At 40.4% G+C, this 72,089-nt stretch overlaps 1 pseudogene; it reads right to left on the bottom strand.

Annotated features, from left to right (window-relative positions):
- Positions 1-53,232: 53,232 nt before the first annotated feature.
- Positions 53,233-64,727, bottom strand: LOC107768846 (trans-resveratrol di-O-methyltransferase-like; annotated as a pseudogene).
- Between the last annotated feature and the right edge of the window lie 7,362 nt (positions 64,728-72,089).

Raw genomic sequence — 72,089 nt, 5'->3', positions numbered from 1 at the left:
GAGTGAATACGCTTATTAATTTGCTAAGTGAGATTGCAAGCAAACTAACAACATATACTGAGTTATATTTAACGACCTCCAAGTTTTATTTTTAAACGCTAACCTATTTGGACTTGATATATGAAATTAGCTGTTTATTAGGAAAACTACTACTAATTGAACTCAAAAACGCCTATTAGTTTTCCTCAACAGTTATCGCATTATTTCGAAACAAGGAATCTATACCGAGACCCGATATCGAACCTATATCGGAACAAATAATCTGACAGGAGAGCTGGCATTCATAGCCAGACTCTTAATGTGACTGCATGAGAGTTTGTTTGGGATACATTTATCCCAGACCAAGTACCACAGATTTGTCAATTCAGTGGTCTAGGCAAAATACATACAGGTGCTTGCCATGGTTCTATGTTATACTGTCATAACTAAATCAAACAGAATGTTATACTGAACTGAATGTATACTAAATCAAACATACTGTCTATGTTATACTGTCATCACTATTAAACAATGCTATCTAATAGTTCATCTCAAACAGAATGTATGTTAATTTATACAGAGCAGTTGCAGTTGAGCTTAAACAAATGCAGGCCGACTACCATTCGACCTATGGCCATGTTTTGAACACGGGTATTGTGAAAGAATCAACATTCATTTCTTTTATTTCTGCTTCAAGGCTTCAAACTTTCAAATACAAATAGTTTCAGAAGTGTGTACCTGGAAGTCTTTTGACAACTGAAGAAAAGGGAAGTCAGCAGAGCAACAATGACAACATGTACAGCAGCAGTAACAGCGGGTAACAAAAATCCCAATGCAAGATGCAGTTATAGCCAATGGGAAGAGGCAACAAAAATGACAGCAAAAAGCAGAGGAGTGGGCTCAGAATTCAAATGGTCCAATTCCAAAAGAAAGCAAACCAATAAGAACCAAACAACAGAAACCTAGCTGATACTTGAGAGGAAATCAGCACTTATTTGAAACAGGTTAAACAAACTGGGAATCGAACAATCAGCAGGAAAGAGAAGACAGTTTCTGCTTTTTGTATATTCCCCCTCTATCTCCTTTCTTTCCAAAATCCAAATATCAATCTTCAGTTTTGAAATTATACTGAAGTTATTAAAAGAAATCTTTTCCAGTTCCCTCTGTCTCCTTTCCTAACATTAGGTGGTATTCTTTTCCTCTCCTCCTCTTTTGTCTCTCTGTGTCTCTCTATGTCTGTATGTATATATCTGTATGTATTTTAGCCCCCCTCCTCTTATCTCCCGGTCCTCTTTTTATCTCTGTATGTCCTCCATTTTATAAGCCTTAACATTACCCCTTTTACAGCCTGATAGATTAAAAGAAACCCCTCCCATGTGCCATCTTCTTTTCAGTTCCACTTTAGCTAATTAAGTATTAAACCCCATCATTCCCTTGGCAGGCTTAACTTTCCCATTTTTATTAACTAAAAGCAGACATGGGCAGCAGGATGTAGTCTGACAGCACATGCTGTCAAACTATTTAATTCAAAAGGGCCTTTATGCCCATGTTGTGCACATGCCCTCCAGTTCAGATTACCATTACAGCCTAACCTTAGATTTCTGAAATCAAATTAGCAATTATAAGTAACTAAACTCAGTTCTTAATCGATTCAGGCAAATGCTTTAACAGAAGCAGGTCGATTTGTTTGTTGTTCAAACATCTGAAACTAATTGACGACACATGTCGACTCGACTATATTAGTTATAACACATACAATCGTAGCCAAAAATCAGACATTTAACAGTATCACACAAGGTTCGAATTATACTGACTAAGCAGAATTGTACTCGAGGGGTCAGCTAATCAGCTCAAATTTGAAGCTCAATTATTCGCACAGCACGTACACATATACACATTCAGTAACAAGTAGAAGAAAGAAACAAATCAAACACAAAGGCTCGGGCAAGGTGGACAGGACACAGTTAATAAAACTCAAAACACCAGATTCCACCAAACATGGACAGCTTTTAGAACAATCACATGGACCAAAACAAATAAGAAAAGAAAAGAAAAAGCAAGACTCACCTCAAGTCTCGAAAAATCAAAAGCCTTAACTCGGATTTGGACAGACCTTTCTTAAGGCTGAACGGGCTTTAATCGAAGTGTTTCTCAGATGAGAAACACTTCGATTAAGGTCCATTAGACCTTAATCCTTCGGTTTGAACAAAACACGGAACATGCACGGGGAAAACTAGAGTTCAAAAAATTAGATCTGGGATTCGTGTTTCCCTGGTTAGATTCGGACCAAACCAAGCATGGTTTGGTCACGAGGGGGGTCTGGGGACTATCTGGTGTGAAGTTGAGGTCGGTTGGTGTAAATCGGGTTCCGACTCGAATCTTCAAATGAAGATTCGAGAAGGTGGGATGGGATTCGAGGTGTGTGGTTGGTGGATTTGGGTTCAGGATGGTGAGGAGCATCTATGGTGTTGAGGGTAGGGTCACCGGCGTCCATGCCGCCGGCTTTCATGGTGAAGGATACAGGGGCGGCTCTAGGGTTTGATGGGGAAGATGGTGAAGACGGGAGCTGGGGTATTAGATGGGGGGCAGGTTATGGTAAAGGGTTTATATCGTTCGTGGGTAGGTGGATCCTGGCCGTTGGATGAGGTGTGACGAAGGGCCAGGATCCTTCGACTAACGGGGAACAGTGTCGTTTCAAGGGTAAAGGGTTTGGGTTGGTCCGGGGGAGACGGGTCGGGTTCCTTAGTGGGTTATGGGGAATCGATCTTGACCGTTGATCAATTTGAGATCAACGGCCCAGATCAACCTGTATTAATACGACGTCGTTTGGACGCTCTGGGTGTTTAGCTGGTGTGGACCGGGCAGGCCTGGTTTTGGGCTGTTTTTTTGGGCCAATTTTATTAAAATTGGCCCAATCCGGAAGAAGAAGATTTTTTTATTATTATTATTTCTTTTTCTTCTTTATTTTAAAAAACAAAACTAAGCAATATCAAATTAAAATTAAAGACACACTCAATACAATTATTTGCACACACACAAAAATATTTCAAAATAGGTAAAATCAAACGAAACAAAAATCACGGACGAGGATGCCTATTTATGATTTTCTATTTAACGACCGGATTACGGTTCGAATTATGCATGACACACACATTTTTTTGTATTTTGTTTTAAATAATAAAAAAATACAAATGGGCAAAAGTCACAAATAAATCAACAAAGTGCCGTACAGAAATCCAAAAATTGTACAGCAGGACCAAATTTTTTTTTTTATTCTTTTGGAGCGATTGTCGCGCAAAACAAAAATCACGTGCTCACAGCTGCCCCTCTTTGTTCGGAAACACGAAGAGTTTTCGTGCAAAGATAAAGTGAGCGTGTATGAGCGATTTTTGCCTATGAACTACTCCGTATGAATCATGTTTTTTGAAAGATCTAACCGAATCTTGCTTCAAAAATTTCCTACATATCCTGAGCTAAACAGGAATCAGGTCAATGTAGTTCAGGAAAATTTTGGTAGCTGGGACTACCATGGGATTGCAATGCTTGCTGTTACTGCTGCGTCACTGACCGCCTTATTACAACCAAACGAAAATTGGAAACTGAACTAACTACTTATATGCATGTCAACTGCTAGTTACAAGATTCCTATCTATGATTCTTTTATGACTTGATCTTGGGTCTTAGCTGATTCTGCTTGTAGACTCCGATCTGAATCTTGATGCTTGCGAGTTGCGGCGACTTGTTTAATCTCTGAGATACTGAGTGAGACGCGATTGGCAGGGTTCAGAACCTTAACCAAATGTTGGAGTCAATCTGCCTTCCTTTTACTCCGATATCTCGGGACATCTTTTTTTTCTTCTTTGATTCCGAACTGGGACTCATCTCGTGGGTCGTTTCGATCCATGTGGCTCGAGGTTAGACATGCGGGAGAAAACAAACGAACGAAATTTTTTGCCCCAGTTTCACTAGGAAAATTTCGTGAATTATTCGCCAGGAAGTTCATAAAATTGATGAAAGAGGATATGCATGCTCAGTTCAGGGTTGGAGCCCTAATATCGACTAGCTGGGGAAAAGTTCAGTTTAGGGTTTAAAACCCTAATGCTGACCAAAGGAAAAATTCAGTTTAGGGTTTAAAACCCTAATGCTGACTAAAGGAAAAGTTCAGTTATGGGTTTAAAACCCTAATGCTGATTAATGGAAAAAGTTCAGTTTAGGGTTTAAAACCCTAATGCTGACTGAAAGGGAAAGGTTCAGTTTAGGGTTTAAAACCCTAATGCTGACTAAAGGAAAAATTCAGTTTAGGGTTTTAAAACCCTAATGCTGATTGCATGGAAAAGCTCAGTTTAGGGTTTAAAACCCTAATGCTGGCTGAATGGAAAGAGTTCAGTTTAGGGTTTAAAACCCTAATGCTGACTAAATGGAAAAGTTCAGTTCAGGGTTTAAAACCCTGATGCTGATCAAAGGAAAAAGTTCAGTTCAGGGTTTAAAACCCTAATGCTGACTGAAAGGAAAAATTCAGTTTAGGGTTTAAAACCCTAATGCTGACTGGAAGGAAAAGCTCAGTTTAGGGTTTAAAACCCTAATGCTGGCTGAACGGAAAAAGTTCAGTTTAGGGTTTAAAACCCTAAGGCTGATTAAAGGAAAAAGTTCAGTTCAGGGTTTAAAACCCTAATGCGGACTAAAGGAAAGAGTTAAGTTTAGGGTTTAAAACCCTAATGCTGACTGAAAGGGAAAGGTTAAATTTAGGGTTTAAAACCCTAATGCTTACTGAAAGGGAAAAGTTCAGTTTAGGGTTTAAAACCCTAATGCTGGCTGAATGGAAAAAGTTCAGTTTAGGGTTTAAAACCCTAATGCTGACTAAAGGAAAAATTCAGTTCAGGGTTTAAAACCCTAATGCTGATTAAAAGGAAAATTCAGTTTAGGGTTTAAAACCCTAATGCTGACTGGAAGGAAAAGCTTAGTTTAGGGTTTAAAACCCTAATGCTGACTAAAAGGAAAATTCAGTTTAGGGTTTAAAGCCCTAATGCTGATTAAAGGAATAATTCAGTTTAGGGTTTAAAACCCTAATGCTGACTGCATGGAAAAGCTCAGTTTAGGGTTTAAAACCCTAATGCTGGCTGAATGGAAAAAGTTCAGTTTAGGGTTTAAAACCCTAATGCTGACTAAAAGGAAAATTCAGTTTAGGGTTTAAAACCCTAATGCTGACTGCATGGAAAAGCTCAGTTTAGGGTTTAAAACCCTAATGCTGGCTGAATGGAAAAAGTTCAGTTTAGGGTTTAAAACCCTAATGCTGGCTAAAAGGAAAATTCAGTTTAGGGTTTAAAACCCTAATGCTGACTGCATGAAAAGCTCAGTTTAGGGTTTAAAACCCTAATGCTGGCTGAATGGAAAAAGTTCAGTTTAGGGTTTAAAACCCTAATGCTGGCTAAAAGGAAAATTCAGTTTAGGGTTTAAAACCCTAATGCTGACTGCATGGAAAAGCTCAGCTTAGGGTTTAAAACCCTAATGCTGACTGAATGGAAAAAGTTCAGTTTAGGGTTTAAAACCCTAATCCTGGTTAAAAGGAAAATTCAGTTTAGGGTTTAAAACCCTAATGTTGACTGCATGGAAAAGCTCAATTTAGGGTTTAAAACCCTAATGCTGGCTGAATGGAAAAAGTTCAGTTTAGGGTTTAAAACCCTAATGCTGGCTAAAAGAAAAATTCAGTTTAGGGTTTAAAACCCTAATACTGACTGCATGGAAAAGCTCAGTTTAGGGTTTAAAACCCTAATGCTGGCTGAATGGAAAAAGTTCAGTTTAGGGTTTAAAACCCTACTGCTGACTAAAAGGAAAATTCAGTTTAGGGTTTAAAACCCTAATGCTGATTGCATGGAAAAACTCAGTTTAGGATTTAAAACCCTAATGCTGGCTGGAAGGAAAAGCTCAGTTTAGGGTTTAAAACCCTAATGCTGGCTAAAGGAAAAAGTTCAGTTTAGGGTTTAAAACCCTAATGCTGGCTAAAAGGAAAATTCAGTTTAGGGTTTAAAACCCTAATGCTGACTGCATGGAAAAGCTCAGTTTAGGATTTAAAACCCTAATGCTGGCTGAATGGAAAAAGTTCAGTTTAGGGTTTAAAACCTTAATGCTGACTAAAAGGAAAATTCAGTTTAGGGTTTAAAACCCTAATGCTGACTGCATGGAAAAGCTCATTTTAGGGTTTAAAACCCTAATGCTGGCTGAATGGAAAAAGTTCAGTTTAGGGTTTAAAACCTTAATGCTGGCTAAAAGGAAAATTCAGTTTAGGGTTTAAAACCCTAATGCTGACTGCATGGAAAAGCTCAGTTTAGGGTTTTAAAACCCTAATGCTGGCTGAATGGAAAAAGTTCAGTTTAGGGTTTAAAACCCTAATGCTGACTAAAGGAAAATTCAGTTTAGGGTTTAAAACCCTAATGCTGACTAAAAAGAAAATTCAGTTTAGGGTTTAAAACCCTAATGTTGATTGCATGGAAAGGCTCAGTTTAGGGTTTAAAACCCTAATGCTGGCTGAATGGAAAAAGTTCAGTTTAGGGTTTAAAACCCTAATGCTGATTGCATGGAAAAACTCAGCTTAGGGTTTAAAACCCTAATGCTGGCTGAATGAAAAAGTTCAGTTTAGGGTTTAAAACCCTAATGCTGACTGAAATGAAAATCTCAGTTTAGGGTTTAAAAACCTAATGCTGATTGCATGGAAAAGCTCAGTTTAGGGTTTAAAACCCTAATGCTGGCTGAAAAGGAAAAAAGTTCAGTTTAGGGTTTAAAACCCTAATGCTGACTAAAGGAAAAATTCAGTTTAGGGTTTAAAACCCTAATGCTGATTGCATGGAAAAGCTCAGTTTAGGGTTTAAAACCCTAATTCTGGTTGAATGGAAAAATTCAGTTTAGGGTTTAAAACCCTAATACTGATTGCATGGAAAGCTCAGTTTAGGGTTTAAAACCCTAATGCTGGCTGAATGGAAAAATTCAGTTTAGGGTTTAAAACCCTAATGCTGATGGCTGGGGACAAAATTCTAGAACAACAACTGACTTCTCTTTTTTTTGAATTTTTTTTTTGTTTTAGTAAAGATAAAAGGGAGTTTCGTGGAAACTTACCTTCCGAGTGAATTCCTTATTGCCAAAATGTTTCTTGTACCCATGTACCTTCTTCTTTGGGCGACACCTGCCTCTTGCACGGTTGTCTTGGATTAAGCCTGTTTGAACCTTTTCAGACAAAGAACACTTGTTAGTTTGGAAAATGACGGTCGATTTGGTGACCTTGATCGTTCCCGGTTTCCTTGTTGCATCTTCATTTCTGTCGCGAAGTCCCGCTATCGATTTGATTCATATGTCGGAACCCTTTAGACTGCTCAAGCTTGCATTTCCATATTCTGTGATGACTTGCCTCGTAAGGCTCCTTTTTTTTCTTTTCCTTTTTTTTTTCTTTTTTTTGTCCCGTTTTGCTTGGAGGTTCTCAACGGGGATTTTATTGGAGGTATTCTGTGGGGATTTATACAAAAGGAAACTCTGTGGGGGAATATTTACAAAGTGGATTCTTTGTGTGGATTTTTGTACAATGGGGCATACTGGGTATTTGTTTCAAAACGAGTTTCCCAGGGTTTGTTGGGGTAAGCTTTGTTGGGGAATATTTACAAAGGGACTCGCTGGGGATGTGCTGAGGAAATTCCAACGGGGATTTTTTTTTTTATATATATATTGGGGAGACTCTGTGGGAGATTGTACAAAAGGAGAGACTCTGTGGGGATTTGTACAGAGGGAGACTCTGTGGGGATTTGTACAGAGGGAGATTCTGTGGGGATTTATCTGAAATTGGACTTGCTGGGGGGGAAATTTCTCTTTTCCTCTTTACTTTAAACACCATCACGCATCATGATTCATCAGGCTCGGGCAATAGTAACAATGAAATGAGGCGTTTTCCTTCATAAAACGGGATTCCGTGCAAACAAACCTGCCACCTGCCCTTTCCGGTGTATCCTGAACTTGGGATTAAAACATAAAAGAGATTCGAAAAGAAACAAAGAAAGGAGAAAACAAATTTCAGGAAGGGAGTGTCCTTTTCGGGACGAGAAAGACTTATCTGAGGAAGATAACGCTGGCTTTAAATGACATAACATGCTCTTTGGACTGGATGCCTGACCTTCCATGAACTTGCGTTTCCCTGAACCAGAACGGATTTGTGATTCCAAACCGGTGGAACTTTGTCGAGACTTCCTTGGGGTGGAGTCATTCTTTTTCGGCCAAACAGCGCCCTTTGCGGGTTTTCGCTGGCTGACTTCTCTCATTTCTCTTCCTGTCATCGCTTGATAGCATTCTTTGTGAGTTTTTACTAAAACAAGCTCTCTCATTTTGGTTTCTCTACTCCCGTCGCCTCGTGGTGCCCGAAGGTTTTCACCGACGAGACTCTCTCATTTTATCTCTCTCAATTCAGAGTGTGCCGGTCTCCATTTGCGACGCTTATTGGTTCCCCACCATATTTGGTAACTGATCTGAAAGCTTGTGCTTGGTAAAGAGAGGTAGATGATACTAACTTCTCAACTGCTCGACGTGCCCCGGTTTCAATTTCAGGGCGAATGGGATTTTATTGTTGGTGTGACTGAACCTCAGGGAGAGGCTGCCTACGTATCCTTTCGGAATCAAGTCAAACGTAGTTCAGGCCTCAATCAATGTTTTGTTTTGTTTTCTTTTTTTTTTTTTTAGAGAGGATTGGGTAGTGTTTGGGAGTAGTGGGGGATAAAACCTTCGCCATTTTCAAATGTGTCAGGACCACTGGAGTATGATCTAGACGTAGTATCTCTTGACTGCATCTGCATTTACTGCTGTGTCGGGGTCATTTCCTTCGATATCACCTAAATACAATGCTCCTCTCAGCAATATCTTCCTTACGATGTATGGGCCTTTCCAATTTGGGGCAAACTTTCCTTTTGCTTCTTCATGATGCGGCAGAATACGCCTCAGTACCAGCTGACCTACTTCGAAATTCCGGGGTCGGACTTTCTTGTTATAAGCACGGGCCATCCTTCGTTGGTATAACTGTCCGTGACAAACTGCGACCATTCGCTTTTCATCAATCAACGTCAATTGCTCCAGTCGAGCCTTGACCCACTCGCTGTCTTCGATTTCTGCTTCGACAATGATTCGAAGCGAAGGAATTTCTACCTCTGCCGGTATTACAGCCTCGGTCCCATAAACCAAAAGATAAGGAGTCGCTCCTACTGATGTGCGTACCGTAGTGCGATACCCCAATAATGCAAAAGGTAACTGCTCATGCCACTGTCGGGAACTTTGGATCGTTTTCCTCAAAATCTTCTTGATGTTTTTGTTTGCTGCTTCCACAGCACCATTGGCTTTCGGCCGATAAGGAGTAGAATTCCTATGCGTTATCTGGAACTGCTCGCATACATCTCCCATCAAGTGACTGTTCAAGTTGGCTGCATTATCTGTAATGATAGTCGCAGGAATACCGAAACGACAGATAAGATTTGAGTGTACAAAATCCACTACAGCTTTTTTAGTGACCGACTTGAGAGTGACAGCTTCTACCCATTTTGTGAAGTAATCGATGGCAACCAGTATAAACCTGTGTCCATTCGAAGCCTTCGGTTCGATTGGTCCAATGACGTCCATGCCCCATGCGACAAATGGCCAAGGTGCAGACATGGGATGCAACTCCGTGGGAGGTGCATGAATCAAATCACCGTGCACCTGACACTGATGACACTTCCGAACAAAGCTAAAGCAATCTTTTTCCATGGTCATCCAGTAATAACCTGCTCGAAGGATTTTCTTCGCTAAGACATACCCGTTCATGTGAGGTCCACACACACCTGCGTGCACTTCGTGCATGATCTTTCTCGATTCCTCGATATCGACACATCTTAGGAGATTGAGGTCCGGGGTCCTTTTATATAACAACTCACCGCTTAGAAAGAAACCACTTGCATGTCGCCTAATGGTCCTCTTCTGATCTCCAGTAGCGTGCTCGGGGTATTCTTGTGTCTTCAGGAATTTCTTGATGTCATGGTACCAAGGCTGCGTATTTGATCCTGCCTCGATTACATTGCAGTAACCGTGTCTTTCCTTGATTTGGATTTCCAAAGGATGGACGTGGGCGTTGCCCGGGTATGGTAGCATTGAAGCCAAAGTAGCAAATGCATCTGCCAGTTCATTGTGACACCTCGGAATATACCTGAACTCTATTGATGTAAAGCGCTTGCTGAGGTCCTCCACATGTTGTCGGTATGGGATAAGTTTGACATCCCGAGTTTCCCATTCACCTTGGGCTTGTCGGATGATCAGGTCAGAATCTCCCATAATCAGTAAGTCTTCGACATCCTGATCGATTGCCATATGCATGCCCATGATGCAAGCTTCATACTCAGCTGTATTATTTGTGCAAAAGAAACGAAGTCTAGTTGTGGCGGGATAATGCTGACCAGAAGGTGAGATCAAAATTGCCCCAATCCCTACACCCTTGGCGTTCACGGCTCCGTCAAAGAACATCTTCCAAACATGAGCTTCCTCCGAGATCACTTCTACGGTGTTTACTTCTTCATCTGGAAAGTAGGTATCCAATGGCTGGTATTCCTCATCGACCGGATTTTCGGCCAAATAATCTGCAAACGCCTGGGCTTTCATTGCCGTGCGAGTGACATAAACTATGTCGAATTTCGTAAGCAAGATTTGCCATTTAGCCAGTCTCCCAGTAGGCATTGGTTTCTGAAATATATACTTCAAAGGATCCAACCTGCTTATGAGGAACGTAGTGTGGGCCTGGAGATAATGTCTCAGCTTTTGAGCAACCCATGTGAGAGCGCAACATGTCCTTTCCAACAGTGTGTATTTGGCCTCGTAGCCGGTGAATTTCTTGCTCAAGTAGTAGATTGCTTGCTCCTTCTTTCCGGTTACGTCGTGTTGCCCGAGGACGCAGCTGAAAGAGTTCTCCAAGACTGTTAGATACAAGAAAAGTGGCCTTCCCGGTTCTGGAGGGACCAAGACCGGGGGATTCGAAAGGTATTCTTTGACTCTATCAAAGGCTTCTTGACACTCAATTGTCCACTTAATCGCCGCGTCTTTCCTTAACAGCTTGAATATGGGCTCACACGTGCTTGTCAGCTGGGCAATAAACCGCCTGATGTAGTTCAACCTGCCCAAATGACTCATCACGTCTTTCTTTGTTCTTGGGGGAGACAGATCTCTGATGGATTTTATCTTAGTTGGATCTAGCTCGATACCTCTCCTGCTTACGATGAAGCCCAAAAGTTTGCCCGACGGAACTCCGAAAGCACATTTGGCTGGGTTTAGCTTCAAGTCATACTTCCTTAATCTCTCGAAGAATTTCCTCAAGTCTTGGATGTGATTATCCTGTGTCCTGGACTTGACTATCACGTCATCCACGTACACCTCTATTTCCTGATGCATCATGTCATGGAAAATGGCAGTCATGGCCCTCATGTAAGTAGCCCCAGCATTCTTCAAACCAAATGGCATGACCCGGTAACAGTAGGTGCTCCAAGGCGTGGTGAAGGCAGTTTTCTCGGCGTCCTCTTCATCCATCAATACCTGATGATACCCAGCATAACAATCTACAAAAGACTGTATCTTGTGTTTGGTGCAATTATCAACGAGGATGTGGATGTTGGGAAGCGGGAAATTATCTTTAGGACTTGCTCTGTTCAAATCTCGGTAATCTACACATACTCGAGTTTTCCCGTCCTTTTTTGGTACTGGAACCACATTCGCCAACCATGTTGTATATTGGACTACCCGAATCACTCCTGTTTTCAGTTGTTTTGTGATCTCCTCTTTAATCTTGTCACTGACCTCAGTTTTGAATTTTCGTTGCTTTTGCTGAACTGGGGGATAATCAGGATGAATCGGCAATTTATGAACCACTAGATCAACACCTAGCCCCGGCATGTCATCATATGACCAAGCAAACACGTCTTTAAATTCAAAAAGAAGTTGAATTATCGCCTCTCGCGTTTTCTTGTCCGTGTGAAATCTTATCTTGGTTTCCCAGATTTCTTCCGGGGTTCCTAAATTTACCGGTTCAGTGTCATTCAGATTGGGCTTAGGTTTATTCTCAAAATATTCCAACTCTCGGTTTATCTCCCTAAAAGCCTCTTCCGCATCATATTCTGATTCTGGGTTCGTTAATTCGCAGTTAAATAACTCATTGTGATCTGGGCGTGAAGTCCGCAAGCATGTCATATTTAAAGCCGCATTATTATGACTGAAAAGAAAGATAAAAAGGAAAAATAACAAAAATTAGAACAAAAGAAAGAATGGGAAAACAATGATGATTTGTTTTTTATTTTTCTTTGGAAAGTTGGAAGACAACAATGTTTACAACTTAGGAATTCAAGACAACAATTGAAAGGAAGAAAACGCTCAAGTTATGTCCTGGAGATAACTTGTGACACAGGAAAGGTGGCAGGGCAGGTCTACCCGGACTTCCGTCTAGTCGGGAATGGCGTAGCCTCCCAGTTTTGTAGTCGGGCGTTCGGCCCCATGTATAGCATCTCCGCAGTGCTTGTGCCTTCACCTGGTTGAACTATGTGGACCTCGTAGAGCATCTCTCTCATCGCCCCACATATCTCCTCGATTTCCTCAGCTGTGAAGACCTCATCATCTTCTTCTTCAACGTACCTTGGCCTGATGAAAGTTGCATATAAATCCGGCAGTGCTTGAGGTAACTTCCAACCCTCATTTTTCCTTTTCTTTGCCCACTCTTCGTCTGCTGGAGTAGGTTTGAAACCTAGTCCAAAAGGTTTCTTGACGACTGGCAAAGTAATGGGTTCTGTTATTCCCTGAAGGGTTCGTCCAAGTCCCTTCCCTGGCCTAAATCCATGCCGGATCATCTCTTTGGCCACCATGACCGAGGTGTTAGACAAGAAAGGCTGGGGGAAAGGTATTCCCTCTCCGTGTTGCTCTGCCAGTACAATCTCGAAAGCTTGATAGACCGTATGTTCGCTCCCTTCTCTCGGTTCAAGATACGGGATGGATGGGTCCCGATAAATGGCATGTTCGTCTTCCCCATGGACCACGATCTCTTGGTCTTCGTACTCGAACTTAACCATCTAGTGAAGAGTGGAAGGCACGGCTCCTGCCGCATGGATCCAAGGTCTGCCAAGGAGAAAATTGTAGGATGTGTCCATGTCGATCACCTGGAAGGTTACTCGAAATTCGACTGGTCCTATGACCAACAACAGGTCTATTTCTCCCATGGTATCTCTCTTGATGCCGTCGAAAGCTCTTACGCAGACATTGTTGGGTCGGATTCTTCCGGTCCCAATTTCCATCCTTTGTAGCGTGGAAAGCGGTCAAATGTCAACACCTGATCCCCCATCCAACATTACCCGCTTGACATAATAGTCTTCGCATTTAACTGTTAAATGCAAAGCCTTGTTGTGTGCCGCTCCTTCCGGGGGTAAATCATTCTTGCTGAAAGAGATTTGGTTAACGGCGAAGAATCTTTCTGTCATCCGCTCTAGTTGTTCCACCGAGGTTTCAACTAGTACATATGCTTCATTCAGGGTTTTCAGTAGGATCTTATGATGTTCGGTCGACCTCATCAATAATGACAGCATGGATACTTGTTCAGGGTACTTGCGCAACTGATCTATCACCTCGTAATCCGGCATTTTCATTTGTTGGAAGAACACTTCCGCTTCTTCAACACTCACGGGCTTCTTTGGCGGGAAGCGCCTTTGCGTGGCGTTGTTCAGTTCTTGGGTATTTGAATACCTTCCAATGGAAGTATTTTCTGGAAGTTCTCCCATGACCTCTTTACCTTTGTACATCACCAAAGTCTTTTGATAATTCCACGGCACTGTGGACGGGTTGGTCATTGGCTTTTGTGGCGCGCGTCCGATAACCACTGGCTCATTCAGCCGAGGTGGTTGAATCGTCCCCCGGACCACATAGGCCCCTTTCGGTACGTACATAGGTTTTGTCTTTTTGATTCCGAAGTTCTGCGCCTTCTCAGCTTGACCTCGTGGTATGTAAAGAACTTCATCCTTTACCGGTACCACTTTCTTCTCTACCTTCTTTTCAGGCACTTTCTTTATAGCTTTGACCTCTTCCCCCTTTTCTGGTTTCTGGTCCATTTCGGGCCTCTTCCCCGTGTCGACAATGGCAATTATGGCTTTCAGAGCAGGGTCAAACTCTTTGTCTTCACAAATCATCCCGATCAGCGGCCCATTATTGTGAGCAGGTAATGGATTGTTAGTTACATTCGGGATCTCCTCGTCCCTTAGCACTATTTTCCCTTGCTCTATCAAGTTTTCGACCACTCTTTTCAACGACCAACAGTCATTTGTGTCATGTACTTCGGCTCCTGAATGATAGGCGCATCTGACTCCAGCTTTGTAAGAAGGTGACGTCGGGTTTTGCCTTGTTTGAGGGATCGGTTGCAAGAAACCCAACTGGACCAGCTTTGGGAACAAAGTTGAGTATGGCTCACCGATGGGCGTGAAAGTCCGCCTTCTGGGTGGATCCTGAGGGCGGAAGTTATTCTGCGGTGGTTGTGGGTTATAGTGGTTGCGGTAAGGAGGCTGATTTCTGGGAGGTGGAGCTGGGCCTCGGTTGGCTTGTTGTGGTGGATGGTTATAAGGTTGGGCATTCATGACCATATAAGGTTGATGAGCATATACCAAATTCGAGTGGGGGTAGTAGTGTTGTGGGGCTCTTTCCGGAAAATGGGGCCTGGGATGACGATACTCCCTTGCTTCAGAGGCTGCCATAGTCGTTTCTTCCTTCTTCTTCCCCCTTGTCGTTCCTCCGGACCCGCTTTGGACGGCCTGGGAGGTTGCCCTTATGGCTGCTTGACTCAGAATCCTACCTGTTTTCAAACCATTTTCCACCATCTCTCCAATCTTGATTGCTTCCGCGAATGGCTTACCCATGGCTGACATCATGTTTTGGAAATAGTCAGACTCTTGAGCCTGGAGAAAGGTAGTGACCATTTCCACTTCATCCATGGGAGGCTTCACTCTCGACGCCTGTTCACGCCACTTAATAGCATATTCTCTGAAGCTTTCCGAAGGTTTCTTCTTCAAATTCGACAGAGAGTTTCGGTCTGGCGCAATGTCGATGTTATACTGGAATTGTTTTACAAAATCTCTGGCGAGATCATCCCATATATGCCATCGGGACATTTCCTGATCCATATACCATTCTGAAGCTATCCCTACTAGACTTTCCCCAAAATACGCCATCAGCAGTTCTTCTTTTCCGCCGGCTCCCCGTAATTGGTTGCAGTATTTCTTAAGATGTGCAATGGGGTCACCGTGCCCATCGTATTTCTCGAACTTTGGGGTCTTGAAACCCATTGGCAGGTGCACGTGAGGGAACATGCACAGGTCGGCGTAAGAGACGCTCTTTTGTCCGCTCAATCCTTGCATATTCTTTAAACTTTGTTCAAGGCTTCTCATTCTCTTGGCAATCTCATTTTGTTCTGCAGTTCTAGGGTTCTGATCCTGCCCAGGGGCGGGATCGCACTGAGGTGGTAGAGGGTTAGTACTGGTAGCGAACCTAGTTGGTTCCATTGAGAACGATGGTGCTTGGAATGTAAAAGAGGATGAGTCAAAGCTCGGCTTGTACGTGGCGGGCTGTGCCGTGATCGGGCAAGGCGATGCAGTAAAGATGTTCATGCTTGCATCAGTGGATGACATTCGGGGATGAGGCTCAGAAGGCGATCCAGCAGAGAAGGCTGAGGTGGCTGGGTACCCGAATGGGGTAGTAGGATAATTTATGGGGACATTAGAAGTCCCACTTGACCTGGAGAATAATTCAGGGAATCCGGGGACGACACTTGGCGGCTCTTTCCCATTATTCCAATCGTCCAGCATTTCCAACATGCGGAGCCGTAGGATTATATTTTCCTCCGCAGTTGCGGATTCAGGTGTGAGGACGGCTGAGATCGAGCTCTCCTCGGAAACAGGGGTTGTTTGCAATGGAATTTCTGAAGACATTTCCACACTTCCTTTTGACCTGGTGAAGTAAGTGTGAGTACTGCTTCTGGTCCTAACAACAGGTAGTTGAACACTTCTCTTTGACCTCGTGAAGTATGAGTGCGAGGCCAGACTTTCACCAAACCAACCGTCTTTTCAAAAACCCTGGATACTCATCGACAAATGCACGGTTAATTTGCAGCAAATAACAGATAGTTAATCTCACGTTGGGCATGATGCACCTATACAGTTAAGTGGATTACTATAGGTTTGCTACGAGAGCATGCGTCATTCCGGCATTTTTCCTCTTATTAGTTTTTCCCCCATTTTTTTTTCCTCTTTTTTTCCTCTTTTTTTTTTGTTTTTCTTTTATTATTTTTCTTATTTTGCAGTAAAAGAAATGTGACCGGATCCGAGGAGGATTGCCTACGTATCACGATGCCTACGTGAATCAGATCATTACGTAGTTCGAAAAACACAAATGAGCGTAAAATAAGCAACCTCTTTATTGTTGAAATGGTCTATTACAAACTACATTTTGCAAAAGAAAAAGCGAATTTTGAAAATAAACCTAGACTCAAAATAGACTAAAAATCACCCTGATGGGAAAAACAAGCAGAAGATGCTAAGATACAGATTTGACTTATGAGTGCATTATGGTTTTGAAAATTGGTGTCCGCGGGGCATCGTTCGGCCTCACCGCGGTCCTAGGCGTGAGATCCCTCTCAAGTTGCTCCAGCTCATGCATAGTCTGCTTGACATAACCCATCACTGCCGAGAGGACGGTAACGTTGGACATGTTCTCACATCGTAGACATCGTCTGGTGATGGCATGGGTAATGGCCTTGATCCTATCTCTGGTTTGCTTCTTCTCTATGAGTAGGCGTTTTATCTGATCGCTACATATCTTGAATACTTGAGCATCCTGTATATGCTGGTGCTTTAGTCGCCGTACTTCCAACTTCATCTGGGCTATTGAGTCGTACCAGTATCTGCTCTCAATTTGGAAATCCTTGGCCTGATTAGCTGCTTTGATCTCAAGTGTAGCCATCTCTCTCTTTATTTTAGCAACAGTTTTCTCGTGGTCGCCTTCCAATTGATTCAGGTCGGCGATGCTTATCTGCTCTTGTATCCCACTATGCCCTGAGCTCTGCTATGACGTTTTCAGATTTCTCCAAACTATCTTGCCATTCCCTGATTTCGTCTTTTAGCCTTTTTATCAGTTGCTCGTCTAATCGATGCCTTGGCTGTTTATCCGCATCCACCCTTATCTGTTTGATCTGGGCTCTGAGCCTTTCGTTGTCCTGAATTAACCTGTTCCGCTCTCCCAGATTGGTAGCATCTTGTACATTGTGCTCATATTTCAAACTTTCCACTTGTTACTTTAACCTGCTGATTTCGGCGCAATAGCCTCTTTCCTTTGCTAACCAATCCCACTGCCTTTGCGATGATTCGGTGAAATTCCGGATGTGGGGTCTCTTAGCTGGCCTTTCATGCTCATGTTTCCTTCTATACCATGTAAGGTAACCTGGCACCGTCTCTCCTTTGGCTCGATCCCGCACGCAAGTATCTGATTTTAAATATTGGCACTCACTCCAGATTTGGCAAATCTTTGCTTCTGGGAATTGTCCGTCAGGACTTATCTCAACTTCTTGAGTGCTAAGATCTTCCTCATGAGGTACTGTCTGGCATCTTCCGAATTGTCTCAAAACTCGGCAGGGTGCGTAAGGTTGAATGCTCTTAAGCCCCATCAGTAAGAAATGAGTTTTAGCTGCCGACGTATATAGGATCTCATCAACAGGCAACCATCCCAACGTCCACTGTATTTGGCTGGCAGTAAGAGCTTGAAAGAACGAGGTCCATGCCAGGACTCCTTTGGGCAAACTGATCTCTTTGGCTCTCGTGTAAGATTCTTCTATGCAGGTCTTTTCCGGGGAACCATGGCTCAAAATCTCGGAACGATGGCAGAGGTGCTCGGTCATCCATATTTGTAGGAGCAAGTTACAACCTTCGAAGAAACTTCCCCCAGCTTTACAAGCCGTAAGAGCTCGAAAGATGTCAGATACCACCATAGGCGCGAGAGTACTGTCACTTTGCGTGAGCAAAGTGCTGACGACCCCAGATATCTTCAAATCAATGTTTCCGTCTTTCCTCGGAAATACCAGAAGGCCTAGGAACATCATCATGAACGCTACCCGTCTGTGCTTGTCCCACTTCTGACGAATTCCTTTGCTGCATAGTTTGTTGATTGGATTATTGAATCCCCCCTCATGACCGTACCTATCATATATGAAGCATGGAGTACAAAATCCGGCTGCCAGTTCCGGGTTGTGGACCTGTTCTAGGTATCTTCAATGAATCTAGGAACCGATGTACCGTGACGACTCTTGGGGCGACCAAGTATTTTTCCCTCAAGGGAAGTTCAGTATTCCCGATGTATCCGGCCATTTCTTCCAAAGTCGGGGTGAGTTCAAAATCAGAGAAATGGAAAACATTGTGCGCCGGGTCCCAATAGGTAACCAAAGCTCTTATGATATCTCCCCGAGGCTGGATTTCTAATAAACCCACAAGACCTTTCAGATATTTCTTAACCTCATTTTGTCCTTCAACACCTAGATCATTCCACCATAGCCGTAACTTGACAGGGATTTTGGTCATTATTGAAAAATGTTCATTTTGCATTGTGCTCATCCTGCACATTTATTAAGGTGATTTTAACAAAACGAACTGACTCAAAATTTTTTTTTACAGAGGGGATCAAGTTTTGAACACGGCCTTTAAACACTTCGGGGACGAAGATTTTAAGGCTGTGTGGGTCTACTGGATAAAAATGCTAAACAAGACCCAAAGGTGGCTATTTATGCAAAGTCAGCCTTCCGGCGTCCCTTTCGGGAACATTCGGCTATTTATGACAAAACAGCGTCACCCGATTTATTTACGACTCTTTTTTTTTTTAAAGTTTGAAACGCATTTTTTATTTATTTATTGATTTTGGCTATTTTAGCAAAAATGGGGTTGAACCCGACGAGGGTTGCCTACGTATCTCACATCCGGTGAGAATCAAACCGGCGTAGTTCGGGCATATCATGAATAGAGAAAATCAAATAAACCTAGAAATCAAGAATAAGTATTTTTTTTATTATTATTATTTTTGAAAAAAAAGATAAAGACTAAAGAAAATATTTATTTTTTTAGGCAATATTTGGACTATTAGTCTGAATTTATAAAAGGGGTACTATGAAAGAAACAATATTTTTTTTTTAATTATGAATTTTCCGTTTTTTTTTTAAAAAAATAAATACCTTCTCTCTTTTTTTTTATTTTGAAAGTGATAAAAAGAAAATTTTTATATTATTTTTCCTTAATAACTCACACTAAGAAGACAAATTTTGTTTTCATTTTTTTTTAGAAAAATTCCGGCGAGGTTTTGACACTACTTGGACATTGGTTTTCCAAAATAAGTAATAATCTCTCCTACGCTGCTATTTTCCTTTTTTTTAGGAACCGGTCGACATGCGGAACCGAAACAAATAAATGCACAACACAGATAGGAATGCAGCATGATGGTCTTTTCATTTCAGGTTGCCTGTCCTAGACGGACCCAACCCCTGTGTTGAGTCCCCTAAGTCAAATGCAACATGATGCAAATAAGCGTTCCTACTAGGGATCCGGCATGAAGTCAAGTTATTCTAGGTTCATAACCTGGGTATTTGTTCTAGACTGTGTACCCGAGCGGACAACTCGAGTCGAGGAGGGGGCTACGTACCGGGGACCCGCGAGATCGTCCGGCTTTGTAACTTGTCCGACCTCTTTCTTATTTCAGGTATAGACACTAACAGAATAGGGAGTCTCGACCAGCGAGCTTCTCCCCGGAGGTAAGAAGAGAAGGGTTTCGGCACAGTTTATATACAGTTCAGATAATATCAAAGCGGTAAAAGACAACATTTAGCACGTTATGCAAAAACCTGTAATAAATATCAGATAATAAAGCCAAATATAACAATTATTCTAAGCTCGAATTCTTGAACCCTGAACCAGTGGTTCTGGGTTTTATCCCCAACAGAGTCGCTAGAGCTGTCACACCTCCTTTTTGCGCGCCCGCCCCGAAGGGTAGATGCGCGAGCGGAGTTTTTCCAATTTAAGTGACAATATTCGAAATGAGATTATTTATTTAATTCAGAGTCGCCACTTGGGAAAGGTTTGGCTTTTGGTGTCCCAAGTCACCGGTTTATTTTGAATCCCAAATCAAGGAAATTTTCGACTTTTCCAAATGAAGTCTGCGAACCAGAAATTCTAAGTAAGGAATTCTGTTGACCCGAGGGAAGGTGTTAGGCACCCTCGAATCCCGTGGTTCTAGCACGGTCGCTTAAATTGTTATAATGGCTAAATATCTGACTTAAATACATGTTATGACTTATGTGCTTTTATTAAGTTTAAACCGCTTTTATTATTATCATTTATTTTTATAGAATTGCAACGTCGTGAAAATGTATCTCGAACTACGTTGCAATCAATGCACCCGTAATTGTTAAACACACTTCGACTCCGTTGAGATTTGGAATCGGGTCACATCAATGTGCACCCGGGTTTTAAGAATGTAATTTAATTAAGTCGCGCCTAAAGAGTCTAGCGCATTATTATTTTGTAGGAAGCCATGAAATTCACTAAAACGGCCTATCCTGAATTCTAAATACTTATTATGGTTATTTATTGAGGGCCCCGCAATTTGCATTTTTATTTGGCGAGGCTCGTCTCATTATTTTAGAAGGGTATCCTACAGTGACTACATTTCTATTACGTTTGTCTCTAAAAAAAATAAAAATGAAAGAAAGATGATACCGAACTTACTTGTTTGAACAAATACAGACTGAATCTTTACTATGTTTGCCGAACCTAAATTTGTTTGATTACCTGATTGATTGTTTATGAGGTGAGAGTTACATCATGCTTTGTCTTCATCGAGTGAATACGCTTATTAATTTGCTAAGTGAGATTGCAAGCAAACTAACAACATATACTGAGTTATATTTAACGACCTCCAAGTTTTATTTTTAAACGCTAACCTATTTGGACTTGATAAATGAAATTAGCTGTTTATTAGGAAAACTACTACTAATTGAACTCAAAAACGCCTATTAGTTTTCCTCAACAGTTATCACATTATTTCGAAACAAGGAATCTATACCGAGACCCGATATTGAACCTATATCGGAACAAATAATCTGACAGGAGTGCTGGCATTCATAGCCAGACTCTTAATGTGACTGCATGAGAGTTTGTTTGGGATACATTTATCCCAGACCAAGTACCACAGATTTGTCAATTCAGTGGTCTAGGCAAAATACATACAGGTGCTTGCCATGGTTCTATGTTATACTGTCATAACTAAATCAAACAGAATGTTATACTGAACTGAATGTATACTAAATCAAACATACTGTCTATGTTATACTGTCATCACTATTAAACAATGCTATCTAATAGTTCATCTCAAACAGAATGTATGTTAATTTATACAGAGCAGTTGCAGTTGAGCTTAAACAAATGCAGGCCGACTACCATTCGACCTATGGCCATGTTTTGAACACGGGTATTGTGAAAGAATCAACATTCATTTCTTTTATTTCTGCTTCAAGGCTTCAAACTTTCAACAACAAATAGTTTCAGAAGTGTGTACCTGGAAGTCTTTTGACAACTGAAGAAAAGGGAAGTCAGCAGAGCAACAATGACAACAAGTGCAGCAGCAGTAACAGCGGGTAACAAAAATCCCAATGCAAGATGCAGTTATAGCCAATGGGAAGAGGCAACAAAAATGACAGCAAAAAGCAGAGGAGTGGGCTCAGAATTCAAATGGTCCAATTCCAAAAGAAAGCAAACCAATAAGAACCAAACAACAGAAACCTAGCTGATACTTGAGAGGAAATCAGCACTTATTTGAAACAGGTTAAACAAACTGGGAATCGAACAATCAGCAGGAAAGAGAAGACAGTTTCTGCTTTCTGTATATTCCCCCTCTATCTCATTTCTTTCCAAAATCCAAATATCAATCTTCAGTTTTGAAATTATACTGAAGTTATTAAAAGAAATCTTTTCAAGTTCCCTCTGTCTCCTTTCCTAACATTAGGTGGTATTCTTTTCCTCTCATCCTCTTTTGTCTCTCTGTGTCTCTCTATGTCTGTATGTATATATCTGTATGTATTTTAGCCCCCCTCCTCTTATCTCCCGGTCCTCTTTTTATCTCTGTATGTCCTCCCTTTTATAAGCCTTAACATTACCCCTTTTACAGCCTGATAGATTAAAAGAAACCCCTCTCATGTGCCATCTTCTTTTCAGTTCCACTTTAGCTAATTAAGTATTAAACCCCATCATTCCCTTGGCAGGCTTAACTTTCCCATTTTTATTAACTAAAAGCAGACATGGGCAGCAAGATATAGTCTGACAGCACATGCTGTCAAACTATTTAATTCAAAAGGGCCTTTATGCCCATGTTGTGCACATGCCCTCCAGTTCAGATTACCATTACAGCCTAACCTTAGATTTCTAAAATCAAATTAGCAATTATAAGTAACTAAACTCAGTTCTTAATCGATTCAGGCAAATGCTTTAACAGAAGCAGGTCGATTTGTTTGTTGTTCAAACATCTGAAACTAATTGACGACACATGTCGACTCGACTATATTAGTTATAACACATACAATCGTAGCCAAAAATCAGACATTTAACAGTATCACACAAGGTTCGAATTATACTGACTAAGCAGAATTGTACTCGAGGGGTCAGCTAATCAGCTCAAATTTGAAGCTCAATTATTCGCACAGCACGTACACATATACACATTCAGTAACAAGTAGAAGAAAGAAACAAATCAAACACAAAGGCTCGGGCAAGGTGGACAGGACACAGTTAATAAAACTCAAAACACCAGATTCCACCAAACATGGAAAGCTTTTAGAACAATCACATGGACCAAAACAAATAAGAAAAGAAAAGAAAAAGCAAGACTCACCTCAAGTCTCGAAAAATCAAAAGCCTTAACTCGGATTTGGACAGACCTTTCTTAAGGCTGAACGGGCTTTAATCGAAGTGTTTCTCAGATGAGAAACACTTCGATTAAGGTCCATTAGACCTTAATCCTTCGGTTTGAACAAAACACGGAACATGCACGGGGAAAACTAGAGTTCAAAAAATTAGATCTGGGATTCGTGTTTCCCTGGTTAGATTCGGACCAAACCAAGCATGGTTTGGTCACGAGGGGGGTCTGGGGACTGTCTGGTGTGAAGTTGAGGTCGGTTGGTGTAAATTGGGTTCCGACTCGAATCTTCAAATGAAGATTCGAGAAGGTGGGATGGGATTCGAGGTGTGTGGTTGGTGGATTTGGGTTCAGGATGGTGAGGAGCATCTATGGTGTTGAGGGTAGGGTCACCGGCGTCCATGTCGCCGGCTTTCATGGTGAAGGATACAGGGGCGGCTCTAGGGTTTGATGGGGAAGATGGTGAAGACGGGAGCTGGGGTATCAGATGGGGGGGGCAGGGTATGGTAAAGGGTTTATATAGTTAGTGGGTAGGTGGATCCTGGCCGTTGGATGAGGTGTGAAGAAGGGCCAAGATCCTTCGACTAACGGGGAACGGTGTCGTTTCAAAGGTAAAGGGTTTGGGTTGGTCCGGGGGAGACGGGTCGGGTTCTTTAGTGGGTTATGGGGAATCGATCTTGACCGTTGATCAATTTGAGATCAACGGCCCAGATCAACCTGTATTAATACGACGTCGTTTGGACGCTCTGGGTGTTTAGCTGGTGTGGACCGGGCAGGCCTGGTTTTGGGCTGTTTGTTTGGGCCAATTTTAATAAATTGGCCCAATCCGGAAGAAGAAGATTTTTTTTATTATTATTATTTCTTTTTCTTCTTTATTTTAAAAAACAAAACTAAGCAAAATCAAATTAAAATTAAATACACACTCAATACAATTATTTGCACACACACTAAAATATTTCAAAACAGGTAAAATCAAACGAAACAAAAATCACGGACGAGGATGCCTATTTATGATTTTCTATTTAACGACCGGATTACGGTTCGAATTATGCATGACACACACATTTTTTTGTATTTTGTTTTAAATAATAAAAAAATACAAATGGGCAAAAGTCACAAATAAATCAACAAAGTGCCGTACAGAAATCCAAAAATTGTACAGCAGGACCAAAAAAAAATTTTTTTTTTTTATTTTTTTGGAGCGATTGTCGCGCAAAACAAAAATCACATGCTCACAATAAGAAGTTACTTATTTTAAAAAATTGAGGCGTTTCGCTAATTCTATCGGAAAAGAAAGTATTTTTGCTAAAAAAAATAACTTTTTTCTAAAAGTACTTTTGAAACCTTGACCAAGCACAAATTATCGTTCTAATATTGAAAAAAATATTTTTTTAATTAATTGACCAAGCACAAACTGCTATTCTCCAAAAGTATTTTTTTTTAAAAAATACTTCAGACATAGCAGCTATACACTTTTCAAAGTAAGCATATATATTTTGGAAGTTTGGTCAAATATGCTACTAAATTGGTGGGCAAAATTGCGGTGTATATGGCAGCGTATCATGTAAGTCCCCATTAAATCAACCCCAAGATGAATAATTAACCTAAAATTGTCGCTCACCTTATTGCTCTAACTAAAAATAGTCGATGGATATATAATATATTAATAATCAATGTATAATATTTCTAATAATCGTGTATAATTTATATATACCGATTAAAAAATAAATAGTAAATCCGACTGACTATTTATGTGCAGATTCCAATCTAAGATTAACTCATGGGCTAGCAGCCCACTTTATTGGGCTCGGTAAAAAACATAAGTAAAATTGTACTACGAGGGACACTAGTAAGGCCTCGATACCAAAGATTCCAATCTTGACTCTAGTCTCTTGAAGGAATTACAAATAGGATACCTTGGGACACTGCTTAATAAAACAGAGAAATGGGTTACTATTTTCTTTTTTATTTTCTTTTCTTTTTCTATACTTTAGTATAGCAAAACTTTAGACATGTTTGCTTCAAATCTTTTTAAAGAAGCTTGAGGGCAATTCAGTCATACAGAAATTCTATACGCGCCCTTTTGTGTACTCCCCAGATACTACGTGTAGGTTTTAAACTACTCTCACATATACGCTTCACTTTTCTTCTCTTCTAATATATCGTATACAATGGAGTTACAGAGCTTACTCAGATTTTCTACGGTCTTCTCAAATCTCTTCAATTTGCAGGTAAATATTTTACTCTTTAAAATTAATTTTGTTGCTATCTATGTGTTTTTCTCCTTTTTTTGTTCCAATTTGTTTCAGCCCACATACAATTCTTTTTATATCAATGGCAATGGAGGTTTACCGCAAATTCATGAAAATAAACTGAATTAAAGACAGATTTTATATATATTCAAGAAGATCCGAAATTTTTCGTGTTAGAGTTTTGATAAATGAAATTGGGGGAACGTTCTTTATTTTTTTTTTGTGGAGATGAATTGAAATCCAGAGTTCAGCTTTGAGTATTCAATTTCTTTCAAAACTTGTATTGCAAATGCTTGTCTTCTCGCTCTAAAGTGTAGCTGCAGGTACTTTTTTTTTTTGGTTCTTCCTTTTCTTTGGGTCATTAATGTTAGCTTTGAAATTTAATGGTTCCTGATATCTTTTTCTCTCATTTTTTCTCCTTTTTCCCCTTTGTATTCTTTTGGCTAGTTCTGAAGTTTAGTGGCTATTGCAGGTTCTCTTCATCTGTTTCTTCTCTGATCTTTCCAAAATCCCTTTCCCTTCTCTTTTTTTAGTTTGGTTCTTTTCATATTTTTGATTTTGTAATAGAATCGGGTGGTAAAACTGCATTTTTAAACTCTAACGTTGCTGAGTTTTGAAGTTTCGTGCTTTCCTGGGTGCTTCACGTACTTGTTAATTTTGCAATTTGAGGGCTGTTATAATGAGAGAAAAATATGGTTAATCATAATATTTTAACAGACTAAAGCATCAATTTGGTGAATGTGTTTCTAAAGCTCTTATCAAAGAATTGTCTTAAAACTTGTACTGTCTTAATAATTTTTTTTAACAACCTTTTAGTATTAAATGGCAATTGAGAGTCAAAAATAATGAGCCCAAGGACCAACTTGATTTTGATTAAAAAAACAGTGTACTTTCATTGGTAAATTTCTGGTGTCCTAGGTATTTTCACACACTAATGTGGCTGAAAATCTTGATTTTTGATGTGGAAGTTTTTAATTATTAAATAGTAGTCTACTCCCAAGTTTCATATATGTTTTGCTGGTGTGTTTTCTTCCCGTTAAATGACTTTGATGATCTATCTTTGTATCAATGATTACTGTGAGTATATTCGTTAGATGTTACTTATTATAAAAAAGTATGTGGTAATTAGTTTTCTTAATTTCTTGAAATGGTTGATGCATAGGGCACTATGGGTGTGTTGATGAACAATGCACTTTATTTGAAAAGGATTACTGTTCACCTTTGTCTAATTTTCTTTCATGTGTTACAAGAGATTATCTATATAATGAGAATGACTAATTGTATACCTACGTACAATGACGTTTAGAGTAATGATAATAGACTGGATACATGTCAAATTTTAAATAGTGAATCTAACCATTATGGTCCCTATAAGCAGCATGTTGGACTATTATGAAGCAAACAAGCTTGGCCTTAATAAAGTGAATATTTTTACTTGCTAAGAGTAATAAGAGAATATACGACGGATTAGAAAATCATTAAAATTGACTTTAGTCATTAAGAAATCAACATGTTGAATCAGTATTTTGGATATCATTTTACTGATTGTATGTATTGATGAGTATTGAAGCTACAAGTCCTTGCTCAGATGATCATCTTTTGTTCTTGCTCAGTTGAACATCTTTTAGTTTGCATATAGTTGTTGCCTGTGACTTTTACTTTGATAGTTCTTAGTCCCTAACTAGCAAATATTCCATACATCCCAAAAGAAAAAGAATTACTTTGATCTTTATGGTTGGAGGTACTTGATGTGTGTTTTAGAGTGGAGGTGGATTGGAAAGCATTCTTTTAGTTTCGTTATTCTAATAACTGTAAATATAGGAATGTTTTGTACCATGGATTTTATTGAAAGGGTCCTCCAAATAACATAGTTAATTGTTTTCGCAATTGTTTTAACTTAGAGGCTAGAAGAAAAACTATTTTTTGCTAATTTTCTTGACTATGTTTGATGGACTATGCCGTAATGCATACATAATAAGTTGCCAGCTTCACATTTAATAAGGATATTTCTTTCCTGTAAGAATATTGAGTCTTGAGTCTGGTCCAGTGAGGCATCAAGTGCTTCTGTAAAGGATCATTGGAATACCATGCATTTTAGAGTTTATCAATTTGCTGTTTAAGTTAAAGAATTAATTTTTATATTTTGCCAATCCAAGCACAAACCATATCCTGTTTAACTGTCTTCTTTATATATGAAAGTAAAATTGTGTGTACAATCTATTCGAAATAGCCATCTTACATGTTATTTTTGTCAATCGAGAACTTTATACCTTGAATAGTATTCATAAACATTTTTGGTTGTGTAAAGGCTCATTTAAGTTTATTGACCATCCAATAGAGCCATGAGTTCAGACTGTATTTCTCTATTATTAAGAGATCTTCCCTTCCACAGCAGATTAAGAGGTTGAACATACCCAACATGGTGCTAATGTAAATACAATGATCAGGATCTGTAAGGGCTTGTCTGTTCGCATATTTATTTATTTTTTTCATTTTCATGTTGGATTAAAGAGCCTCTTGTGAGCACGTGATTTTTGCCCTATATGAATTATTCCAACAAATTCAAAACAAAATAATTTCTTTCAGTGTTTGCAATTTTGTAGATTTTTGTGGCATTTGCTGTTAATTGTTCGCATTTTGTTTTTGCGTTTTAACTAGTGAAAATACAAAAATACGTTGCATTTGCATTTAGGGTTAATTTTACATTTTAGGATTAATTAGAAAATTAATTGTTGCATAAAACGGAAAAGTCACAAAATTAGTTTAATTTGCACTTTTAATTTTAGGTTTGATTTTGAGTAGCTTTCTTTTGTTAATTTATTTTTAATTAATTATGTTAATTATCATTTTAGGTTTAATTATTTTTTTAGCTCTAGGAATAAATTTTGATTTTAATTAAATTTCGAAAAAAGGGAAAAAAGGAAAAAGGAAAAAGGAAAAAGGAAAAAGGAAAAAGAGTTTTGAATTAAATTTGTTTTGAATAAAAAATGAAATGGGTTGGGCCAGTTTTCAAACTAAACTCCCAGGCCCAAATCTTCCAATGTGAAACCCATCCAAACTACCCGAAACCCGGCCCAAATCCACGCCCTGACCCGGTCTGGTTCCCCTCACTCAACCAAACGACGTCGTTCCAGTTTCCTTCATCTTGACCATTGAACGAGTCTGATCGGACGAATTAGAACTGGGGAGGTAAGGATATTTATATGTCCAAACATTACCCTACCCCCCTCATTTCATCTCGTTCAACCCCCCACCTCCTGAGACTCTCAGCAAGAACCCTAACCTGCCGCCCCCTTTCCCCACTGCTTCGAGCCCGGTGGCGACGCCATAGACCACTCAAATCCCCATCAAAATCAACACCAAAACACCCCCATGGCTCCTTCATACCAAATCCGGTACTTGTTTCCCTCGAATCTTTCCAGAACCCGTCGAATCTTGATTTTAAGGGTGAAACCCTAAAAACCCAAAATCAGATTCTGTGCATGCAAGGGCTATTTCCCCGATTTTCCTGAGTGTTCAAGGTCTATCACGAAACAATGATGGTCACTGGTTCTTGACAAAGAACAAGCTATTAACATTATTTTGGGATAAATTGAAAATCCAGTGTTGGTGTCAAGTTTTGTCGGTAAGCTTCTTTATTTTTCTGTCCATTTCTATCACTTCACCGTCTTCCTCTTCTTTTCTTCTCCTTTTTCTTTAATTAATTTTTATTCTGACTAAAAGTTGATAAAAGTTTTAAACCTAGGTTTTCATTTTGGTGTTCGTATTTATTCTGTGTGTTCTCTAATTTTCTTTTCAAATTTGTCGTCAGTTTTGTTTGATTTGTGTATGTTGCTTGTTTAGCTTTATTTAGGTCACAATTTCTGATTCTTCTAATTGTATAATTAGCTATGGTTGATTAGGTAATATAGTTTAATTATAGTTCATTAGTTAGCTTAAAAAGAGAAATCGGTCATTTAGCTAGAATTTTAGTTTTAAAATCTCCCAAGTGATTATTGATTCATTAAAATAATCTTCTGATTTTGTTTGGGCCTTGAGGCTATTCTCGACCCCACTGCAAAAGCCTTTTAAGTTTTGGGTCAAGATTGACCCATATCTGCTTTGGGTTCAGGGTAAAAACAGGGCAATTAAGGGTTAGTTTGGGTAAAAGACATAGGGAATCTTGAGTAACAGAATTCAGAAACTTCTAGGAAAGTGGGGTGGGGGCTTAGATGAAATCTGATATTTTAAGCTAAGGGCTTTTGAGCAAAAACGAAAATATGAAAAGGGTCTAGGTGCAAATCTGATCCTCCTTTAGTTGCCCTAGTGCCTTGCCTATAAAGGTAGCTTATCTTGCCTTTGAAGGCAGAGATTTCTGAGAGCTGAAATCCAGAAAATATAGAAAAACTGCAAAAAAAAAAATCTACTATTTCATAGGGGATTAGAAGAGATAGAGAATACAGAAAATAAAAAGCAGCTGAAATGTCATAGAAATTGACTGTTCCATTGATTTCTGTTCTGTTCTGATGCTCGAGGTTCATTTTTCTGAAGTCATTTTTGATTCGCATGAGGTTGGGTTTGATTACTGTTTGATATCTCTTCCTTGCTGATTCTGGGCTGACCTACTGCTGCTGTTATTGACTCCTTATTCCCCTTGTTTCCTTTTTGATTTTCAGGTACACATTCATGATTCTAGACATGTAAGAAGGGTTCATGTGTTTTGAAAAAATGAAGAGTTCCATGCTTGATAGATGTTTTCCCTCTGTTTTTTACTTGATTTGTCCATTTATGATGTCTGCTTTGGTACGTTAAATAATGATATGCCATGAACATTTGAAATTCACTTTAAGATCTGTATTTAGGACTCTTATTTACTTTAGTTGGTATTGAGTTATTTCCCATGAGTATGGATAGTTGCATTGTTGTCACATTAACATGAAATAGCTAGTTTAATAGAATTACCCAGAAATGCATAAAGTAATCCCTGAAAGTGGCTGTCCAGGCCATTGTTCTGTCTTTTAAATTAAAAGCAAGCACTTGTTTCTACAAAAGAAATAAGTGATAGATGTAATGCTAAGTTTGAATTTGAATTATGATTGTTCTGCTGTAATGCTAAGTGACAGATAATTTGTGCAAAGGTTTATTAGTGCATGAAGGGGTTTTGTTTTAATCTGAGAATATATGTTGACAATCAAATGATATTGCAAGTGTGTTTTAAATTCATTAATGGTTGGGCCAGAGTTAGAAATGCTCATAAACACCGTGTATGCTTTAAACGTTGGTACTGAGGCCTTCATATGGGCTATCAGCATTAGCCCATTTGTGCTGGATATTTTTAACCGGTAGACTTTCGAATTGGGGCCTCGCGAGCAGGCCCAACTATGATCCAGGCTTGTCCTCTCGTTTCGCATTTGGACTTCGATTTCACAGCTTGTTTGTCAACTTTGACGATTATCAATTTTTGCTTAGACCACGGCTTGAAATCAATTAAGAATTCCTTGCGGCTTTAGTCAATTAGTAAGATCCTTGGAAATGATTGGGGTGAGCCATATTATATGATTCAAGTAGTTTGCAGCCCTCATGTGTTAGTTTAAAACCTTTTAAATAAAATGATTCGAGGTGTCCCATGCCAAACAAAATGACAATTGCATGGCATTCGTATTAATTTAGACATAAAAATTGAAAAATGTTTGTAGTTTGCTTTAGGCCCATTTAATATACCACCGTGATTGTGTATATGTCCGCGTAACATAATCACGATTCTAAAACTTAGTTTAGAGTATGCGTTCGCACAACTTCGATCAAACCTTCTTAATATAAAAGTGTTGCTAGTAGGCTGTTAAATTAAGTTTAGTTCATATAGCCCGAGGTGTGCCATCCACAATTTAATCATACGTGGTCTTCGTGTTAATTCCATAACCTAGATATAAAAATGACAATGGTTCGTAGTTTACTTTTGGAACGTTTAATATACTATCGTGGTTGTGGACACGTTCGCGTGACATGGTTACGATTTTCTAAAAACAAAACCGGAGTATGCGTTCGCGCATTCGACCAAATATTCTTAATAATAATAAAGCGTATTAATTATGGACACGTTCGCATGACATGATTTTTGACACGCCAAACAAACGGGTACACGTACGCGTGACTTGTTTCAAAACGTTTTCTTAATTAAAAGAGGTAAAAGCACATAGGTTTTAAAACGAGTAATTAAACAATTTTAATAAGCCAAGTATAATCAAAGCGACCGTGATAGAACCACAGAACTCGGGAATGCCTGACACCTTCTCCCGGGTTAACAGAATTGCTTACTCGGATTTCTGGTTCGCGGACTGTAGTACAGAGTCAATCTTTTCCTCGATTCGAGATTAAAACCGATGACTTGGGACACCATAAATTATCCCAAGTGGCGACTCTGATTCTTTAAACAAATCCCGTTTTGATTTTCCTTTAATTGGAAAAACTCCCTTATATTTATACCCTTTACGGGGTGTAGTAAAAAAGGAGGTGTGACAACTCTGGCGACTCTGCTGGGGATCAAACCTAGAATCTCTGGTTCAGGGTTCAGAATTCGAGATTGTTAATAGGATTTTTCTTGGCTTCATTTATTGTTAACATTACTGTATTCTGTGAATCATTTTGCTAAATGTTATATATTTACTGCTTTATTATTGTTTGAATTGTATATAAATGTTTTCCTACACCACCTCTCCGAGTCTTCTAAAAATGGTGCACACGTCCGCGTGACCCGCTTTTACCGTAGAAATTATACCAAATAGAACGAGGCTGGGCAAGCGACAAGGCCGGGTAGACTTCAGTGCTCCCGGTACGTCGCCCCCTCTTCGGCCCCAATTGTCCACTCGGGTACCCAAGTCTAGATGAAAACCTTAGGAATTAAACCTAGAAAAACACAGCTTCATGTCAGATCCCTAATAGGAGCGTTTGTTTGCATCACGTGCATTTGACTTAGGGGACTCAACACAGGGGTTAGGTCCGTCTAGGACAGGTGTGCCCGAAACAACAGACCATCCTGATGCATTCTATGTGCTATGTGAACATTTATTTGTTTTTGCTTGCATGCTGATCGGCTAGGAAAATAAAGCAAAAAGAAAAACCAAGAATGATGTAGGGAAGGAAATAAAGCCCGATTCTAAAGAAAACCCCAATATTTGAAAACGTCCTGAAGCTCTGCCAAAAATTTTCAGAAAAGAAAGTCAAATACTGTGTTCTTCCAAATATGTCAAAACTGACCGAACTACGCAATTCTAATTCTCACCAGATGTGGGATACATAGGCAACCTACATAAGGTTCGGCCTTATTTTTGAAAAAAAAAAGAAAAACAAGAAAAGAAAGTTGGTGGTCGAGTGAGTGCAGTCTGGATTCTTGATCAAAATAAGCCGATCCAGCTTCGACAATGTCTTAAATAGTTCTTGCCGAGATAGCCTCAGAGAATTTTTCAGTTGCCGAAAGGCTATTTTTGTAAAAGAATGGACAAGATTGTGAGGGGTCATAAAATAATCCCCCCCCCCGGCCTAAAAATTCATGTGAATTTGGGAAAAGGCCACATTTGCAAAAACAGTCACTTGGCTAAAACTGGCATATAGGGGAAGAAATCATGGGCCTTTGATTTGTTCTTTTTTCTTTTCTTCTTTTCTTTTCTCTCTCTTTTTTTTTCTTCTTTAAAAACTTGTTTACAAAAGGGTACACTCGAGTCAACCCTAACCTTAATCTTCCACAGGAACAGAATGAATACCATCCAGGATCCGCCAGAAGTGGTCAGGGAACATGCTCAGTTGCACTTGCGTATGTGGTGGAATGATCTAGATGAAGACGGTCATAAATGGGTGAAAAAACAATTGGGTGCTCTTATAAACATTTTTGAGATCAAACCACGGGAAGATCTGATCAAGGCTTTGGTAACTTTCTGGGATCCTGTCCACAATGTCTTTCATTTCTCGAATTTTGAGATCACCCCTACTTTGTAGGAGATAGCCGGGTACATTGAATTCGGACGGGATTTGAGGAAGCAACAACTTATATTTCCAAGGTCTCCATCGGTGCACAAGTTCTTTGACCTCCTGAATATCAATAAACAGATGGATAAAGAACATGTGAGCAATGGGTGTTGTGCTTTACATTTCTTATACTTCAGGTTCGGGCATTCTGCTAGTTTTGAAACGCATGAAAAAGGTCTGAGAAACAAACAAGATAAGGGCCTTTGGCAAATTCATCGCTGCTTCGCATTTATTGTGGTATTCTTGGGGATCATGGTTTTTCCAAATGAGAAAGGGACGGTGGATATTCGTATGGCTAGAATTGCACAAATCCTCACTACCAAGGAAGATCATACACTCGCCCCGTTGGTGCTGGCAGATATTTATCGAGCATTGACTTTATGCAAAGCAGGGGCTCAATTTTTTGAAAGTTGCAGCATCTTTCTGCAAAAGTGGTTGATCGAGCACCTTCGCCATCATCCCAGATTTATGAGTTATGGTTCGAGCCCGAATAACTTCATCACTAGTTACGAGGAGAGGGTAAAAGATTACAACACACCAGAAGGGTTTGAAGCATGGGTCTCTCACTTTAAAGTTCTTAACGCATGTCAGGTCGAGTGGACTATAGGATGGTTCCCAAGGACAGAATCCATCTATATAACTGCTACCAAAGGCTACCTGAGGTTAATGGGCGTAAGGAGTATTCAGCCATATGCACCACAGAGGGTCTTGAGGCAATTGGGAAGGTATTAGATTGTGCCTGAAGATGAAGATCTAAGCACCCAGGTCATAGAGTTACATCCAGAAGCTGCATTGTCCGAGGCTGTAGTCCAGCAGGATTGGAATAGTTGCCGATATCTAAAAAATGGCACCCAAGTACCAGACATCGCCAAGGGAGAAGTAGATCCAAATTACGCTGCTTGGTTTGAGAAAATGTCTTACGTAAATAATGAGCCAAAGTCCGAAAAGCCCGCCAAAAGGCCTCATGTTCAAGCCTTTGATGATAAAATTCAGGAGAGGTTAGCCTGAGCGGAGAAGGAAAAGGAATATAAGGCCATCATCCATGCTCTACGAGAAGAGTTAAGAAATGTCACCTTCAACAATGATTTGCAAGCACAAGAGGCCGAAGGTGAGAGGAGAAGATTGGTGCGAGAAAATGAATCCCTTAGAGATCAGGTTCGACAGTTGAAAATTGAAGCCGAGAACCTAGGCCGAAGCAGGAAAAATGAAAGGCTCATTTATAACCTTACTCAAAAGGCACGACTATGAAGATGACCTGCAGAAAGCTGAGTCTGAACTAGCAAAAACACAGGCAAGGTTGGCTAAAAGCGCCGAAAGGCGTGCAGCTTTCGTTCAACAGATGAAAGAAAGATATGAAAAAGGGGTTACAGGTTGGGAAAAAGCAATTGGCAACCTCAAGGGTGAAATTTTAAGGCTGAAAGAGAACATTGTTACGCCTTAATGGCACGGCTAGAAAGAGACTTGCAACAACTCCAAGAGCGGAACCAGGTAGCCGAACAAACTTTTGAAGCCAGAACCGAACAAATTGGGCGTTTGTTGCAAGAGAAGGGCGTCATAAGAGAGCGAGTCAAAAGGGTCGCCAACTACATTGCGATGAAGTGCAGTAGCTGTGAGGATATGACTAGATCTATGTTCTTCGCTACTGTGATGATTTTTGTTCACCGGGTGATGGAAGATCTCTACCACCTCCAAAGGGATTTAGCGAGTCAGCCCGCGGCGAGGTCGAATGATGCCCCGCGAGTCCCGGGGGCAATTGAGGCACTGATGTATTCGTGATTTCTTGAGTTTGTATTTTTTTTCCATTAAAGTCTGCCAGTTTGTCTTGGAGTTTGTATTTCTTTTATCAGAGTATGTGGATTGTTCGTTTTTTGAGTCTGTATTTCATCTTTCACCAAAGGCTGGTAGTTTTGTTTAATTTTATTTCCGAGTCTTATTATGAAAAATTTGAAAATTCCAAAAAAATGTATTATTATTTTATCTCCAAGAACTACGCTTGGTCTGATTCATGCGGGGTCATGATACGTAGGCAATCTCCATAGGATTCAACCGTAACCAAATGAAAAAAAGGAAAGAAAAAAAGAGGAAAAACCAGAGAGCAAAAGAAAAAGAGCGGAAAAATATGAAGGAAAAGAGAGAAAGTAAGAAATCAAGAGGGAATAAAAATAAAAAAGAGAACAAAGGAAGGAAGGGAAAGAAAAAGAAATAAAAAGGGGGAAGTTTGCAATTGAAAGTAAGAAAAGGCAGGGATGACGCATGCAACCGATCAAATCCATAATAGAGACGGTTAACTGTTTAGGTGCATTCATGCCCAGTGTGCAGTTACCAATCTATTAAAGCCTAATCGCTAACAAGGTGGTTGTTTGATGTATTGAGTCCAGGCAGGTGGTTAGTTGATTGGCATTCTGGCAACCCACTCGTACAACACTCGATCAAAATACAGGCTGAATATGGCCAACCAAGAATCGAAGACAAGTATTGTTGACCCGTCAAAAGAGGTGGAAGAACTAGATGTTAATGCAATGAGGGAAGAGATGTATAAGTTAAAGCAACAGATGGATGAAATGTACCAAGCCTGGGCCAATGGGCATCCACCACCGGTTTATCCCGCCAACCCTGCTTATATCCCACCATCAGCCCAACCTCCGGAGCCTCCACTATGAACTCATCTCCAGCCTTTCCCTTCTACCAACAATGCCATGGCGCCACTTCCCATACTTCTCAAGCTCTACCACCCAAACAAGTCCCATACCCTCCCCCACCAATTACACATGTTTTTGTGGCACCTCCACCTACTACATTACACCGATCTTCCAGTGAACCCCTGTTCCAACCTCACGACAACCAGTACTATCCCCCTGAACCCACCTTCAAAGTTCCAGAATCATATTCTTGCACCCCTCATCTTGATCTCCCGGCAGAGACCGAGAAGCCACTCAAAAATCCCGAGCATGAAGAGACGATCAGAAAAGTCAAAAGCTTAGAACAGTCGTTTCGAGATTTGAGGGGGTTGGGAGGTCAAGTAAGTGTCGCCTATAAAGATTTATGTCTGTTCCCAGATGTTCAGTTACCAGCAGGGTTCAAAATGCCTAAGTTTGATATGTACGACGGGCATAGTGACCCAGTAGCACACTTAAGAGGATTTTGTAGCAAGATGAGAGGAGCAGGTGGAAGAGATGAATTGCTGATGGCATATTTCAGCCAAAGTTTGAGCGGATCGGCATTAGAATGGTATACTAGACAAGATCACAGCAGGTGGTACACATGAGACGATTTGACCCAAGCTTTTGCCTTCCATTTTCAGTACAACCTCGAAATTATCCCAGACCATCTGTCATTGACAAAGATTGAGAAGAAACCCGGTGAGAGCTTCAAGGAATATGGATTCCGGTGGAGAGAGAAAGCAGCGAGGGTTGACCCTCCGATGAAAGAAAGTGAGATGGTTGACTATTTCTTGCAGGCTTTGAAACCCACTTATTTTGGTCACTTGGTGTCAGCAGTAGGCAAGTCCTCTAATGAAGTTGTAAAAATGGGAGGCATGGTTGAGGAGGGACTCAAGTCCAACAAGATCATGAGTTATTCAGCAATCAAGGAGACCACCCAGGCTATTCAAAATGGTACTGGAGGTGTACTTGGGAAGAAGAAGAAAGAGGATGTTGCTATAATTGAGTCGGGAGCTTGGGTTGGTTCCAGGAACATTCCACGTTACTACAACCCGCCTCGATCCTACCACCAAACTTACCCCCACACTCCATATAGTCCATCACAACACTACTACCCATCGCCCGATCCCCATTTTTCCGTCCATCATGCATAAACCTATACCCAACCCCCCGCTCACGCACAATGGCGTGCGCTGGCTCCACAATGTCCATACCTAGCTCCACAAAGTGCACATCCACCCCCGAGAGCCTACAAAAATCCCTCTGGGATAGGTTTTTAGCCAAATCAAGCCTTTAAGAATGAGAGGTTGTAGAAACAGAAGACCTTCACTCCTTTGGGAGAATCATATGCTTGTCTATTTAACCGACTGAGACAATTGGGTATGTTGAATCCGATTGAGGCCAAACTGCCAAATCCCTCTCATAGAAATCTTGACCGCTCGGTAAATTATGAGTATTGTTCAGGGACCCCGGGTCACGACACAAAGAAATGCTGGAAGTTGAAAATAGCTATTTAAGAGCTCATTGATACTAATCGGATTGAGGTTCAAGCCTCGGAGGCACCCAACATCAACCAGAACCCGTTGCCGGCCCATCATGAGACCAATATGATTGAGATAGTGCATAAGGGAGGAGATCCTAAGAAGCCTTTGCAAACCATCATGATGATTCGGGCTAGTGAACCCAAGCCATTTGAAAAGTCAACAAGTGAGAAGTCTGTAATCAAATTGAACGGGGCAAATAACGAACCATCCGTGGAGGTCAAGAAGGGGTCCTCAAGTGACGTTGCAGGAAAACATCAAAGAGCAAAAGTGGTTGTGCCAGGAGTGACGAACAAGCCTGTAGTAATTGTGAAGGGCGCCCCCACAGATCTTGTAATTATCAAACCGGTAACTCAATTACTGATAGTCAGTGACTTACAAGGGGAAAGAGGTCAAAGAAGAAGTGTGTGAGACTCATGGTTTGACTCGATCGGGGAGATGCTTTCCCCCGAAGAGTTGAGGAAAGCTAAGACCTCAAAAGATAATCCAGTATTCGTGAAGAAAGCGGTGACCGAGGAAGAAGTAGAAGAATTTCTGAGAAAGATGAAAGTACAGGACTATTCCATTGTGGAGCAGTTAAGGAAAACACCAGCTCAGATCCCGCTCTTGTCATTATTGATCCATTCAGACGAGCACCGTCGGGCATTGATGAAAATCTTGAACGAAGCCCACGTTCCTGACAAAATCTCAGTAAACCACTTGGAAAAGATAGCTAACAAGATATTTGAGGTAAACAAAGTCACTTTTTCTGATGATGAGTTGCCCGTAGAGGGTATCGAGCACAATAGAGCCCTCTATCTGACGGTGAAATGTGAAGATTCCGTGGTTACTCGGGTACTTGTTGACAATGGTTCTAGTGCAAATATTTGCCCTCTTTCCACTCTGAACAAGTTAAAGGTGGATGATGAAAGAATTTACAAGAATAGTATCTGCGTTCGGGGATTCGACGGGGGAGGAAAAGATTCAGTCGGGGACATAGTGCTCGAGCTTACAATAGGGCCAGTTGAATTTACTATGGAATTTCAGGTGCTCGATGTGGCTGTTTCTTACAATCTGTTGTTAGGTCGACCCTGGATTCATGCTGCCAAAGTGGTCCCGTCTACTCTACACCAAATGGTTAAGTTTGAATGGGATAGACAGGAAATTGTTGTGCATGGCAAAGACAATTTGTGTGTTCCCAGTGATGACATTGTTCCATTCATAGAGTTTGAAGATGACAAGGGGCCATGGGTTTATCAGGTTTTTGACACGGTAGCGGTAGAGAAAGTTCCTGAAGGGAAGTGCATGCCGACTCTAAGGGTAGCTGATGTATCAGTTATGGTAGCCGTTGAAATGTTGAAAAATGATTTTGTACCGGGCAAAGATTTGGGCGCATCTCTGCAAGTTATCGTACAACCGGTATCTCTTCCTAAAACCATGGATATATTTGGTCTGGGGTTCAAGCCCACAGTCGTAGACGTGATAAGAGCCAGAAAAATGAAACAGAGAGCATGGGCCCTTCCAAAACTAGTCCCGCGTCTTTCCCGATCATTTGTCAGGTCTGGTACCATAAAGCGCCCAGTGACGGCGGTTCCCATTTCGGTAGTTGATGTGGATGAAGGTTTTATGGAAAGGTTCGAGAGGATATTCGCCGATTTGAACGTGTTCGAAGCTGGAGAGGGTTCTAGCAAGGCGGATGTACAATTTGTTGGGCCCGGTGTAAAAATTAACAATTAGGAAGCTACTCCTCTCCCCATCAAGAGGGAGTTTTGGTAGTTTTCTTTGATTTTCTTTCAATTTATCTGGATTATTCCAGGGTTGTAATTCAGATTCTATGTTCCGTCTATTTGTATGTATAAACCCTGTCATCTTTAATTTCAATGAAATACAATTTCTCTTTTCCTCTCTTCCTGATAGTTTTATTTTTGTTTTCCTTTTTTCCTTGTACAGTTCTTTTTATGCTGGCTTCAATGATATGACATGCATGCGGAATCTCCGGCCCGGTCTTAAAAGCCAATCTAGTTCTGAAATAGTAATTCAAAAGATAGAATGTGATGTTGAATCGGAATATAACGAGGATGAAGCCTTTGAAGAGATTAGTAAAGAATTAAGCCATTTTAAAGAAAGCCCAAGCCTAACCTCAGTGATACAGAAGCAATCAATTTAGGGGACCAAGATAATGTCCGGGAAACTAAAATAAGTGTCCATCTTGAAGCACAACTCAGAGAGAAGATAATTAAAACACTGTTCGAGTATAAAGATGTTTTTGCATGGTCCTATGACGACATGCCAGGTTTAAGCACCGGCTTGGTAGTTCAGAAATTGCCCACTGATCCGGCATTCCCCCTGTCAAGCAGAAGCTGAGGAAATTTAAAATTGATATGAGTGTGAAAATCAAGGAAGAGGTCACCAAACAGTTTGAGGCTAAGGTCATTCGGGTCATTCGATATCCCACTTGGTTAGCCAATGTAGTGTCTGTGCCAAAGAAGTATGGTAAGACCTGGGTGTGTGTTGATTATCGAGACCTCAACAAGGCGAGTCCTAAGGATAACTTCCCATTGCCGAACATCCATATATTGATTGATAATTGTGCCAAACATGATATTGGTTCTTTTGTGGATTGTTATGTGGGTTATCATCAGATCTTAATGGACGAGGAAGATGCAGAAAAGACGACATTCATCACGCCGTGGGGAATGTACTGCTATCGGGTCATGCCATTTGGCTTGAAAAATGCTGGGGCAACCTACATGAGGGTAATGAAAACAATATTCCATGATATGATACACCGGGAAATTGAGGTGTACGTGGATGATGTGATCATAAAGTCTAGAAAGTAGTCTGACCATGTCAGGGATCTGAGGAAGTTCTTCCAAAGGCTTTGCAGGTACAATAATAAGCTCAACCCTGCAAAGTGCACTTTTGGGGTGCCTTCTGGAAAGTTGTTGGGGTTCGTAGTCAGCCGCCGGGGTATTGAACTGGACCCATCGAAAATCAAGGCCATCCAGGAATTGCCACCTCCGAAGAATAAGACCGAGTTGATGAGTTTGTTGTGGAGATTAAATTATATCAGCAGGTTCATCGCTTAGCTCACGACAACTTGTGAGCCAATCTTCAAACTGTTAAAAAGGATGTTGCAGTCAAGTGGAAGGATGAATGTCAGGAGGCGTTTGATAAGATAAAGAGGTATTTGTCAAATCCACCCGTGTTAGTCCCGCCAGAACCAGGGCGACCTTTGATTCTATATTTGACGGTTTTGGACAATTCATTTGGTTGTGTGTTGGGCCAGCATGACATTACTGGTAGGAAGGAGCAGGCCATTTATTATCTCAGCAAGAAGTTCACAACTTACGAGGTTAAGTACACTCATCTTGAGAGGACGTGTTGCGCCCTCACGCGGGTAGCACAAAAATTGAAACATTATTTGTCATCTTATACTACCTATCTCATCTCTCATTTGGATCCGCTAAAGTATATCTTTCAGAAGCCTATGCCCATAGGGAGGCTCGCAAAGTGGCAGATCTTGCTCACAGAATTTGACATCATTTATGTGACTAGGACTGCAATGAAAGCCCAGGCATTGGCTGATCATTTGGCTGAGAACCCAGTAGATGAAGAATATGAGCCTTTGAAAACTTATTTCCCCAATGAAGAGGTGATGCACATTGATGAGTTGGAGCAAGTTGAGAAGCTGGGATGGAAACTTGTTGATGGGACTGCAAACATGAAGGGCGTGGGGATAGGAGCAGTACTTATTTCTGAAACAGGGCAGCACTACCATGTTACGGCTCAGCTTCGTTTTAACTATACCAACAACATGGCTGAGTACGAGGCATGCATTCTGGGTTTGAGGTTAGTTGTGGATATGGGTGTCCAAGAAGTCTTGGTCTTGGGTAACTCGGACCTCCTGGTGCACTAGATTCAGTGAGAATGGGAAACACGGGATTTGAAACTCATACCATACAAACAACGTTTTCATGATCTTTGTCAACGGTTTAAGTCAATAGAATTCAGGCATATCCCAAGGATCCATAATGAAGTTGCCGATGCTTTGGCTACTCTGGCATCAAAGTTACATCATCCAGATAAGGCTTATGTGGACCATTTGAAGATTCAGGTTTGTGATCAGCATGCTTATTGCAATATGGTGGAAGAAGAACTTGATGGGGAGCCATGGTTCCATGATATAAAAGAATACATCAGGATGAGGGTATATCCGGTACATGCCACAGGTGATCAGAAAAGAACAATTATATGGTTGGCAAGCGGGTTTTTCTTCAGTGGAGGGGTGTTATACAAAAGAACTCCAAATCTTGGATTGCTAAGATGCATAGATGCTAGGTAGGCCGCAGCTATCATGACTGAGGTACATTCCGGAGTTTGTGGACCGCATATGAGTGGGTACGTTCTAGCAAAGAAGATTCTACGAGCAGGTTATTATTGGCTCACCATGGAGCAGGATTGCATCAATTTTGTGCGCAAGTGTCATCAGTGTCAAGTGCACGGAGATTTGATTCATTCTCCACCATCTGAATTGCATACGATATCGGCACCATGGGCCTTTGTTGCTTGGGGCATGGATGTCATTGGGCCAATCGAGCTAGCAGCATCAAATGGACACAGGTTTATTCTGGTAGCCATTGATTATTTCACCAAGTGGGTTGAAGCGAAAACTTTCAAATCTGTGACCAAGAAAGCAGTGGTCGATTTTGTGCATTCAGATATCATCTGTCGATTTGGGATTCCGAAGTTAATCATCACGGACAATGGTGCTAATCTCAACAGTCATCTGATGACGGAGACATGTCAGTAGTTTAAGATTATACATCGCAATTCCACCCCATATCGCCCTAAGAAAAATGGAGCAGTTGAGGCGGTCAACAAGAATATAAAGAAAATACTTCGAAAAATGGTGGAAGGTTCTAGGCAGTGGCATGAAAAACTGTCATTTGCATTGTTGGGTTATCGCACTACTGTCCGAACTTCAGTAGGGGTGACTCCTTATTTGTTGGTGTATGACACAGAGGCAGTGATACCCGCAGAAATTGAAATCCCATCCCTTCGGATTGTTGCTGAGGCAGAAATTGATGACGTTGAATGGGTCAAAACCTGCTTGGAGCAATTAAGTCTAATTTATGAAAAGAGATTGACAGCAATGTGTCATGGTCAATTGTACCAACAGAGAATGGCGAGATCATATAACAAGAAGGTACGTCCACGGAAGTTCGAAGTGGGTCAGTTAGTGTTGAGACGTATCTTCCCTCATCAGGCTGAAGCAAAAGGAAAGTTCGCCCCAAACTGGCAGGGGCCATTTGTTGTAACTAGAGTGTTGTCCAATGGCGCGTTATATTTGACAGATGTAGAAGGGAAATGTGTAGAAATGACTATCAATTATGATGCAGTCAAGAGATACTATGTATGATTTCTTTGTTTGATTGTACTTGTTTGTATTTGGCATATTTTGAAGATTGAAATGACGAAGACGTTTTTGTTCTGCTATCTAAACACTTTATCCCTCGTCACCCTTTTTGAGCCTTATTTATTTTCTTTCATACCCCTCTTTCGGAATCAATAGCGAATATCAGAAACATAAGCGTGAAAGATAAGAAAAGGAAGAAAAGAAAAAATAGAAAGAAAAGGAAAGAGAAAGAAAAAAAAAGAGAAAAAAAAAGAAGAAAAAGAAAAAGAAGAAAAGAGAAAAGAAGAAGAAAAACAATAAAAGAAAAAAAAAGAGAAAATCAAAAGAAAAAAAAGGGAAGAGAAAAAGAAAAATCACAACAACAAAGTAATTTCTATGACATGAACTACGTTCGACCTGATTCCTTTTAAGGATACGTAGGCAGCCTCACAGTTCGGTCTCATCGAAACAAAAATCCAAAAGTCCCCATGCAAGAAACTGGGGCAGAAGTTGTGGTTGTTGTAAGAAACCTGATTCCGAAAGTTGTAATTCTAACCCATTTGAATTGTTTTGAGCCTTTTATACCCTTTCTTTCTAACCCTATCCAGAAGCCCACATTACGGTCCAAAGAAAGACCTTCTGATCAGTCTTTGAGAAAAGCCAGGTCGAGCAGGTAAAGGTAATTCATGTCAGGGGCAACACTCTGGTTCAAGCAGGAAAAATAAAATTGAGAGAGTCTTATTGGTGAAAACCTTCACAGGCACCGTAAGGCGACGAGAGTTGAGAGAAATAAAATGAGAGAGTCTTATTGGTGAAAACCCTCATGGGCACCTTAAGGCGAAAGTGAGGTGAAAAGTCAACAAGTGAGAAAGGTCTGTTGGTGGAAAATTATTTCAAGGCACCGCAGGATGAACAAGGTCAATGTTTGGGTAAAGTAATCAAGTTATGGAAGTTCTAGGGCAACAAAGTACGGCAACTAAAAGTTGATTGGTTGGACAGATTGGGCCTATTAGTCCGAAATGCATGTCATGATCATTGGTACTAGTTGTTTCAGTCAGATAAGTTTCTTTTCTTTCTCCTTTTAGCAGTCATCCGGTTTTGGATTCTTCGTATCCTTAACTCGCAAAATCATTGCATTTCATTTTTTTAGGGTTTATTTGTCTAAGATGTTTCAATGTCAGTCCTACTCAAATCAAGTGAAAAAGGATTTCAAGGCTCACTACCAACTTCCACAATTGCAAAGCACATCATTGTCAGAGTATACTAAGGATAACATGATGCAAAGGGAGGTACAAGGAATCACCGGAAATTTCATTAGTGGAATGATTTGGTAATGTCATGGAAATGCAAAGGTTCAGATAAAGGGGTCAGAGGTAAAACAACAGCATGGGTATAGAACACTTGGTTCGCCAAAGGTCATGGGGTTTGAAAGTCAGTCAGAAAGTCAAAGCGGTTCGGGGCCAGTTTGGGGAAGCCAGTCAGAACAAAACAATGCAGCGGAAAGATCTTCAGCAAGAATGCCATCAGCTAACCATCATTTGAAACTGACAAATTTTTTTTGATTGAAACAGTGGCAAAAAATTCGTTTGTTCCAGAGGAACTCGCCGTAAGGTAAAAGCAAGCACTAATCAGGTTTGACCGTAAACTTTCAGGACCCTCCTGGAAAATGTGGCTTAGTTAAAATTTAAAACAATCATGATGTAGCATAATTCAGCATAAATGTATCCCAAAGGAATATAAGTTGGTTTCAATGTTTGCATGTTTAAGATAAGATTCAATTAGGAGTTTTCAGGACCTTCCTGGATAATAGGATGTAGTTTAAAACCCTCTTAGATAACAGAACTTGGCGGAAGTAATACCTTTAGAAGATACAACTTAGATCTATAATTGTCAGTCGTCAAGACCTTCCTGGATAATAGGACTTAGCTTTCAAATTTTTAGTAACAGTTGGTAGAATGATTCAGTTTAACACTCACTCACGTGCCTAGCTACCAAACTGGGGCAGAAATTTTCTTTGTTTTATCTGTTTTGCTGAAGTCAGGAGCCCGCCTGGAGAGCAGGGAATACATTTCAAGTTCAGCCATCAGGAGCAAGCCTGGAGAGCATGGAATACATTTCAAGTTCAGTAATCAGGAGCCCTCCTGGAGAGCAGGGAATACATTTCAAAGTCAGTCGTCAGGATCCCTCCTGGAGAGCAGGGAATACATTTCAATTTTAGCAATCAGGAGCCTGCCTGGAGATCAGGGAATACATTTCAAGTTCAGAAATCAGGAGCCCGCCTAGAGAGCAGGGAATACATTTCAAAGTCAGCCGTCAGGAGCCCACCTGGAGAGCAGGGAATACATTTCAAGTTCAGTAGTCAGGTCCCGCCTAGATAGCAGGGAATACATTTCAAGTTCAGTAGTCAGGAGCCCTCATAGAGAGCAGGGAATACATTTCAAAGTTAGCAGTTAGGAGCCCGCCTGGAGAGCAGGTAATACATTTCAAGTCAGCCGTCAGGAACCCGCCTGGAGAGCGGGGAATATATTTCATGTTCAGCAATCAGGAGCCCATCTGGAAAACAAGGGAGTATAATTTAAGTTTTAGCTTTCAAATTCTTTGTTTTGTCTATTTTGAAGTTAGGAGCCCGCCTGGAAAGCAGGGAATACTTTCAAGTTTAGCAGTCAGGAGCCCGCCTGGAGAACAAAGGAGTACAATTCAAGTTTTGGTTTTCAAAATTCTTATTGATATTCGGTAATGTGATTCGTTTTACAATTACACATGGGCCCACATACCCAAACTGGGGCAGAAAATTTTCTCTGTCTTTGTTTATTTTGTTGAAGTCAGGAGCCCGCCTGGATAGCATGGGAATACATTCACGTTTTGAAGTTAGGAGCCCACCTGGATAGCATAGGAATACATTCAAGTTCAGCGAGCAGGGGCCCGCCTGGATAGCATGGGAATACGTATCAAGTTCAGAGGTCAGGCACCCATCTGAAGAAGGGGAATACATATCAGCTTACAATTCAAGGGGATAACAAATGGATATCACTGAAAGAATAGAGGACAACAAGGCAACAAGAAACACAAGAGCAAGTTTGAAGATTTAGATAGGATTTTGTAAAACAAAGATCATAGTCTAGCCTAGCTCCTTTTATTTTTGACATGGTGTAATAAGGGGTTCAGTAAGCGGTAGCAGCAACAACAACAACAACAACAGTGAAAGCCCATCTTCATGGTAGTCCCAGCTACCAAACATTCCTGAACTACACTGACTTGATTCCTTTTTAGCCAAGGATATGTAGGCAACCTCGGAAGCAGGGTGCGGTCAAATATTTCAAAAATGCTTCCCACGGAGTATTCAAACAGGAAAAAATCGCTCGTATCCGCTCACTTTATCTTTGCACGAAAACTCTTCGTGTTTACGGGCAAAGAGGGGCAACTGTGAGCACGTGATTTTTGCCCTATATGAATTATTCCAACAAATTTAAAACAAAATAATTTATTTCAGTGTTTGCAATTTTGTGGATTTTTGTGGCATTTGCTGTTAATTGTTCGCATTTTATTTGTGCGTTTTAAATACTGAAAAATACAAAAATACATTGCATTTGCATTTATGGTTAATTTTACATTTTAGGATTAATTAGAAAATTAATTGTTGCATAAAATGGAAAAGTCACAAAATTAGTTTAATTTGCACTTTTAATTTTAGCTTTGATTTTGAGTAGCTTTCTTTTGTTAATTTATTTTTAATTAATTGTGTTAATTATCATTTTAGGTTTAATTAGTTTTTTTTTAGTTCTAGGAATTAATTTTGATTTTAATTAAATTTCGAAAAAAAGTAAAAAAAGGAAAAAGGAAAAAGAGTTTTGAATTAAATTTGTTTTGAATAAAAAATGAAAAGGGTTGGGCCAGTTTTCAAACTAAACTCCCAGGCCCAAATCTTCCAATGTGAAACCTGTCCAAACTACCCGAAACTCGGCCCAAACTCACGCCATGACCCGGTCTGGTTCCCCTCACTCAACCAAACGACGTCGTTCCAGTTCCCTTCATCTTGACCGTTGAACTGGGTCTGATCGGACGGATCAGAACTGGGGAGGTAAGGATATTTATATGTACAAACATTACCCTACCCCCCTCATTTCTTCTCGTTCAACCCCCCTCCTGAGACTCTCAGCAAGAACCCTAACCCGCCGCCCCCTTTCCCCACTGCTTCGATCCCGGCGGCGACGCCATAGACCACTCATATCCCCATCAAAATCAACACCACAACACCCCTATGGCTCCTTCATACCAAATCTGGTACTCGTTTTCCTCGAATCTTTCCAGAACCCGTTGAATCTTGATTTGAAGGGTGAAACCCTAAAAACCCAAAATCAAATTCTGTGCATGCAAGGGCTATTTCCCCGATTTTCCTGAGTGTTCAAGGCCGATTTATCACGAAACAATGATGGTCGCTAGTTCTTGAAAAAGAACAAGCTATTAACATTAATTTGGGATAAATTGGAAATCCAATGTTGGTGTCGAGTTTAGTCGGTAAGCTTCTTTATTTTTCTATCCATTTCTGTCACTTCACCGTCTTCCACTTCTTTTCTTCTCCTTTTTCTTTAATTAATTTTTATTCTGACTAAAAATTGATAAAAGTTTTAAACCTAGGTTTTCATTTTGGTGTTCGTATTTATTCTGTGTGTTCTCCAATTTTCTTTTCAAATTTGTCGTCAGTTTTGTTTGATTTGTGTATGTTGCATGTTTAGCTTTATTTAGGTCACAATTTTTGATTCTTTTAATTGTATAATTAGTTGTGGTTGATTAGGTAATATAGTTTAATTATAGTTCATTAGTTAGCTTAAAAAGAGAAATCGGTCATTTAGCTAGAATTTTAGTTTTAAAATCTCCCAAGTGATTATTGATTCATTAAAATAATCTTCTGATTTTGTTTGGGCCTTGAGTCCATTCTTGGCCCCACTGCAAAAGCCTTTTAAGTTTTGGATCAAGATTGACCCATATCTACTCTCGGTTCAGGGGTAAAAACATGGCAATTAAGGGTTAGTTTGGGTAAAAGACATATGGAATCTTGAGTAACATAATTCAGAAACTTCTAGGAAAGTGGGGTGGGGGATTAGATGAAATCTGATATTTTAAATTAAGGGCTTTTGAGCAAAACTGAAAATATGAAAAGAGTCTAGGTGCCAATCTGATTCTCCTTTAGATGCCCTAGTGCCTTGCCTATAAAGGCAGTTTTTCTTGCCTTTGAAGGCAGAGATTTCTGAGAGCTAAAATCCAGAAAATATAGAAAAACTGCAAAAAAAAAAAGAAATCTACTATTTCATAGGGGATTAGAAGATATAGAGAATACAGAAAATAAAAAGCAACTGAAATGTCATAGAAATTGACTAGTCCATTGATTTCTGTTCTGTTCTGATGCTCGAGGTTCATTTTTCTGAAGTCATTTTTGATTCACATGAGGCTGGGTTTGATTACTGTTTGATATCTCTTCCTTGCTGATTCTGGGCTGACCTACTGCTGCTATTATTGACTTCTTATTCCCCTTGTTTCGTTTTTGATTTCCAGGTACACATTCCTGATTCTAGACATGTAAGAAGGGTTCATGTGTTTTGAAGAAATGAAGAGTTCCATGCTTGATAGATGTTTTCCCTCTGTTTTTTACTTGATTTGTCCATTTATGTTGTCTTCTTTGGTACGTTAAATAATGATATGCCATGAACATTTGAAATTCACTTTAAGATCTGTATTTAGGACTCTTATTTACACTTGTTAACTTTAGTCGGTATTGAGCTATTTTCCATGAGTATGGATAGTTGCATTGTTGTCACATTAACATGAAGTATCTAGTTTAATAGAATTACCCAGAAATGCATAAAGTAGTCCCTGAAAGTGACTATCCAGGCCATTGTTCTGTCTTTTAAATTAAAAGCAAGCACTTGTTTCTACAAAAGAAATAAGTGATAGATGTAATGCTAAGTTTGAATTTGAATTATGATTGTTCTGCTGTAATGCTAAGTGACAGATAATTTGTGCAAAGGTTTATTAGTGCATGAAGGGGTTTTGTTTTAATCTGAGAATATATGTTGACAATCAAATGATATTGCAAGTGTGTTTTAAATTAATTAATGGTTGGGCCAGAGTCAGAAATGCTCATAAACACCATGCATGCTCTAAACGTTGGTACTGAGGCCTTCATCTGGGCTATCAGCATTAGCCCATTTGTGCCAGATTTTTTTAACGGGTAGACTTTCGAATTGGGACCTCGTGAGCAGGACCAGCTATGATCTACGCTTGTCCTCTCGTTTCGTATTTGGACATCGAGTTCACTGCTTGTTTGTCAACTTTGACGATTATCAATTTTCGCTTAGACCACGGCTTAAAATCAATTAAGAATTCCTTGCGGCTTTAGTCAATTAGTAAGATCCTTGGAAATGATTGGGGTGAGCCATATTATATGATACAAGTAGTTCGCGGCCCTCATGTGTTAGTTTAAAACCTTTTAAATAAAATGATTCCAGGTGTGTCGTGCCAAACAAAATGACAATTGCATGGCATTCGTATTAATTTAGACATAAAAATTGACAAATGTTTGTAGTCTGCTTTAGGCCCATTTAATATACCACCGTGATTGTGTATACGTCCGCGTAACATAATCATGATTCTAAAACTCAGTTCGTAGTATGCGTTCGCGCAACTTCGATCAAATCTTCTTAATATAAAAGTGTTGCTAGTAGGCCGTTAAATTAAGTTTAGTTCATATAGCCCGAGGTATGCCATCCACAATTTAATCATACGTGGTCTTCGTGTTAATTCCATAACCTAGATATAAAAATGACAATGGTTTGTAGTTTACTTTTGGCACATTTAATATACTATCGTGGTTGTGGACACATTCGTGTGACATGGTTACGATTTTCTAAAAACAAAACCGGAGTATGCGTTCGCGCAACTTCGACCAAATATTCTTAATAATAATAAAGCATTATTAGTTATGGACACGTTCGCGTGACATGATTTTTGACACGCCAAACAAACGGGTACATGTACGCGTGACTTGTTTCAAGACGTTTTATTAATTAAAAGAGGTAAAAGCACATAGATTTTAAAATGAGTAATTAAACAATTTTAATAATCCAAGTATAATCAAAGCGACCGTGCTATAATCACGGAACTCGGGAATGCTTGACACCTTCTCCCGGGTTAACAGAATTCCTTACTCGGATTTCTAGTTCGCGGACTGTAGTACAGAGTTAATCTTTTCCTCGATTCGGGATTTAAACCGGTGACTTGGGACACCATAAATTATCCCAACTGGCGACTCTGAATCTTTTAACAAATCCCATTTCGATTGTCCTTTAATTAGAAAAACTCCCTTATATTTATACCCTTTACGGGGTGTAGTAAAAAAGGAGGTGTGACACCTCTAACAATATCTTTATTGTATTTGATCGTGCAAGTATGTCTTATTTTAGAAGTTACCTCACTGATAAAGTAATATGATGGTTAATATAAGATAGTAGCATAACAGTTGAAACTTGCTGATAGGTTTATTTCTTTTTAAGTAATATGTATCCAGTCTATTTGGAATATGGCATTTATGAGGATAAATCTCACTAATAAGTTGTCTGATGTTAATACTCCGGGTGGAAATTGTCATCTTATATATACATTCTGTACGCTTCAGGTCATATCTGTGCTCTTGGTGTTCTGTTAGGTTCTTTTACTTCTGAAATACTAACAATTTCCAGCACGGGCCATAACCATCTATATATTAGAAGAGACAGAGTTTCAACCTGGTTACTTCATGGCAATAAAAGTAAAGTTAGGGATATTTTAGTCATTTTAGTGTAAACTCTACGTGGCTTTTTTTATTGAACCCACTTCATACACTAATCCTTATTTCGCTATTCTTCTTCATAGTCAGCTTTCTTCTATCCTGATCTTCCTCGCTGATGCCTTTGATTTTCAATGAATTTTACTGATAATACATAACTAGGTATCTTTTTTGTGTGCTCAATTCAGGTTTTATTTTTCTTTAATTTAAATTCAATTAGATTTTTTTAGTTTTCTTTATGTTGTTGTATATAACTAAATTGATATTTGTTCAGTTTCAGAATTAATTAAGGAAAGAGCATTTGTAGCGAATAAGGTCAAGAAGGGGTCAAGAATGGTACGCTCAATGGACATGTCTCTCTTGATAATTTAAAGTAAGCTTTATCTTTGGCACCATTCGTGTTTGATGACATGAAAAGCCTCTTTGATACTCGAGTCACTAAGGTTTAAGAATTTATCCTATTGTTGAATTTGAGGGGTTCTGCTTCTTTATTTTTGTAAGACTTTGTTATTGTAGAATAAAGGTATGTATATGTACTGCTAACAGATTTTCAGTGTTGTATATTTCCATATAGTTGGTATTTGTGCTGAAGCTAACGACCACTTTTGTTTCTCTATTTTCATGACCTCAATCTGATTTCTTAAATAAAAAATTCTTTGTCTCCAAGGTGTATCGAAAAATTCTTCAATGAATTGGATTGTGTCTTTGGTTTCTTATGCATCCTTCGGAGGACAGAGAAAATAGAAACTTACTAACGCATGTACTATCATATTCTCAACAGCGGAGAGCCGAATGTTTGACACGGTTAGCATCTGTAATTCTTTACATCTTTTTCCTTTCTCCTTTTTCACCACACAGCATGAGAGATTAAAATTATAGAGAAAAACTTTGACGAGTTGTTGTTGTAACTATGTGGATTTTCTGTCTTTTTTTTTACGAATGAAATAAACTGATATTACCCAAATTTATTGTGGGACTTAAAAATTTAAATGCGGTATAGAGAATTTCAGATACTTGAAATATATTCTTGGTTTTGTTTGTTCTCATAGAATCTCCTTATCGCTAGCTATATATAATTGTGTCTCATTTGCTAAATTTTCATGAATTTCCAACACAATCACCCGGAAAAGTAGTAATCTCAAGTTTGCTTATAGGTATTTGTATTTGTATGATACCTTTGGATGGAACATTACCAGAAAATTACAAGTTAGTTGACTGATGTATGGAGCTTCTGTAAAGTGATTGCTTTGAAAAGATTCAAAATATGAATTGCTTTATTTAGATAAAATTTGTATTAATATTTCATACATGGGACAGTAACATTTAAACCTTAACAATTTTGCTCCAACTTCTGCAATTTGTGAATGTAACTACTTGGACTTGTCTCATTTTTGTTCAAAAAATGGGACATAACTGCATTCAAGTTATTACTGCTTCTTGTATACAAGAAGTGATTAATTTGTATTATTTTCTACTTTTATTAATAAATTTGGTACATTTGTGTAATCTTTTCATTTAAAGTTCAGTCCCTTTTGAAGAAGAGATACATGATAGAGACCTAAGACTAATGAAGACTTCAACATCTTTTAAGATGAAAACATTCTTCTATAGTCGTTAGCTTATAGGAAAACCTTGCCTTCTTCTTTAGGAAATATTGCTAACAAGTTATGGTGGTTAGGGATATTTTGGTAGCATTTTCAGCATCAACGACCTCTTTCAACATTTGCAGCAAGGTAATATTTGGACTTTCAGTTCAAGAATTGAATGTCTTTGTTGAATTTCGAATCTTTTTCTTTTTCAAGAAAACCTGTTTATGTTTTAAGATGATTGTTTGATTGAAGGATTCTATTGCATATAGCATAATTCTTTCATGATTTTTGTTCTGTTTATGGATTATAATCTTGTTAATGGAAATTTGCTCATTCAAGATGGAGATTGTTTGGATTGGGTAATTCCTCTACATTGCAGAGATGATCTTCTTAATCTTTGGAGACACTAAATTCTGATATAATTTCCTCTTGCTTTTCAGGTGATTTCACTATATATTTTCTTTTTGTACAACTTGTCTACTGTTTGGAAGAAAATAAAATAATATTTTGAGGTTTCACACCATGCTAAAGTTTCATTTGACATATTTCTTCGATGATTTAATATTAGTTCACTCATGTTGTATAAACGAAATCTTTTCTGCCAAAGTTGAATTCAAAAACTTGAGATAGGGGGGAAGTCTCTACGAAATGGAATGTAATGACAATGAAACTTTTCAGAGTAACAATGGAGATAGTTTGGGCAGGGGTAGTTCTTTAATATATAAAGACTATCGGCATGGCAGTTCCTTTACATGTAAAACTATATAGATACTATTATCTTTACACTTAAGCATCTAATATCATAATGCACAATGGATGTAAAGAATGTATTATTCGCCATAATGCAATATCATGATGAATATTTTGCTCCAAAATGTATGTAATAATCGAGCAATTAGCATATGATATTGTTAATAAATGTATTATTCGCCATAATGCAATATCATGATGAATATTTTGCTCCAAAAGGAATTACAAATAGGATACCTTGGGACACTGCTTAATAAAACAGAGAAATGGGTTATTATTATGTAAGAAGGCAAGTCTTTGTTTATCAGAGCACAACATGAACATCATCTCTCTTAAGAAAAACACAATAAAACCCCATATATATTTTCAAGGGAAAACTTCAATAAGAGACCTAAGGCCAAAGATTGGTCTTATATTGTAACGAGTAAAGCCAGCTTCAAGGAATAGCTTTCCCCATTCTTCCTCAGTTCTTTCTTTAGCAGTAAAAATAATTGTCATTAACATGTCAAACATGAGCTTCACTTCAGTCATGTCTGGTTCTTCTTCATCTCTCTTCAATACCATGTCAATGATAAGGACTTTATTCCCTTTTTATTCCCTCTTCATTTTCTGCAATAGCTTTTCTGCATTTCTTCAGTAGCTTGACACAATCCTCATCTTTCCAACTGTGCAATACATGCTGCAAAACATAACAACGTGACATTGTATCGAACTTCGATTAATTTGAACAAATGTTCTGCCAGCTTCAAAGATGGTTAATTAGATAAAACAGGCGTAAAATTAGTTTAACAATCTAAGTTTTACTGACTATTTTTTAAGTGATTTGATAATGTGGCTAAAAGTTAAACGCATCTACATAAAGGATATATATGTATGAGTCCAAATTTGACTGACCACGACCTATGATGAGTACGACAAACGACAGGGTAGCTCCGAATCGACGTCCCAAGGGAGTCGACTTTAAGGCAAAGAACAAATTGTACGACCCATATAAAAGTGTAAAACCATTAGGGGACATTAAGAAGATTCTGTTGAATATTCCTTGTATTTTGTTTTCTGACAATGCAGAAGGGTTTCTCTCTAGTATATGGGGGGAGGGGTAAAAAAACCTTGTAAAGGGCAGTGGAAACTCTGGGAAACTTATCAGTCTTGAAAGAAAAGAAACTTTGCAACTCTCTTCTCTTTACTTATTATTACTCTATAGATTATTATCTTCAGCTACGATTTACCCCTTCATCTTTGATTGATTTGTTCAAACAGGTTTTAACATCTTTTTAGTCAAACAATTTGGCGCCGTCTGTGGGGATTTCTATAGCTGAAATCATAGTTCCCATCTAGATTCCTAAAAGTAATAATTACTTTTCTTTAAACCTCACAAAAACCAACAACGGCGGGAAAGGAAGCGAGGTTGAAGGCTATAGCAAATGTCTCGAATAATCTCCTGAACTCTCTCAATGAAGCCAGTAGAGAAGACAATGAGAATACAACACCAAGAGCAACACCGGAAGGGGAGATCTCACCTCTTCCACATGGGGATCTAAAGATCTTGTGCGAAAAGGGAGCCTCAACATCCACGGTGGGGGAAGCACCACCAGGAGAAAAAAAAGTTGCTAGAAGAATGGTTAACAAGTGCTTTGATCAACATGCTCGAGAAACCCACTCAAGGAGATGTCGAAGACGTACCACTTATAGAAATCGCAGCTACCACCGATGAGCCAAGCACTACACGAGCAGGTGACACACACACACTGTTACTAATGCTGGTGATGGTGCACTTATGGCCATCCTAAATAAAATGGAAGATATGGAAAATGAGAACAAAACACTACGCGACCAGATGAAGGAACATCAGGAGAGGGTCGACAAAATACCAGGCGCTCCAAAGCTATTGCCAAAATGCGATGTGGGCTGATTCGTCAAATAGCCTTACAGCGAAGGGGCTGCTCCACACTCTATTCCAAAGACCTTCAAAACGCCTCCATACTTGAAAATATATGACGGGACCACGGACCCGGAGGATCACATAATCCATTATGTTACTGCGGTAAAGGGCAATGATATATCAAAAGATCATGTATCGTTTATGCTGCTAAAGAAGTTCGATGAGACTTTGATAGGGGGAGCATTGACATGGTACTCCCAGCTACCAGCTCGATTGATATCGACGTTCGAAGTGATGGCGGATAAATTTGCCACCGCTCATGCAGGAGCGAAGAAGGCTGAGGCTAGGATCAATGATATCTTTGTCGTCAGGCAAACCACGGGCGAGGGACTCTAGGATTTCCTGGCCAGGTTCAACAGAGTAAGGATGAGTCTACTGAATGTGTCAGAAGGGATGACAGTAGCAACCTTTCAAAATGGATTAAACATGAACGGGTCAAAGGCAACCAAAAAACTGCTCAGTAGACTCATGACGTACCCCCTACCAAATGGGAAGAGATCCACAACGCCTATTGCGTCGAGGTGAGGGCAGATGAGGATGACCTGAATGGTCTGGTTCAACAATTAACATCAGTCCAGACCGAGACAAGGAGAGATCGAGGTAACAACGGGCGAAGAGATCAACCACCGCATTTCAATCGTGAAAGGCATCAGCCCTACATCCGAACATCCAATCCGCCCCTTCCACGACATGTGGACATCGTGCCATGACACGCTGCATCCCTCTACAACAAAAGAGGTATGCCTCCACTACTATCTGCTCATAATTTTTGTGTTTCCCCTTTAGAGATAGTGTATGCACTGGAGAAGTTGGGCACGAAGGTGCAGTGGCCGCAAAAGATGAAATCAAATCCAAGCACCAAGAGGTCGAACGTCCTCTGTGAATTCCACCAAGAAAAAGGACACAAGACTGAAGATTGCATAGGTCTGTGGCAAGAAGTAGTTAGGACGTTGAACCAGGGGTACTTGAAAGAACTGCTAAGCGATAAAGGAAAGGCCAACTTCACTCGAGGGCGCGACCCATCTCAAGGGCCTCCAAAGCCACCATCACCAGCCCGTACCATACAAATGATCATTGGCGGTGGCGATGACACAGTAATCAACCATGTGAAGTTCACCACCACGCACAAACTCAAACGAACAGTCACCCATATGATGACCTTGAAGATAGTATCATCTTTGATAAGTCAGATACCGACGGTTTGTCTTTCCCTCACTATGATGCTTTGGTTATAAATTTACGCATCGCTAATACCGATGTAAAAGGAATCATGGTGGATGACCAAAGCGGTGCGTGTATTGTTCACCCACGAGTTCTCATGCAAATAAGGCTCAAGGATAAAATAATACCGCGTTGCATAACACTAACAGGTTTTAATAATGCAGTAGAGCAGACATCTGGAAAAATAGTGCTACCTATCCTGGCAGGAGGGGTCACCCTGGAAACAACATTCCACATTATGAACCTGGAAATGGCCTACAACGCCATTATAGGACGACCATAGATACACGCCATGCAAGCCGTCCCCTTAAGCTTCTATCAAGTGATCAAATTTCCCACCCATGGGGGATATTCAGTATTCGAGGCGAGCCACTTACCGCTTAAGAATGCTACCGGATTGCCCAAGATTGCACACACACAAAATAGCTAAAAGGGGCAAGTGCGGAAGCATAGCAGTCAGCCATGTCGGGCACCAAACCCGACATACAAGTAGATGCCATCAAAGATCCGGACCTTGTAGAAGCTTGCAAGGCAACCGTGGAATATCTTGACCCCGTCCACCTAAATAACATCGACTGCACCAAAAAAGCTTATATTGGGCATAAACGCTCAGAGCCAGGTGAGTATCGTGAGTTTTTAACAAACAACGCCGATTTGTTTGCTTTTTCCCACTCAGATATGCCAGGAATCCCAAGGGTGATCGCTACGCATAAGCTGAATGTCGACCCACTCTATCCGTCGATACGACAAATAAGGAGGAAGTTCAATGCCGCAATCAATGAGGCAGTCAACGAGGAAGTTGATAAATTACTCGCTAACGGTTCCATCAGAGAATCGAAATACCCTCAATGGGTCGCCAATGTGGTCATGGTCAAAAAGAAGAATGGGAAGTGGTGAATGTGTGTCGACTTCACCGATTTATACAAAGCATACCCAAAGGAATCTTTCCCGTTACCCCACATCGACTAACTTATCGATGTAACAGCGGGACACGAGCTGCTGAGCTTCGTGGATGCGTACTCCAGTTATAACCAAATTCTCATGGATGAAGAAGATCAAGAAAAGACCACTTTCATTCCCTCTAAGGGGTATCCTGCACAAACCCGAACCATCGGGTAGACTAGCAAAATGGGCCATATAACTAAGTGAGCACGACATAACGTACCAACCACAAAATTCCATCAAGTTGCAGGTGCTCGTAGACTTCGTCGCTGATTTTAGCACGAAAATATTGCCCGAGATAGAACCGGAAGCACTCAGCACTTCTACACATACCGACCTCTAGGTCATCTACACCGATGGTGCCTCTAACGCCTCGGGATCGGGACTGGGACTCGTCCTAAAGGTCCCTATAGGTGAAGTAATTCTCCAGTCCATACGATGCCCCGAGGTGACTAACAACGAAGCTGAGTATGAAGCTGTGATTGCAGGTTTGAAGTTAGCCCTCAAATATGGCGCTCGACGACTCGTCCTCCACTGTTACTCCCAACTCGTGGTGAATCATGTCATCAGGACTTTCAAAATCAAAGAGTAGAGGCTGTAAAGGTACCAGTCAGAAAACTACAAACTACTGCCAGAATTCGATGAATGCCGCCTCGACCAAATACCCAGGGCGCAAAATATCGAAGTAAATGGCCTCATTAAACTAGTTGCGTCCACCAAGAATATCAACAAAGAAAACATGGTCACCCTCCTTCATTCCGCAATAGACCACATCGAGTTACATTCTATAAACTTAACTTGGGACCAGCGTAACCGCTTCGTAGCCTATTTGCTAAATGGAACACTCCCGCAAGACAAAAAGAAGCCAAAACACTCCGGGTGCAGGTAGCTCGGTATAGCCTAGTAAATGGCGATCTCTACAAAAGAATGTTTGGCGGCCTCCTGGCCAAATGTCTTGGGCCACATCAAAAAAGGAAAGGCAAGTACTGGAAGAAGTGCACGAAGGGCACTACGGTGCCCACACGGGAAACCATGCCCTCGTCCAATTCCTTATTCGCGCCGGGTATTACTGGCCCACCATGAAAAAAGAAGACGCCGACTATGTCAGGAGATGTGAACAATGTCAAAAGTACGCCCCTATGATACATCAAGCATGAGAACTCCTTCATTTAGTGACTTCGCCATGGCCGTTCATAAAGTGGGGAATGGACATAGTCGGCCCCCTCCCAGCAGGACGAGGTAAGGTACGCTTCCTTTTGGTTTTAACTGACTACTTCTCTAAATGGGTGGAAGCAGGTGCATACACTCAGATACGTGAGCATGAGGTCATCGCCTTCATATGGAAAAACATTATATGCCACTTTGGCATCCCCAAAGAAATCAGCTGCGACAACGGGCCTCAGTTCGTCGGAAAAAGAACGATTGAGTTTTTCGAAAAGTGGCGCATCAAACGAATACTCTCCACGCCATACCACCCTGCTGCGAATGGTCAAGCTGAATCCTCTAATAAAGTAATATTGAACATATTGAAAAAGAAGCTTGAGGAAGCTAAATGGCTATGGCCCGAACTACTACCAGAAGTATTATGGGCATACCGCACTACACCAAAAACCAGCATAGGAGAAACGCCATATTCACTGGTCTACGGGACCGACGTAGTTATACCCATCGAGGTCGGGAACCCAGTTTGAGATACTCCAACGATAGCGGAACAAGAAACGACAAAAATAGGCTACAAGATCTGGATGAAGTTGAAGAACGAAGAGACATGGCCCACATAAGAATAATAGCCCAAAAGCAGCAAGTAGGAAGATACTACAACAAGAGATCCAAGGTGCGACCACTCAAAATTGGCGACTACATCCTCAAGGCCAAAACACAAGCGTCAAAAGACCCTAATGAGGGAAAATTTGGAACGAACTGGGACGGACTGTACAAAATCATAGCAGCAGCAAACAAATGAGCGTTCCAGCTAGAAACAATAGAGGGAAAACTACTCCTAAACAACTGGAACGTCGCCCATCTCAAGTATTTACACTTATAAAAGAAGGCGTCACCTGAGTCGTACCCTTTTTCCCTCACCCGGGTTTTGTCCCAATCGGGTTTTCCTGGGGAGGTTTTTAATAAGGCAGCAAGGGGGACACCTTAAGGAATGACATGTTGTTCATTACCTCGACCCGTCGATATAACCTCCGGACTGAAGTAATGAAGGGACTACATATAGATAATCAAATCTCCAATGTATTTACGGAATCAAATCTCCATTGTATATACAGAACCTGATCTCCACTAGTCGGCATGTGATGTCTTCCTACGGGAATACGATCAAATCTCCAACAATGTAAGTTCAACCTCGTTCGAACCACGATGAGATTCTACTTAGACGACAGTTCGAAGCAACATCCCAATGGCCAAGGCCATCGACGACAATGTAAGTTCAACCTTGTTCGAACTACGACGGGATTCTACTTCGACAACAGTTCAAAACAACATCCCAATGGCCAAGGCCATCGACGACAATGTAAGTTCGACCTCGTTCGAACTACGACGGGATTCTACTTCGACGACAATTCGAAGCAACATCCCAATGGCCAAGGCCACAACGACAATGTAAGTTCGACCTCGTTCGAACTACGACAGGATTCTACTTTGACGACAGTTCGAAGCAACATCCCAATGGCCAAGTCCATCGAAGACAATGTAAGTTCGACCTTGTTCGAACCACGACGGGATTCTACTTCGACGACAGTTCGAAGCAACACCCTACTGGCCAAGGCCATCGACGAAAACCTAAGTTTGACCTCGTTTGAACTACGACGGGATCCCGCCTCGACGACAGTTCAAAGCAACATCCCAATTACTGAGGGAGTCAACGATATCATGTGTGCGATGAGTGCAAAAAACAACAACAAGCCGACAAAAGTAAATTTTACATTGCAACAAAACATCATTTACATTGGCCCCTACAAACGGGCCCAAGTATGACCTGTGCAAAAATCCCTAAACAAAAGCAAATACAAACTAAGACTACACATCATCCCCAGCGGGGTAAGCATCTTCGTACAACGAATCTCAACCAACGCGATTCGCATCATCAGAGTTAATTTCATCCCCGTCAGGTATGAGGGGGTCGTACTCGCATGACTCACGAGCTGCATGAGCTTCGGCGTGCACAGCCTGAACCTCTGCCTCAGTAGCCCTCCCCTCAGCGTGAAAAGCCTTATACACATTAAGTTGAGCCTCTGCATGGACCCACAACTTGTATAAACGACGTGGCATAATCGGATCGACTAAGGCGCAAGACGTAAAGGGCTGAAAACGTCGACATGCATCCTCCGCCCTCAGCGAGGCCATTTGTCTGTGTAGTGCGGTCAGTCAACTACGACCTAGAAATACGGAGGGCATCTTCCAAAGATACCGATTCAGAAATAGTTGTCGCCAGCTTATCAGCGCTAACGTTCAGCTCGCCCTTAAGGCCCTCAATCTCCGCTACCTTAGTACTCAACTCAGTGGTCAAGTCCGCCACCTTCACCTGTAAGTCGGCATTCTCAGCCGTCACCCCCTGCTCAACTCGAGCTCGTCCTCCTTTGGCTTAAGGGAGACCTCCAACTCACTGTTACGGGAGACAACCTTCACGAGCTCTTCGTCCTTCTCCCTCAGCTCCTCAATCTTGCACTCTAACTGGTCCTCCCGCTGCTTGAGCCCCTCACGGAAAACTTGAAACTCAGGGTCCCGATGATAAATGTCAGCCACCGCCCGGTGCTTAGCCCGATACTGATGATATTTGGACAACATCTTCTCAAAAAGGCCCGTCCTTCTCCTCTGTCGATGTTCTCTCTCTACCTTCATGACGAGGGTCTGACAAAAAAGAAGGGAAGAAATCAGAAACAAAGTATAAAACGATGATTATCGCACCAACCCAATGATGAAAAGAGAAGTAAAGGTACCTACCTGCAGGGCCATACCAGCGACATTCTGAGATAACTCCACGTCGCTCATAGCCCTAAGCATCTCGCTTTCAGGAGTAGCACATAGAGAAACTAGGGCCAAGGCCACTTGCTCGCTGTTCAGCAACAAGTTGTAGTTCCCCGGAACTACCATATGACGGTCGGATCCGCCCATCCTAACCTCCACATGGGTATGGCGACCCACAAATTCTTTAACATCCTCGGGGTAGATATCCGAACCTGAGTCGCCACCTTCAACATGATGTACCCCAACGTTGGATGATGCACCACCCTCAGCAGAGCGCACTGAACCATTTTCTGGGCTAACTCCCTCCACTTGGGAAGATCTCCCCGACAAAACGGCATCGGCCATGAACACGGGCACAGGGACTGTCCGGGACGCCCCGCTGCCATCAGCGTCCATAGCCACGCCTTTCCCCAGCTCAAGACTCCTCCTTTTCCTCGACAACGACTCATCCCCATTAGAGGATTCATCCAAAGGATATGAGGTCGGTACTGAAGAAACCTCTTCCCTCGCGGCCACGACTCGAGACGGATCTCCCAATTGGATAGGTTGAGGACGACCCTCTCGAACAGACTCACTCAAGACAAACTGCGTATCTATAGTGGCAACAGCTTGTCGAAAAACGGGGACCGGCGTCCCTCCGCCTGGAAGCACCTCGACCTGTCATCACAGAAGTTCATACCATTAAGTAAGGTTACATGGCTAACGAAATAGTAAGCATGATGTTTACCTGAGGAAACTTTAGGGCCATAACATTGCACGAAGGCAGGCCAAGTTCGAGTTTCTGCTGCATGAGGCAACAGGCAGGCTACCCAATCTATGATACCCGCAATGGGGCAAGGTTGACGGCCCATAGCTGCAAAATGGCAAGCGAATAAGCTTTATAGTAAATAAAGAAGAAAGGGGAACATGACGAAGGACGGCACTTACGAGCCCCATTCCACCGCTCTGGGAATCTGGCAGAGTTAAAAACGACGTGCTCGGTCTTGACGAAGAAGTACTTGTGCCAAAACTTGCGGCTCGCCCGATCATCTGTCCCGACTACCAGCCCTTTCGTACCACGAAGCCTCAAATACACCATGGTACCCCTGAGAAAACCATGTGTGAACATGTGCAAAAGGTGGTAGACAAAAATGCTACACTCCGCCAACTCTACATACTTAGCCAATAGCAGAAGCACCTTGAGCGTATATGGCGAAAGTTGCGCTAGACAAACTTGGAAAAATCTATAGAATGCTTCCGCTAGGGGGAAGAGAGGAAGTGTATAGCCAATCAGAAAAGGGTACTCATAGAAAGCGCAGTACCCAGGTCTGTGGACATCCACATAGTCTCTCCCCGCTGGAACCATTTCTATATGAGCAGGAATGCCAAATTTTACACGAAGGGCATTGATATAGACCTGCTCCGTCTGAGAAAACATGGGTTCGGGGTAGAAGGTGGATCTTTGAGTAAGTCACTCCGGGATAAGGGGTGCCTCGGTAGTAGCTCCTCCACCGTAGGAGGGTTGTCACTCTCTTCTACCACCACATCTCCGTTGTCAGAGGGAGGCACTGTGGATGAAGGGGTGGCTTCAGGAACCCCTTAGCGAGAACGACACGACCTAGACATAATATCGTTTAAAGGAATATCATCACAAAAGGAGAAAGGAAGAAGAAACTTCAGGTGAGGAACAAAAGAAGAACAGAAGGATGTGAGAGCAAGTGAGAAAGAATGAAAGAGGTCTTCAAGAGAGGAATGGCTAAAGTTTTTCAAAAAATTAAATCCTTCACCTATTTATAGGATTAGGAGGCGCCAGAATCGAGGCGACTGGCCTCAAAGCAGCGCAAGAATCGAAGCACCAAACTGTCAGTCCCCGCCTCAAAAACCTGCGTAATGATGACGCACGTGAAGCTGACATCACTTCCCGGAGAAGTGTACCGCACGATGTTTTGCTCAGCGTGATGATCGTCCCCCATTGGCCACGGCATAACGTTCCCACAGGTCAAATTTCTCCAAAGGAATGCATGAAGTCCGCTCATCGAGGACGCATCCGGTCGCGACCCCGATAAGTAGAGGGACTAACTGTATGGGTCCAAATTTGACAGACCACGACCTATGACGAGTATGACAAACGGCCGGGTAACTCCGAATCGGCGTCCCGAAGGAGATGACTTTAAGGCAAAAGAACAAATTGTACGACCCATATAGAAGTGTAAACCCATTAGGGGACATTAAGAAGATTCCGCTGAATATTCTTTGTATCTTGTTTTCTGACAATTCAGGATGGTTTCTCTCTAGTATATAAGGGGGACATAAAAACCTTGTAAGGGGTTGTGAAAACTCTGGGAAACTTATCAATCTTGAAAGAAAAGAAACTTTGCAACTCTCTTCTCTTTACTAATTATTACTCTAGAGATTATTATCTTCAGCTACGATTTACCCCTTTATATTTGATTAATTTTTTCAAAAAGGTTTTAACGTCTTTTGAGTCAAACAATATTAAATATAAAGTTCTTGTACATACCTTAAGCAAAATGGCATCAGTGTTGGGAATAGACTGAAACATATCTCCTCCAACATAGCTTAAATTCTCACTTTGTGGCATGTTGGCAACAACATGTGGAAGATCAAGGACAGTGCATTTCAAGTGAGGAAATGCCTCCAAAATTGTCTTAGCTATAATCCCAGTGCCCTCTCCAACATCAACCAATGAGTTCATCCCCTCAAATACTTCCTTACAGTCCTTCACAACTAATCTCATCATTTTGGAATCACTAGCCATTCCTTCATTGAAAACTCTGTCGAATCTTGGATTTTGTGCACAAAACTCCCACATAGGTAACCCGTGTGCTGCCTCAAATGTTGTTGCTTCTTCATTCTTATTGCGAAACCATTCACCCAATAATTTCCAAGTAGTGAGAAGGACAGGATCAACTGTTACTCTAACACAAGGTGACAAGTTTAGGACTTCATTCTTAAGAAGCAGCCTTGAAGGAGTTGTCAAAATATATCTTTCTGTCTCTGAGTTTTCGTCGATCTTTGCTATGGCAAAGAATCCAGAGTGTACCAACATGCGCATTAGTCGATAAATGGCAGTTGATTTTGATAAGGGAAGTTTGAGTGCTGAAAGTAGTTCAGGAAGAGTGATTGGTTTTTTGTGGTTATGTATAATATCTGGTATGCCTAATTGAATGGCAAAATTCAAGGCCATGGAATTTGAATAACCAAATGCATGCTTGTAGATATGAGCCTGTGCTTTGAACAGCTCATTAATATTAACTGTTTCCATTATTAGCTCAGGAAGTTCTCTACAATTGTTGCTGAAACTAGGCAATTGTGATACATGAGCTATCTTTATGTATAGAACTAGGATTGGTGATGGCATGCTCAGAATTGTGACAACTCACTCTTTTCTTTGTCATATGGTTCATTGTTGGCTTAATGGGTGGGACATTCAAATGTCAGCTGTAAAGCTTATTCTCATGTTTATCCTAGGACTTCAATTTCCTATTTTTTTAGCATATAAACTTAACCGTCCTTTTGTTTGTTTTTATATATCCGTCTCGCTCTCTGTTTTTCTTTTTAATTTTCTCAAGAACTAATTCCAAATATCAAACACTACCCATGTTAAGGCTTTTCTTGTTTTGATGAGCTTTTTTTCATTAAAATAATTATATTTTAGTATCTTTAGCTTTTCTTTTAAAAAACTGGTTATTTACTATTGAGTAGAAAATAATAAACAACTATACCAAGTATCACAGTACTAGGTCAGCCGACTCAACACTAATAACATAAATTTCTTTTATAAATTCATTTCCAAATCAATTATGATCACAAGTCTTTTATTTTAATATAACAAAATACGCGGAAAAATAAATACGCAATTACATTCACACTGTCCGATCCTGATGTCACTAGTCATGAGCCATTAAAATAATGTCCAATATTGTCTACTCAATACAATATAAGACTTAAATAGATAATACTAAGAATAGGAAGGAGAAAAAGAGGATTGCGGACGGCTACCTTGCTATCTCTGGAAAATACTATCTCCGAAAAATACTTAGAAGTTGCTGGATGCTCTCACTTGGATGCTCCGTTATAACAGGAAAACTTTATTGAATCTTGAATTTTGATCACAATATTCCCACATGGATGCACCTTGTGCTGTTTCAAATGGGGTGGTTTCATTTCCAAGAAACCAATCCCCTAAAGATTGTCATGGATTCACCATAACAGGATCAACTATTGCTCTAACAAAAGGTGATAAATTTGGGATTTCACTCTTCAGAAGCAGCTTAGAAGAAGCTGTAAGAACATAACCTTGTTGAATTTCTGAGATTTCGTCAAGCTTTTTAGTAGCGAAAAAGCCGGAGTGTACCAATAGGCGCATCAGTTGATGAATTCCATTTGGTTTTGCAGGAGGAAGTTTCAGCTCTGAAACTCAGAGAGAGTCATTGATTGCTTACTTCCCCCCTTCACTGTGCTTGCTTAGATAGGATTCCTTTCAATGGATTTCAAATACTCAGCCTTTTTATGCATAGGTGTTGGGTTCAGACGCAAGTATATACAATCGACAAGTAATAAAATAATAAAAAAGTAACGTTCTCATGAGGATTTATGATCAATTATTTTTCAGTCTAAGCTATTTATATATTTATTGCTCAAGTGAGTGTGAAGAAGATGATTGTGATTTTTATAACTAAATTACTACGAACTAATAAGCAAGCAAGAAAATAAGATCGCAAATAGAGCAAATAAATACTTAGAAAGAATTCAATGAGATGGGATATTCAAGGGTTATGGGACTAACGTCACTCCTATTGCATTTTTCGGGTTGATGTAATCACTTGGCTTATCTATTTTATTGATTATCAGGGTTTATTATGCTAGAGAAGTTTCTTCGACGCTTCACTCGCCTATCGAGCCAACCTAAGATTATGTCTATAGAATCAAACTTGACAAGAACGCATGCATATTTTCTGCAAAAGTAACCAAGTAAGGCAACTAGAATATGCCTATCATAATCACGAATCTATTCTCAAATGCCCGGATTCAAGAACTTACTCTATTCAATCTTATATGCAATTTATAATTCTCACTTTCGAGTTCAACTATAATGTCACGCCCCAAACTTGGGTCATGGCTATAATGACTCAGACGGCAATTTATAATGCAATTTATGAGTCATGGCTAAATGCAAATGTATAAATGAATGCAATGCATAATGAAGTAAGTCAATATGATCTCCTGAAATATTATGAGACCCATGAATAGACAATATGGTAGTAGGACATATGGAGAATTAGGAACATACTAGACATGCTTGAATATCATACTATTAAATGTTAATAGAATTTATTACCTCATATTGAATGTATTTAAAGTCTATTCATTTTTCTAAAGTAAATCTTTTGCAGTTATAGAATTCTAAGTTTGGCTTTTCAAATTTCTAGAAGATTTTAGATGTCTTATAATATATCAATTTTAATAAGGAGACATATATTTAACAAATTAAAAATCATTTTTAAAGACAACATGTAAAATTACTGTAGATTCAAAGATATTGTCGAAACATTAAAATAACTTTTTTTTTGCCCTTTAAAATTCAAATAACTATCCTGCATTAAAGTAAAAAAATATAATTTTAAGTGTTTGATGTTTGATTTTAAGAACTAACTTGAAGTGGTAGGAAATGTTTTTTGTTCCTTCAACATTAATTGCACGTTTAATATGGCAATTAGTAGTGTCACCTAATATCTTCGTCATTTGCTCTTACTTTTATGATATTATCAAATTATTGAATTGTTTGTTATTTATTTTCATTATTTTTTTACTTTAATTACCGGATCAAGATATTATTCTGAGTTAATTATCATTGCTTTAATAAAATTGATTAATTTGCTAATATGTGGCAGTCACTTTCTTAATTATCAAAAACAAAATTGCACAAATAAATCCTTAACAACAAGAATCTTAAGTTGTTAAATTTACACAAATTTCATATCCTTGTTTTTTTGGATTTTCTGGAAAAGATATGGTCATGCTTTTTTTTTTTCCTTTTCTTTTAGGGTATTACATATATTTCAATATTTGCCTTTTCCAATTACTTTCTCAAATAAGTATATAGCTCATATATTTGGATTGAAGAATTATTGTGAACAATGTCAGATAAATCAACAGTTTGTGCTATTGACTTCTAAAGAAAATACATAACTCATAGATTATAGAATAATAAGATTTATGGGAGAATAAGAATATACATATCTCTAGTATTTTTACGAATAGAGTAATTTATGGAAGTTGTGCATTTGTTCGTTTCGTTTGTATCATATAGATCATGCCAAAAAGAAAGAAGGGATGACATTAACATACATGTGCCGATTCTCTTGATAATCTCATTAACACCGTTGATTGCGACAATGCGTAATAATGGATTGAAGTAGAGACTGCAATTTGAAAATTTTGGTAGCAACAGATTCTGGCTAGTTTAAAATTTTAGAGCATGTACATATGCTTGTGTGAGAGAGCTCGAGAAAGTGTCTCCGTCATCATTAGCTAAAGCTTGGAATACTGGGGACTTTTCTGTGGAATTTCTATGCTGCCCAAAAGGGATGCTTGTCTAGCTTAAAAGTAAAATAGGAAAATTCATGACACCTGATAAAAGTGATTCAATAGTCGCTTTAACATCTTACATATCACTGCCACGTGGGGTTAATCTTATCCAATCTTTACCCACTTAATTAATTAAGTAATATTTCGTTACACAGTAATTAACTAATTACCTGCATAATTAAAAAAATTGACTTACATAAAATACTACTATTAAAATATTAAAATCTTAATAATTTATGGTACCATATAAAATCAATACATACATTATTATTTTATTAAAATAACTATGTAAAAATACATATATTTTCTCAACTTTTAATTTTCCTAATCTCATATAAAGAGTACAAATTTTCGTATGCTTAATTCAAAAAATGGTAAAAAGATAATCTTCTCCTCTCTGTCCCTAGCATGTATACCGTCTATCCTCCTAGCAATGCTCACCACCTACTGATAAGAAATATCCATCTCCAACTCATGAGCCACTCACAGCCGCCACGTCCTCCCAGAGCTTGTCTTGAGTGTGGTGACACACACCATATGGTGAGGGATTGCCCCGGACTTAGGAAGGGTGCACCTTCACAAACTTCTCAGCCACAGCGTGCCTCGCAGAGTTCTCAGTCTATGGTTACAGCTCTAGTTGCTACCCCACTTGTTCAGCCAACTAGAGGTGGAGGTCGGGGAGGTAGAGGTCGCCCTAGAGGGGGAGGCCAGGCCAGATATTACGCCCTTCCTCCCCGTACCGAGGCTGTCGCCTCCGATTTTGTCATCACAGGTATTGTCCTGGTTTGTCATAGAGATGTATGAGTTTTATTAGATCCAGGCTCCATCTATTCTTATGTGTCTTCTTATTTTGCTCCGCATTTGGGTGTATCTCGGGATTCTTTGAGTTCCCCTGTTTATGTTTCTACTCCTGTGGGAGATTCTCTTATTGTGGACCATGTTTATCGGTCGTGTGTGGTTGCTCTTAGTGGTTTTGAGACCAGAGCCGATTTATTATTGCTCAGAATGGTAGATTTTGATTTTATGTTGGGCATGGACTGGTTGTCGCCCCATTATGCTATTCTTGATTGTCCTGCCAAAACCGTGATGCTGGCTATGCCAGGTGTACCACGAGTAGAGTGGAGGGGTACCTTAGATCATACTTCCATTAGAGTTATTTCATTCCTTAAGGCTCAGCGTATGGTTGAGAAGGCGTGTGACGCGTATCTAGCTTATATGAGAGATATCAGTATTGATACTCCTATAGTTGATTTAGTCCCAGTAGTACGGGATTTTCCTGATGTACTTCCAGCTAACCTTCCGAGTATGCCGCCCGATAGAGATATTGATTTTGGCATTGATCTGTTGCTGGGCACTCAGCTCATTTCTATTCCTCCGTATCGTATGGCCCCTCCTGAGTTGAAGGAGTTGAAGGATCAGTTATAGGAATTGCTTTATAAGGGTTTTATTCGACCCAGTGTATCACTTTGGGTTGCTCCTATCTTGTTTGTGAAGAAAAAAGATGGTTCTATGTGTATGTGCATTGATTATCGCCAGTTGAACAAAGTTATAATGAAAAACCGGTATTCTCTACCTCGTATTGATGATTTGTTTGACCAGTTATAGGGTGCACGAGTGTTCTCTAAGATTGACTTGCATTCAGGTTACCATCAGTTAAAGATTGTGGAGCCAGATATCCCAAAGACTGCCTTCAGGACTCGGTATGGTCATTACGAGTTCCTTGTTATGTCATTTGGGCTGACCAATACCCCAGCAACCTTCATGTATTTGATGCACAGTGTGTTTCGGCCATATCTTGACTCATTCATCATTGTCTTTATTGATGATATTCTGGTGTATTTTCGGAGTCGAGAGGATCATGAGCAACACCTGAGGACATTGCTTCAGACTTTGAGGGAAAAGAAGTTATATATAAAGTTCACGAAATGTGAGTTTTGGTTGGATTCCGTGGCATTCTTAGGCCACGTGGTATCGAGTGAGAATATTCAGGTGGATCCGAAGAAAGTGAAAGCATTGCAGAGTGGCCCAGACCACCCTCAACTATAGAGATCTGCAGTTTTCTTGGCTTGGCGGGTTACTACCATCGTTTTGTTGAGGGGTTTTCATCGATTGCAGCCCCTATGACCAGGCTGACTCAGAAGGGTGCTCCATTCCAGTGGAGGGAAAAGTGTAAGGCGAGCTTTTAGAAGTTCAAGATAGCTTTGACTACAACCCCATTTTTTATATTACCTACAGGTTCGAGGTCTTACACTGTCTATTGTGATGCCTCGAGGATTGACCTTGGAGCGGTATTGATGCAAGATGGTAGGGTGATTGTCTACGGTTCCAGACAGTTGAAGGTACATGAGAAGAATTATCCTGTCCACGATCTCGAGTTATCTGCTATTATTCACACCTTGAAGATCTAGCGTCAATATTTTTACGGTATGCCTTGTGAGATTTATACTGATCACCAGAGTTTGCAGCATCTGTTCAAGCAGAAAGATCTTAATTTACGTTAGAGGAGGTGGGTAGAGCTGCTGAAGGACTATTATATCACTATTTTATATCACTCGGGCAAGGCCAATATGGTGGTCGATGCTTTGAGTTGCTGGGCGGAGAGTTTGGGGAGTTTGGCTTATTTACCAGCATCGGAAAGGCCTATGGCGATAGTTGTTCAGGCCTTAGCCAGTCAGTTTGTGAGATTAGATCTTTCGGAGCCCAGTCGGGTTCTAGCTTGCATGGTTTCCTGGTCTTTATTGTTTGATCGTATCAGAGAGCATCAATTTGATGACCCTCATTTTCTTTTCCTCGAAGACAAGGTTCAGCACGGTGATGCCAGATATGTGACTATTGGTGATGATGGGGTATTGAGGATGTAGGTTCAGATTTGTGTACCCAATGTTGATGGGATTCGGGAGTTGATTCTAGAGGAGGCCCATAGTTCACGGTATTTCGTTCATCCGGGTACCGTGAAAATGTACCAGGATTTGAGGTAGCACTATTGGTGGAGGCGGATGAAGAAAGATATAGTTGGGTTTGTAGCTCGGTGCCTCAATTGTCAGCAGGTGAAATATGAGCACCAGAGACCGGGTGGGCTGCTTCAGTAGATAGAGATTTCGGAGTGGAAGTGGGAGAGGATCACCATGGACTTCGTAGTTTGACTCTTACGGACTTTGAGAAAGTTCGATGCCATTTGGGTGATTGTGGATTGGCTGACCAAGTCCACGCATTTCATTCCTGTGTGTACTACCTATTCTTTGGAGCGGTTGACAGAGATTTATATTCGGGAGATTGTTTGTCTGCATGGTATTCCAGTTTTCATCATTTCAGATAAAGGTACTCAGTTCACATCACAGTTTTGGAGGGCCATATAGCATGAGTTAGTACTCAGATGGAGTTGAGTACAACATTTCACCCTCAGATAGACGGATAGTCCGAGCGCACTATTCATATTCTTGAGGATATGCTCCATGCGTGTGTGATTGAGTTTGGAGGGTCTTGGATCAGTTCTTGCCATTGGCAGAGTTTTCCTACAACAACAGCTATCAGTCTAGCATTTAGATGGCACCGTATAAGGCTTTATATGGTAGGCAGTGTAGATCCCCGGTGGATTGGTTTGAGCCGGGTGAGGCTAGATTATTGGGCGCAGACTTGGTTTAGGATGCTTTGGAGAAGGTTAAGGTGATTCAAGATAGACTCCGTATAGCCCAATCCAAACAGAAGAGTTACGAGGACCGGAAGGTTCGTGATGTTTCCTATATAGTTGGAGAGCGGGTTCTGCTTCGGGTTTCGCCTATGAAGGGCGTTATGAGATTCGGGAAGAAAGGGAAGTTGAGTTCGAGGTTTATTGGTCCTTTTGAGATATTGCGACGTGTTGGGGAGGTTACCTGTGAGCTTGCCTTACCTCCCAGCTTGGCAGGAGTTCATCCGATATTTTATGTTTCGATGCTCCGGAGGTATCACGGTGATCCGTCGCACGTGTTGGATTTCAGTTCAGTCCAGTTGGACAAGGATCTATCTTATATTGAGGAGCCAGTGGCGATATTGGACAGGCAGGTTCGAAAACTGAGACCAAAGAATATTGCATCAGTAAAGGTCTAGTGGCAGGGTCAGTCGGTCAAGGAGGAGACCTGGGAGACCGAGCAGGATATGCGCAGCCGTTACCCTCATCTCTTCACTACTTCAGGTATGTCTCTATGCTCGTTCGAGGACGAACAAATGTTTAAGTGTATGAGGATGTAATGATCCGGCCGGTCATTTTAAGAATTTAACACCCCGATCCCCTATTAACTACATTCACCGTGTTTGTTTATGCTATTATGAGTTGTCGGGAGGATTTATTTGGAGTTTCGGAGAGTTTTGGGACACTTAGTCCCTAAATGAGAGTTTAAGTTGTAGAATTTGGGCCGTAGTCGGAGCAGTGTGAAAACGACCTCGAAATGGCATTCCAACGGTTCCGTTAGCTCCATTGGGTGA

This window comes from Nicotiana tabacum, chromosome 3 (assembly GCF_000715075.1).
Source record: "Nicotiana tabacum cultivar K326 chromosome 3, ASM71507v2, whole genome shotgun sequence".
Taxonomy (NCBI): Eukaryota; Viridiplantae; Streptophyta; class Magnoliopsida; order Solanales; family Solanaceae; genus Nicotiana; species Nicotiana tabacum.
The sequence above is the reverse complement of the archived record's forward strand: the minus strand, read 5'-3'. Positions and strand labels throughout refer to the sequence as shown.